Source organism: Equus asinus, chromosome 9 (genome assembly GCF_041296235.1).
Source record: "Equus asinus isolate D_3611 breed Donkey chromosome 9, EquAss-T2T_v2, whole genome shotgun sequence".
In the NCBI taxonomy this organism is placed as follows: Eukaryota; Metazoa; Chordata; class Mammalia; order Perissodactyla; family Equidae; genus Equus; species Equus asinus.
The window spans coordinates 11,182,678-11,252,667 of record NC_091798.1 but is presented as its reverse complement, the minus strand read 5'-3'; the positions used below and the strand labels follow the sequence as shown (position 1 = coordinate 11,252,667).

General features: G+C 54.4%; 1 protein-coding gene and 1 pseudogene across 1 annotated transcript; one reads left to right on the top strand and one right to left on the bottom strand.

Annotated features, from left to right (window-relative positions):
* Nucleotides 1-11,736: 11,736 nt before the first annotated feature.
* Nucleotides 11,737-54,657, top strand: NEURL1B (neuralized E3 ubiquitin protein ligase 1B). The gene is made up of 5 exons (XM_044777668.2): nt 11,737-11,933; nt 33,223-33,768; nt 46,624-47,337; nt 49,291-49,416; nt 49,790-54,657. The coding sequence occupies exons 1-5, from the start codon at nt 11,903-11,905 to the stop codon at nt 50,032-50,034; spliced, it is 1,662 nt and encodes a 553-aa protein (XP_044633603.1). The 5' UTR covers nt 11,737-11,902; the 3' UTR covers nt 50,035-54,657.
* On the bottom strand, nt 36,126-44,513 carry LOC106837382 (cleavage and polyadenylation specificity factor subunit 5-like; annotated as a pseudogene).
* Nucleotides 54,658-69,990: the final 15,333 nt, after the last annotated feature.

The window sequence follows — 69,990 nt, the reverse complement described above, 5'->3', positions numbered from 1 at the left end:
GTGGGGTCTCTGTCCCCCGGCAGAGTGCTAGGCAGCAGGGTGGTCTTTCCTCCCCTGCTCCCACCTGGCGAGGGCAGGGCCAGGGTTGCTGGGAGACCCCGGCAATAGTGGGCGCAGGGAGCCACGGCAGGTGGGTGGGCATGAGGCCTTCCAGGCAGCTGTGGGAGCAGGGGTTGCTGTGTCGGGTCTTCTCAGGAGCTGCGGCCACACGCACAGGGCCGGGCGTGCTCCCTTTCTGTGCCTTCTCCTTCCATACCTTCTCCCCGACCTGTTCTTCCAAAGGCTCCCAGCGCCTCGCCCTTTCCTCTTGCTGGCTCCATGGGGCTCTGCCTGCTCCCCTCCTGCAAGCCCCCTCTGGTGACTCTCCAGGCCCCATCTTGCTCCTTCCCCATGTCCTTGCCAGCACAGTTCCGCTTCCAGAGCTTTTCCTCTCCCAGAGAACCCTTCTCACCTGTCTCCACCTGACAGTCTACTCACCACCTGGGGAGATAGGGGGCTTCGAATCTGGGCCTCCCATAGCCCCAAAAAGAATTCTGAAAACTACAGATCATGCACAAGCATCCTTGGTTGGCATCTAAATGTTTTCATCATAACGTAAATAGCTGCAAAGGCTGTAATTTCCAATGTGCCGTATACCAAGCAAGTGCTTTAAATAGACTCCTGAGAACGAACGCCATGATGTGCGCTGGACGGACCATGCGCGCCGGCCGGACAGGCAGCCAACCCCACCACACAGCGCAGCAAGGTTGGCCTGACTTTCAGCCAGCGTTGTGTGAGTGTATTTTTGGGGTCGTAAACATGGGAATGCGCTTCTCTGCCTCAAGCCTCTCCTCTGAATCCCAGTTCTAGCTCAAGATGGGGAGGCATTCAATGCCTGCAGGGAGATGGGCTTTGGTGTTCTGTGTCTCGTCCTCTCTCTTGCTTTCTTGCCCCAGGGTGCTCCCACAGGAGCTAGACTCTTTCAAATTGCCTTCCCTTTGGTGCCCTGGAAGGCTATTTTTTTCTTTTTAAACTTTTTATTGTGAAATGTAACACACACGGAGAAGCCCATTGTGTGTGGCTAAAGCTCTCATCAGAACTAAAATGTGAGCTCAATAATTTATCAGAAAGTAAACAAGAAACAGAATATTTCTAGCTCCCACAGGTCCCCCAGGGCCCCTCCCAATTGCTACCCCTCCCTCCTGTTCAAAGGTGACCACCATCCTGAATTTTATGGCAGTCATTTCTTTGCAGTTTTATCAGCCACACATGCCTGGCTTTGGACGTCACACAGATGGGGTCACGTGGTGGCTTCCCTCTGGTGCCTGGCTTCTCTCCCAGGATAGCGTGTTGGTGAGTCACCCAGGAAGGTGCGCACTGCTGTGCTCCATTCATTCTTATCACCGCATGGTATTCCATTGTATGAGTAGACCCCAATTTATCCATCCATTCTGCTGTGGACAGACACTTGGGTTGTTCTCACTTCTGGTCTATTTTGAATCAAACTGCCATGAACATTCACAGACAGGTCTCTAGGTTCATAGAAGTATGAGCTTCTGTTGGGTGTGTATCTAGGAGGGGTTTTGCTGGAGGCGGGGCAAATGTATGTTTAATGAACAAAGATCGTGCCCTCGGTTTCTGCGGCGGTGGTTCCACGCTGCGCTCCGGCCCACACTTCGTGAAGGCTCCTGTTACTTCACGTCCTTGCCAGTTCTTGCTATTGTCAAAAATTTTAATTTGAGCCAGGCTGGGGCCCTGGTTATCTCATTGGGACTCTGACTTCTCACTTCCCTGATTGCTGATGAGATTCAGCACCTCTGTACATATTGGTTGGCCCCTGGAACATTCTCGTTGTGAAGTGCCTGCTCTTTGCCCATTTTCATACTGAGTTGTTAGTCTTTTTCACGTCAATTTGTAGCTGCGTTCATTCTGCAAACAAGTAAGTCCTTTCTGGGTTATATGTGTGCAGTATATCTTTTCCTGCTCGGTAACTTGCCTTTTTATTCTTTTATTAATGTCTTCTGACAAAAAGAATGTTAAATTTTAATTTTAATGCAGTCAATTTTGTTAATCCTTTTTTACGCTTAGCACCTTCTGTGTCTTATTAAAGAATCTTTCCACGGCTCTGAGGTCACGAAGACATTCTCTTCTGTTACTTTCTGGAAGTTTTACTGTTTTGCCTTTAACATTTAGATCTACAATGCCCCTGAAATTCATATGGCGAATGGTGTGAGGTGGGGATCAAGTTTCATTTCTTCTCTATACAGATATCCGATTGACCCAGCCCTAGTCGTTGAAGAGATTGTCCTTCCGCCACTGCTTGGCGATGTCACGTTTGTCATAAAACATGTGTCCATATACGTCTGGCATCTCTCTCCTACTCCATCGGCCTATTTGTCTACCCTGCACCAGTTGCACACTGTCTTGCTTACCAAGCTTTGTAACAGGTGTTGGCATCCAGTAGAGGAAATCCTTCCACTTTGTTCTTCTTTTTAAAAAAATGGCTATCCCTCGCCTTTCTGTTTCCACATAGATTCTACAATGTTTTCCAAGCTACACATATGAGCGCTCACACACACACTCACACACACTCACACACACACCTGTGAGGATTTTGATTTGGGTTGTATGCACTGAATCTATAAATCAGTTTGCTGAGAACTGACTTCTTCAAAATATTGAGCTTTCTGATAAGTATAATATGTCCCTCCATTTAGCTAGCCTTTTTGTACTCCTCTCAATAATTTTTATAGTTTTCTGAGTATTTTCAGGGTGAACCAATTTTTGAAAAACAATAAAGTGAGTGATAGCACAGGTGACGGCTGGATATGGCAAAATCACGAAGACAGCAACGCTACCGGAATATTCTCTTTGTACCCCCAGGCAGCTAGGTCTCAAAGAGACCTCAAGCTCTGCCGGGGCCTGGGCCCTCCCCCGACACCCGCTTTCCCAGCACATGCAGAATCAGCCCAGAGCTTGGGCCTGGTAAGTATGTATGGAGTGAACACTACCTGTCACACCCCCACCCCACAGCATTCCACTCATTGATGGGAAATGGATAATCCGATCCACGCCAATCTGAGGACAGATCAGGCAGGGTTTCAGCTCTCAGATGAACTCTATTTTTGAAAAGCAGTCTATTGAATTCTTTCCCATTAGAAAATCTTATACACGCTCATTATGGAATATTTAGAAATTGCCAACAGGCAGAGAAAGGAAAAAAAACCCACCCATATTCCTATTACTCAGAGATAATCGCTGGTCAAATTTTGATGCATTTCCTTCCATCCTGTTTCTATGCACATTTTGTATTTGCTTATTTTGTTTTCACAAGCTTGACATATTCTGAGTTTACAGTTCTGTGTCTGGCCTGTCTCATTTAACATTAAAACACAAGCCCTTCTCTGCTGTGACTGTAAACCCTTTGGAAACATCGCAGCCAGGAGCTCTGCAAGGTCCCAGTGAGTGTAACACTGTTTGCTAAATGTCACCCTACGGTGGGCGGTGTTTGTGACTTGACGCTGGCGGTCATGCTGTGTAGCGAAGATCTCTGGGCATTTACTAGTTTAGTCCCTATCTGTCTGGCATTACATCCTCAGTATAGACTCTTAGAAGTGGATTCCAGACTCAAAGGATGTGGACAGAAGCTTAGGAGGAGTTTAAAGGCAACAGATAGAACCTGCAGCCATGGCTGCTCATGGGCATATGATTCTTGAGGACGAACTATGGCCAGACACTCATGCAAATGCCTCAGGCCTGTAAAGTCACTTGGTCCTCACAGTTCTCAGGAAGTTTCTATTATTTTCTTCATTTTACAGATGCAGAACCTGAGGCATAGAGAGGCCGTGTTACTGGCCTAGGGCCACAGGCACTGAGTGCCCAACCCGGGAGCCAAACCCAGGCCTCCGCCTCCAGGGCTCCTGCTCCGACCACTCCACGAGGATGGGCAGCTCTGTTGGCTCTCTGAGACACGCATGCCTCCTCTCATGGGCTCCTTCCTCTTGGCACAAGGAGCCTCTTCCTTCTGTAGGGGAGGGGTCAGTAGATGTAGGACTCAGCTGTAGGGTCCCCGGGACAGCCTGAGTCCACCACATCCAGCTGTGTGACCATGGGCAAATCCTTCACTTCTCTGAGCTTCAGTTCTTCTTCATCAGGGAAATGGGCAAAGAGGCCACAAAAGGGAAACAGCTCTGTGAACTGGGAAGTGCTCCCAGGGTTTCCACAGCTGGTCCATCTGCAGGAGCTCTGGGGGCTGCGGGAGGAAGGAGGCTCCCTTTGGTCACCCACCCCTGGCTGGCTCAGGACCCCAGCTCCTGCCACCTCATCTTGACTGACTGATTCTCTCGAACCAGCTGGGGAGCAATGGACAGTGCTTGCTGGTGGCTTAGCAAGAGTGGAGGCTACACTGTGGTCTCAGGGTTTGACACTAGACCTGGCACAAAACAGATGCTCCAGCAATGGTCGTGGGATGGAGTTTTAAACAGCCCTTGCAAGATTTCACTCAGTTAAGTGGCCAGTGGTGGCAGAGAAAGCAGGGGCCAGAAACTGTTGGGGCGAGGCGGGAGAGAGGAGGGTGGGAACCTTCCTACCCCTCTGAGAGCATCAGTGGCCTCATTTATAGAGTGTCCTTGTTACCCAAGAGCGTGGCCTGTCACGGAGTCCCCATTGCTCTGAGACATAAGGGCAGGTCATAGGGCAAGTAAGAAGCAGAGTCAGGATTTGAACCCGGGTCTGTGTTACTAAATCCTGGACAGCCAACCTGGCCTGTGCATCGACGGCAGGGGTATGGTACCCACAGCCTGAAGGTCCCTCGAATCCCATCATCTGCCTGCAACAACCCTACAACTCTGATCTTTTCGTGGCCATTCTACATATGAGGACACCGAGGCCCCTGAGGGGTAAGGGCCGCAGCTCCAAGCTGATCCCGGGCTTTCCAAGTCCCAGTCAGTGCCCGAGCTCCTCCAGCCACCCTGTGCTGACATCTCCCCTCTGGCTGGGCAGATGCGCATGGACAGAAACCTCTGAGCAGGAGCCAGGCCACAGTGAGAAGGTTTCAGCACAGGTGGGGGTGGCTCCTTGGATCCCTAAATAAATAAAGAGCACAGTTCCTCAGTGCAGAAAGCAGACAGGGGCCCCAGGTTTTTTCCTCCTGGGACAATAAGGTGGTTCCTGGAGATGCCTCGAGAAATGCAGCTGAATTTGCTTTATGCTGCAGGTGTGTTTTGGGGGAAAGAGTGTGCCCTGCACTGGATCTTACTGCAAATGTGCGGTAGTTCTAACTTCAGGCAACCTGGGTGGAGCCTCCACCATGCCAACTGCTTCCCAGGCTATGTCTTGTTCCCATCCCACACCAGGCATTACTGTCACCATTCTGCAGATGAGGAGCCAAGGCTCAGAATGGGCCTGTGACATGCTTGCGGACCCCCAGCTGGGCAGCAGTGGGCTGGGTGTGCACTTAAGCCGGGGGCCCAGAGCCAGGCTCTCCCCTCGGCAGCACCTCCTGCCAGAGCCCAAGGAAGCCCCGCATCTGGCCCCCTCCCTGGAGCTCCCTGAACCCGTCCGTGGCGCAGGCGGCCCTGACTCCTGGACGAGCAGGACCCAGCCCATTGAGGTGTGGTCCTGGAGGGCACACATGCTGGCGGGCCCCTCACCCCGCTTCGAAGCCTCACCAACCTGTGATCCCCAACTTGGGCTCCTGCTCAGCCGGCCCAGCCTGGTGCCTGTGTCTGCTGATGCTCTGGTCGGAGTGAGGCTGGCTGTGGGCAGCCGAGACCACCTGAAAGACCACAGGGCGGCAGGCCTCCAAGGGTCCAGGCCCGTCGTGCGTGACCCTCTCCTCGAACGGCTCGGGTGGTGCCATCGAGCCCCAGGCGGGCACGACCCTCCAGTCCGCTGCTCAGGCTCCCCACACCTGGCTGCTCCTGGCCCAGCCCCGGGGAGCTGCCCCTAGACACGAAGACCCTGCGGCATTCAGGGCCAAGACAGGTGGCTTCCCCACCCCGGGCCCACCCTGTGTTCCCCACTCTGTTCCCCTCCTCTAGGAAAATGTGCCTCTTTCCCGAGTAACTGACTCAGGACTAACAATAATTAATAAGAACGGTGGCTTATTCTATCGAGCATTTACCATGTGCTGGGCACTGTCCTAAGCCCTTAACATGTATTATCTCATTTAATCCTCGAAACAATCCTATGAGGAAAGAGGAAAGCGAGGCAAAGAGAAGTTGAGTAAGATGCTCAAGGTCACACAGCTAGATAAGAGGGAAGGCAGACTATGAACCCAGGTGGTCTGGTTCCAGAGCCTGAGATCTTAGCCAATGCCTCATAATCTGAGTGAGCCCTCACTCCTGCCCCCGGGCTCATCCATGCATTCCTTCATCAATTTACTCATTCATCCAGCATTCACTGAGCACTATTCTGTGTCAAGTGCTTCCCAAGCATAATCTCATTGGAAGTTTCTATCACCTAGCAGGTGGGCATTATCATCAGCTCCACTTTAGAGGTGAGACAATTGATGTTCAGAGAGGTTAAGTAACTGCGAAAACACACAGCCGACAAGCTTCGAGGTTCAGCAGAACCAGAGGCTGCAGATACTGAGCAGGCAGAAGGTGACACCGGCCAGAACACGGCGGAGCCAGGGTGCCGGGCGGGGAAGCCTGGCCCTGGCTGCTCGCAGGGGACCTCGCCATCTGACAGAGGAGGGGGTGACGCTTCTGAGGGCTGAAACGACCTGCCTGAGTCGCTGAACCAGGACTTGAACACAGCCCACTCTGGCCCCATCTGGACCCTCTCTGCAGCGGAAGGGGTTTGGGGCAGGGAAGGGCCGCCCTCAGCTTGTGGGCCTGCAGGGCTGAGTCCAGGGTGGGGAGACCAGGAAGAAAGACCAGCTCTTCCCACACTCACCTGCTGCCCCTTTACTGCGTGCCAGTTCCCTTTTGACGGGCACATCCACTCCTGCAAACCTGCTATGAAACATGGGCTCCTGTCAGCCCCATTTTACAGATGCAGAAAATGAGGCACAGAGAGGACATGTGACCCGTCCAAGGTCACCTGGTAGTAAGTGGTGAAGCTGGGATTTGAACCCGGGCTTCTAAGCTCTCCACAGTCCATTACTCCAGTTTCTCTTTAGAAGTCCGTGTCCCCGAGGGTGGGCTCTCCACAGCTCGACGAAGTCAGCAGGGGGTGGGGCTCTCCCAGGGCCAGGCCAGGGCTGGGCCCTGGACTCAGAATGGATCAGTGCAGGCCTCCCTCAAGCTGCCCCAGGTAGGATGTGCCAGGCTCTTTGCAAACTCTCCGCCACTTGAGGGGCCAAGAAGAGGAGCACACAGACTCTGTGGTCAGAGCAACTGGGTTTCTGTCCTGGTTCTGCCTCTGGGCTGTGTGGCCTGGGGCAAGTTGCTTTGTCTCTCTGAGCTACCCAGCAGGCCTTATTGAATGAAGATGATAATGCCCCCACCTTGCCAGAGAAGATGGAGATTTCAAAGGGCAACAGATACAAGGGCCGGGAAGCACCTCCTTAACCCTTAACTCCCTTTCCCCACTCAGAGGGTTGCTGCGAGGATTAAATGAATCAGAGCCTAGTGTGTTCAGTCAGACTGCTCTCTGCCTGTGTGACGGTGCACAAGCTGCCTACACTCTCTGGGCTTCTGTTTCCCCATCTATAAAATGGGCATATTGATAGCACTACCTCCTAGGGTTGTCGTGAGCTTAATGTATCTGAAGGACTTGGGGCAGCATCCGGCACTCAGTAAACGTTAGCTGTCACTGTGTCAGAATGATCGTTGTAACTGCGGGGTGAAGGCAAGTTCCTGGGATCATGGCTGGATCTCAGCTCAGCCCCTGCCTCAGGCTTCCTTGCCACCCCTATAATGACCACGTATTCAGACTGTCTTAGCTCCGTCCTTGTGCTACGAGAGAGCCGAGTCCAGGGCACCCACAGCCCCAGCCTCTGAAGAGCTGCCTCCAGCGGATTCCAGGAAAATGTCAGCCCTTGGCCTTATCAGACAGCTGGCAGGGGACCCATCCATCAGAACGTCATGGATGTGTCTTTGGGCTGACTCAGGAGGAAGAGTCTGTCCATTTGGCCTTCCCGAGCGCCAGGGATGGACTCCCCTTGGGAGCTGGCTCCAGCACCAAGCGTGCATCCGCAAAGGAACAGGACAAGAAAAGCCATGCAACGGGCCTCTTTCTGTTTTTGCCTTGGCTGCCAGGTGAAGTGCAGCCACATTCGCTTCCACACAAATATGACTTGTTCACTGAGCGGCTTCATCGCCCTGAGCCTGTTTCCTCCTCTGTGAAAAGAGAGGACCGAGACCCCTGTGAGTTCAGCCTCCTCCAGGCTCTCCCTCCTCCTGGCGTGAACTTGGCAATTCCTTCCTCTCTCTGCGCTTCAGCGTCCTCTCCTAAGACAGGAATTGTGTTACAACCACGCTGCTGGATTGCAGGGAGGGTGCTCAAAGGGCGCGGCCTGGTGCCTGCTACATGGTGAGCACTTTGTAACCAGGAACTGAAACATGTTGCTTTTGTGGGTGAAGATCTGCTGGGTCTGGAAATCCAGGGTTTGATAAGCAGGGTTAGCTGAAACACAGCCTTGCTAAGGTTTGTGGTTTGACTGCAGCCTGGACTCTTGGTTCTTGACTTGCAGGGCCGGGTCTGGGCAGATGCCCTGGGGCTCCCTGGACGAAGGATCTCCTCCCAGGTGACTGCAGTGGGCGTCCCCCCCAGCTCAGGGTGCACCCTTTTTACGAGGTGCACCTGACTGCGTGCTATGGCATGGGGCAGGGCCTGCCAGGGCATGTCCCGAGGGAGCAGTGCCAGGGAGCCGGGCCAGGCCCTCCCTCTCCCCACTGCCCTGGGTGGCTGTGCCAACACTGCACAAGAGAGTCAGCCCCACCCAGGGGCCCCTGCAACCCAAGCACGGGTCCCGCTGCCAAGGGTGGTTGGCACATTTTGTGCATGTCTGGGTGTGGTTAAGTGTGGTGGGTGTGTGGAAGTCAAAGCCAGGAGAGGTTACGACTAGAGGCTGCTGCTCAGGCCGGAGGATGCTCCTTCATACCCTGCTTTCTGTTTGCATACCTCCTGTGACAGGGACCTCCCTCTCTCACCACCTTCCCCACCTTCCCCACCTTCCCCACCTTCGTGGAGCAGCTTTGTCTTGCTTCTCAAGTATGGTTCCCGGAGCCAAAGCAACTTCTCCCACAATGGTCTAATCAGCATGCACTTGAGCAGCAAGCCCCTCCTTTGTTCTAGCAACAATCCTTCTGTTAATGCATCCCATTTTGTTTGTTTGTTTCTCCCCACACATGTCACTATTGATCACACCAGAGTCCAGGGCTACTATCAACTAAACTCATTCCTCCACAACTTTTTCCTACCCCTTCCTTCTTCTCTTCCTCCTTCTTTCCTTTCTTCTTCCAGTTCAGAGCCATGCATCTCTGCAGTCAGCTTATTCAAACGTGTATTGAGCACTTGTGTGTGCCAGTCCTGTTCTGGGAACTGGAGATTTATAAATGAATACCACCTGGGTCCTGCCCACAGGAGGCTTCCCATCTGCCAGCAGAGAGGATGGGAGGGTAACAGCTACAGCACCTGCCCTGAGGGTGTAATGGAGGGACAGGACAAAGTGCAAAGGGACAAACTGCATGGGGTTAGCAACTGCCATATACGTCCAAATGCAAGGCAATCCAGATAAAGGGTAAGGGCAGTCCCATGCTCACGGTGAGAAGATGCACAACAAAGCTGAATCATATAAATGAAACTTTAACAGGTGGAGATGAAATAGACATCTACTTGTAATATTTCACTTATTTTATTTAGTTAGGCATACATCTTTTAAATCTTTTATATAAAATATTAATTTGGAAAGACTGCTTTTGTCTGATCTCAAATTTCAAAAGACTATTTGGTTCAAATTCTCTACCTGTGGCTTTGACACCAGTGTGACCAGCATCTCGGGGGAGGGGCTTTTTTTCGTTTTCCCAAGCACAACATATTTGCAAGGACCAAGATGCTAAAACACAACCCTTTTGGATCCGTGCGTCAGGTGGACACTGTGTCCCCCTGTCCCATCTGCAGGCACCACCTGCATGACATTATGACAGCTGGGGCTTCGTGTGCTGCAGGGGTGCATCTGCAACCTGCACAACATGGCCACTCACCTGAGCACTCTGAAAGCCACTTCTCAAAGAACTGTTTACAGCAGCCTCCCCTGCAGTCACCCTTGGCGACCTTCCCTTTGTGACCCTTGCAGTCACAAAGTCCCACTTGCACTGCCTTGCTCTGCCTGAGTAAATTTCCTCCACTCCTTTGGCGATAATGCTGACCTCTAGCTGCATCCCGAACTCACCTGGACGGAGGGTGTGTCACTCACTCATGTGATGGGAAAAGGAACTCATGTACCTTTCCAAGCAGGACTTTGTGTGTAAAAATCAAGTCACTGAGAGGGCACCTGTAACATGAGAAATTAGTAACTACAAATACAAGGCAACCTTGCATACGACCCAGATGATAAGTCAGGGCCGGGGGTGGGGGATGGAGAAGGCTTCCCATAGGTGGAGGGGTCTTTGAGCAGACCTTGAACAATGAGAACCCTCTGGGATGAGCCAGGCGCCCTAGGCAGAAGGCACCGGAAAAACTGACTGGGGGCTCTCTCAGGGACCCCCTCTCATTCACATAGCTCCAGCCCAGCTTTGTCCCTTACCAGCTGGGAGATCCTGGCACCTCTTTTCCACTCTCTGAGGCTCGACATCCCTATCTGTGAAGTGGGGGTGATAACACATACTTCATAAGGTCTTAAAGGATACAAGAGCATGGAAAGTAGAGTGGGGAAAAAACTGGTTTAGAACCGAGTCTTTTTGGGTAAGTCATTGTACTTCCTGAGCCTCAGCGTGCCCATCTGCAGAACGCAGCCCAGTGAGGGTAGGGCCTGGCAGGCGTCGCTCCCCACTGACCGTGGTCTGGGGTCCCCCGCACATGAGAGGTGCTGGGAAAACACCTGCAGGGGGAAGGAATCAATGACAATGCCTGTTCCTCCCTCTGCCAGGGCACACCCCCCAGCTCTTCACACAGATTCCTTGCTGTCTGTCAGATGGAGCTGCCATGCCCCTCAGCTTCTCCCTGAGGCCCCCATCCCTCTTGTTTTATTTCTTCCTGGCTTTGATCATTATATTATGTGATCTTAATTGCTTATATTTCTGTCCTCACCATTAGCATGCCTGGTCTGTACCTACAGCGCCCAGCGCTGCGACTGGCACACAGGGTGCACTCAGCATTTTAATGGGTTCCCTCCTCCCCACCTTTGGCCGCTGCCTCGGTTTCTCCTACTCTCAGGTGCGTGATGCCACCCCCACCGCCGTCACCCTGGCCGTCACCAGGCTCTTTACACCGTCCGAAGTGACCTGCCTGTGCGTACGTCCCCAGCCCCGCACCCCGGCCCCTGCAGACTGCTCGGCGGGGCAAGGGCTTGGCAGGCTGTGGCCCAGCGCCTGGAAGAGCGCCTGGCACCCAGGAGGCTTTCCCAAAGTGTGGGAATAAATGAGCGGAAGGCCAGCGGGATGACTAGCCGGGCGCCCGAGGCCACCCAGCTGCCCGGCGCGCCTTCCTGCCCCGGGCGCGGGAGCGGCGAGGGCGGGAGGCTCGGCCGTTCCACTCCCGCCGCGGGTGCGAACTTTCAAAAGACGCGGCGGCCGCGGCCCCGCCCTCCCTGCGCGGTTGGCGGCGGCGGGAGCGGGGGCGGGGCCGCGGCCGGCCGGTGGCTCCGCCCCCTCCTCCAGCCGCCTCCTCGCTCCCGGCGCCCGCCCCAGCTGCCGCCCGCCCGCTCGCCGGTGCAGCCGCGATGCCCCGGGGCCCGACCCCGGCCCGGGTCCCCGGCCCACCGCGTAATTAGCTTCCGTGCGCGCCGCCGCCAACGTCGCGCCCAGACGCAGCGATGGGCAACACGGTGCACAGGACCCTGCCAGGTACGCCGCGGAGCCCTGCCCGGGAGGCAGGCGCTGGGGTCCTCCTCTCCTCAGGGGACCCGCTGGGTGACTTCCGGAGAGCCACCTCCGGCCCCTCTTGGAGCCCTCGGCTCGCAGCGGGCTGGAGTCCCCGCTGCCTCCCGGACCCCGGACCCCGGCTCCGCGCGCGCCCCGCGGCTGGGCTTTGCGCTCCGGGAGGGCGGGTACCGCGTCCTGGTTACCTTGGGGACCCCCGTCCTCGTTCTCCCGGCTTTGGCCAGATGCGCGAAGGGGCCGCTGGGGCGATGCTGCGCTCCCCCTCGCCTTTGTTCCAGCCCGAGGGCGCTGAGGAGGGAGCCCGGGGCGCCCCGGGGGGTGACTGGAGCCGGGCTCCCCAGGGCTTCCGACGGCCAGAAGCCGCCCATTGTGCCGAGACTGCAGCTGCTGAGAATGGGGGTGGGGGTGCTCGCAGGGGTACCCCAGTTCCCAGCCGCCCAGCGCCCCCGCGGCACATGCTGCCTCGGTTTGACTATGTTCCCACCCGCACCCTGGCTGCGCCCCCCTCTGGTGTCCGCTCAACTGGGGGGGTCTCTCTAGCCTCTCGGAGTCGCGGCTGCACAGCGCATCGCCCCCTGGTTAACACCACCCCAGAATTTCCGGGGCCGGAGTAGGGGGATGAGGCGGGGAGGGTGGGGGTGGGAAGGCCAAGGAGGCCTTACTAGAAAACACCTGGTAATCGTGGGAAAGGATCATTGCTCTGTGCTGGGCGCTTTGCATCCCCCAGCGCGGTATGCACAGAAGCTTTGTGGTAAAGAGATGGATCTCAATTTTATAAATGAAGAAATTGAGGCTCACAGGAGGGGAAATGATTCACCCAAGGTCACACTGCTGGTGGGGGGAGAGTCTGGATTGGGACCTGTGTCTGCCTGCACACCCTTCCCCACCCCCCCAAGTCTTTAGAATAAGTCTTTATTTTGGCTTACGGTGGGGCATCGCTAGCATCCTTTAGGCGGAAGGTGAGAGCTGTGCGTCTTTTTAAAGTTCAAAGGCCCGGCTCAGCGGGGAAGCAAGTCTGCTGTGGGGAAAATTTAGTGTGAGGTTTCAGGAGGAGAGGGACCTGTCACTTGGTCTCTGCTCTGACACTCCCATGTAGCCCTCCCTTCTAGGCGTTCTATCAAAAAGTAGTTGTTTCTTCCCCTGGAGGGGACTGAAATTGATGATGCTGAGCCCCGGGTTCCCAAGGCCGGTTTGTGGAAGAGAAGCCAACGCCTACTTTTTAAGCCTGCGGGCAGCTTTAGGGCCACTGCACTCAACCTCCAAAGTCTCAGAGGTGAAATCACCAGCAGAGGGTCACCAGCTAGTCAGTGGCAGAGGTGGGATTCAAACCTGGGACCACTTACCAGAGGGTGCCCTCCACTTCCTGTTCCAAGCTATTGCTTGGATGGGAGAGAACCCACCCACCCAGCCGGGAGGTGTCCAGGGATGTTGGCAAATATGGCAGATGTTCTGTCAGCCGCAAAGACACCGGGCTGAGGCATAGACCCCTCTGTAGGATTTCTTACTTAAGGAATGTTTATGCTGTTTTAGTAAAAAAGCCATTCTGCCATCTGTGGGTTGGCCTTGGGGTGGGTGAAGGGACAGACACACGCCAGGCGGGCTAAATATAGCTGGAGATTTATGTCGTCTCCATCCCACTGGGGTCTCGCTTTGTGGCCTGGGCCACCCTGGGCTGGGAGCCCGGGGCTGAGGTCAGTTACCCGCTGCAGTAGCTAAGTGGAAAATTCAAACTCTCCACTGGGGCTGATGCTGGCACTGAGTTTGAGGAAGGGGGACAGAACTGAATTCCTGAGCCATGTCAGTTTGCAGGTGCCAAGAATATGAAAGGCCTTTATTGTTTTCCGACCTGCCTATAATTAGTTTTTCACATACACTGTGCCATTTTTTACACCTCTGTGCTCAGTATCTGATGCTCCCCACTCCTGGCATATCCTTTCTTGTCTGGTCCATTTTTCAAAGTCTAGCTTAGTTGTCCCCTGCTCCAGGAAGCTTTCCCTGACCAATCACACCCAACCCTATCCTTCCTTGTGCTGCCTAGATGCCTTCTTCAGTCTCTGCTTATTCATCTGACCACACTGCATTGTGGTCGCCCGTCTCCACAGCCCGCCTTGGGGCCGCCTGAGGACAGAGCCCATGTCTTGATCATCTTGTATTCCTGGTTGCCCAGCCCAGAGCCTGGTGCCTGGCAGGGGCTCAAAAACCGGTGGTGGAGCTCACGTGTTGCCTGAATCTTGGGCTGAAAGAACGCTTGGTTCAGTGTTGCCCTGTTGAAATCCTCGTGCTTTCGTGCTCAGGGAAAGGACCCCTGCGTGGGGTTCCTTCTACGGGACTGGAAATAGAGAGCTGGCACTTGCCGAGCACCTGGCTCCTGTGCCAGGCTTCCTGCATATGTGGCTTCATTTACATGCCAAGCACAGCTTCTCCTTAAGGCTCCTGCATTGCTGATCCCTCTGCCTGGCGCATCTTACCCCGGACCTCCACATGGCTTCCCCCTCGTGGCCTTCAGGTCTCTGCTCCAACGCGGGTCCTGCCCTTGCGCCTGCCCCCAGCTCTGCCCGCTCCCTTTACCCTGCTTTGTGGTTCTCCTTAGCGTGAACCACTAACGTGCCATGCTGGATGAGTGGGTAGCCGTTTATCATCTGTCTCCCCAGGGAGGATTTTCTCTCTTTTCTTCACTGCTGTGTATGCAGCTCCTGGGGCCGTGGCTGGTACACAGTAGAGGTTCAGTAAATATTTGTTGAATGAATGAGTGAATTTCACTCTCGCAACAGCCCTGCAAGGTAGGGATTATCAGCTCCATGTTACAGATGAGAAAACCAAGGCTCAGGGAGTAAAACGACTCCCTCCGGCTCACACGGCTTATCCAGCCAGCAGAACCAGGATTGAAATCTGGATTTGTTTAGCTCCAGAGTCCTGCATTCTTCCTCTGACATGCAGGACCCTCCCTCTCAAAGTTCAGATAGTGTTTATTGGGTGCCCCACAGTCCACCTGGCATGCAATCGTGTACAATAAGGAAATGCCAAAGAAGGGAATGCCCTTTTTGATTGATTATGGGGAACCCCTTGGGAGCCCTCACGAAGGGCGTCAGCAAATTCAGATGAATGCTCTGTGAACAGAAGTGTGCAGGCGTCAGCACAAGCGTGCACGTTCACTAAGCTCCTACTGTGTGCGTTACCCATTCTCTTTCTAGTGGCAGTTCAGTCCTGCAGAGTCAGGTGTCATTCTTCTCCACTGTACAGGTGAGGAGACAGAGGCCCAGAGACGTTAAGACACTTGCCCTGACTCCCTGAGTTAGGCAGTGGCAGAGCTGAGCTTAGAAGACCCAGGTCTGTCTTCTCCCTAATACCACATGGTCCTTTTTCCCTGCACTCTGTTAGCCTTAATCTGTAAGGGGAGAAAAGTGTAAACAAGTGGGGGCGGGGCGGCGAGAATTCCAGGGTGGGGAGGAGGGGAGGGGCAGGAGGAGGAAGTCCCCCCTTCTCCCAGCAGCACGGTCAGTCCCTTCCCTCAGCGCGCCTCTGGGCTCCCCGCAGCTCTGGTTGGAGAAGAGGCTGAATTCGAACTGCCCGTGGGGTTTAATCATTAAGTCAGTCTGTGCCTGACCGAGCCAGGCGCCCTTTTTAGTGTTAGTTCAGGAAGAGGGTGTCCTGGAGCTTTCAAATGAGGGCACAAGTTGACCCTGCTCTGTGCCAGCCCTGAGTCAGGGGCTTTACTCACGTCATCTATTTTAAATCCTCTTAACAACCCCCCAGGGGGCTGTATTTATGCCCATTTTACAGGGAGGCAAATGAAGGCTCAGAGAGGTAAAGGGCACACACGGAGTGAGGGAACAGCCAGTCTTCCTAACCTAGATGCTTGGTCTGCAAATGCTGTGTCCAGAACGGAAGCACCTGCTCCCAGCAGCCACTCAGACGCCCTCCCTGTGGAACCTCTTTCTTTCTTTCTTTGGTGAGGAAGATTGCCGTGAGCTAACATCTATGCCCATCTTCCTCTATTTTATGTGGGATGCCGCCACAGCGTGGCTTGATGAGCGGTGCTAGGTCCCTGCCCAGGATCCGAACCCATGAACCCCAGGCCCCTGAACCAGAGCCTGCAAATCTAACCGCTGCGCTGCCAGCCAACCCTCCTCTTCCTTTCTCTGACCTGCCTGTGGAGCGTGTAGGTGTGGGCCTGCCTGGGTCGGCTCTGCAGCTCCCTGGCCGTGGGAGGTGATGCTCCAAGGCTGGGCAGCCGCCCTTCTCCCTGGATCTGGACTGTCTCAGCTCTTAGGAGAACTGCAGCCTTTGTCACTCCCCTTACAGCCGCTGCAGTGGCTGTGTGGATGACCCCTCCAGTGATGTTCCCTCTCTTTGAACCTCTTCCTCCTTAGCCCATTCACAGTGTGAGGTTGGGTTGGGCTTTATCTTGCCCCAGCTGACCCCTCCCCCCAGATCATTAAGAATGACTCTCACAGCCTCCAGGTTGAGCAGGAGTCCTGAACTGAGCCTCTCCAGGTGATGCAGCTTCTCTTTGAACAGCCTGGAAACCTACGAGGCTGTCAGCACATGGTCGGGGGCCTGACTAGTCAAGGTTCTTCAGTGATGGCCCCTGAGGATGCTGGGGCTAGGGTCGGGGTGGAAGGGTGGAGTGGTCTTATCCATCAGTGGACATGAGGAAGAGGGTGTGGGGTCTGTCCGGTACATAGGAAAAGTGGAGAAGTTGCCTGTGGAGAATCTGGAACCAGAAGGAACTAGGCCCTTCCTCTGCTTCTGCCCTCTTTCTGCTGCCACCTCTGCTGCCTTCACTCTCTCTCTCCCTGGCGGGAAAGGAGGGAGCTCTGGGGCTATGGGAGTAGGGGAAGGCTTCCTGGAGGAGGCGACATCTGAAGGAAAGTCCAGCTGAATGTAGGCCTCCCCGACTCGAATGTCATCTCTTTCTGCCACCTTTGGTGTCTAATGTGACTTGGTCACCCCAAGGCCCCTGATCTCCACTTAAGTGCGTCTCACCCAGGCTGGGGTGACTCTGGGGTCTGCCCTGCTTTGCATCTTCCTGAGTGCGCACCTTCATTCATCTATCTGACATCTTTTGGGCATCTGTGCCAGGCCCTGGGGGTTCAGCTGTGAATGTGATGGGCAGCTGTGAATGTGAGGGACAGGAGGCCCCCGGGAGCTGGCCTCTGGTGGAGGAGGGATGGGATGCTCTAGAGGAACAGTGACGCTATCACTGGGGGGCACAAGGGGCTGCTGCCCTCTGCCCCAGAGAGGTGGGGGTCAGTGCCCAACGCCCCGGACAAGGCCTGGCCACCAACCAAGTGGTCTCTCTACTGTGGGTCGTGCTCAACTAGCTTTTAAATAAATCTTTAATACATAGAGTAGAATAAAAAATAAAATATTGAGTGCATTCTTGTAGTAGGAGTGTTTTTGCTTCGTGAACTTCGGCTGTGTGTGCGCACTCGTGTGTTGTGTGTCACCGTGTAAAATGTGTTGGTCTGCGTGGCTCTCAGCCATTGAGCTGTGACAAGACCGCTCACTGGTCTCCAGCAGGGGGAGGTCTGGCGTCTGGGTCTAGAACGTGGGTCTTGAGTCAGGCAGCCGGGTTCAGATCTCCGTTTGGCCATTTCTCAGTGGAGGGACTCTGGGCCGGGTCCTGCCTGTCTGTGAAGTGGGAGGCTGGGGAGGCTGTCTTGGGGTTGGCGGGCTGAGAATTCAGTGGATCGGAGCAGGTGGTCTTTCGCACAGTGCCTGGGGCATTCGCTGTCACGGTTATTGTTGTGGCCTGGAAAGGAGCGAGCGGCCTTGGACCTGCCCCTGGGGTCCCTGGATGGGGCCGGCTGACAGGTGCCCTTCACTTCCTGCCTTGAAACCCTGCCCCAGGCGACCGTGAGCCTTGACCCGAGGGCTGGAGCAGGAGGCGGCCCTTTCCTGTGCACTGGCAGCGGTTCCCAGGGGTGCCCGGAGCTCTCCCGGGATATCCTGATTTCCAGTGAGAAGCATCTTCTTGGCAGGCTGCATTTTGCGGTTCTCAGCTGTTCCCCAGACCTTCAGGCCAGGCTCTGTGCTGGGCCTGGGGGCACAGCCTGGGTTTAGGGACCCAAGGTCTAGTGGGAGAGACCAACAAGGACTAGGCAGTTACAGGGAGCTGGGGAGGGAAAGCCCAGGGAACCGCGAGAGCCCAGAGGAGGACACAGGAAAGCCTCCTGGAGGAGGTGCTGTCCAGCTGAGACCAGAGAGCAGAGCAGTTAGCCAAGAGAAGGGAACGAGAAAGGCTATTCAGGGCAGACGGGCTAGATGTGCAAAGGCCTGACGAGGGGGAGCAGCGCATGTGTAGGGAGCTGTGGTATGTGGGGGTCCCAGTGCAAGTGGGGGTGGCATTGGGGTCAGAGCGGTGGGCAGAGGCCAGGCGGGGGAGGGTGTCCTCACAGGCCAGTGAGGCCGGCAGGCTCCGCTCCTCGGCTGCACGCTGCCCGCTGGGATGACGGCCCTGTTTGCCAGCGGGGCGCAGCATTTTCGCTGGCTGGGCTGCAAGGACCGCTCAGAACAGGCCGTTTAATCTTCCCCACGGAACAGAAGAGTCAGCTCTGCCCTCTTTTGGACCAAAGGGCTTTCTGTACTTTGTGGTGCTCTGTGAGGGCTTAAAATAGAAGCCCAAAGCCAGGTGTGTGGTTAGAGCTTAAAGCAGAGAGAGAAGAGGGGGGAGGCCCGGGTGCCGCCCGTCGGCGCTCACCTGGGCCATGTAGCAGAGTGGTCAGAGCTTTGGTGTGCTTGCCCCACGCCAGGTCCTTAGCCTGTTTTGTCCCATTTGAACCATCAGGACGAGCCTTCCAGAAGTAGTTTCCCGTTTCACAGATGGGGGAAACCGAGCTCAGGGGGTAACCAGACCTGCCTTGGGACAGGTGGCCGGGAAGTGGCAGGGCAGCATTTGACTCAGCCTTGCCCACCCCTCCGTCACCAGGGGGTGCTGGCCCTCGCCCTCATCCTGAGCCCCGCCCCCTCAAGCTGCCCCTCCTGCAGGTGCACCTTCTCACCTTCTGTGTCCTGGGAAGGTGATTACTCCTGTCCACCGCATCCAGGATGAAGCCGCCCATGGAGCAGGGCCGTCCCCCAGCCCCGCCCCACCTGCCCCAGGCCTGCAGACTCCGTGACTCTAAAGGTGGAGGTGGCCATCAGACGTCACCATGAGCCCTCTCCCCCGGAGCCCAGCTGCTCGCAGGCTCTTCCCACTGAGAGCTCCAGGCAGCCCCCCGAGTCAACCAGCAGGGGCACGGAGCTGGGGTGGGAGCCCTGGGCCGCCCTGCACCCAGGCTTTCCTGCAGAGGAGGAGCATCCCGTCCCCTGCTGTGCCGGCATTCTCAGCAGAGCTGGCGACAGCACAGCTGGGGGCCTTCACCCCTGGGTCTGAGTCCTGGCCCTGCCCCTGATTGGCCAGACAAGCAACTTAACCTCTCTAAGCTTCCATTCCCTCTTCTGCAGAAAGGGGATGATGATGGTACCTCTCAGACATGCAAAGCGGCCCACGGATAGGAAGTGCTCCAGGGGGCACCTGCTATTATGTATGCACTGGGCAAGCAAGCCCCTGCTCCATGCTGAGCCCTGTGCTCCCGAGGGAGACAGACACAGAAGAGTAGTAATAACCGCTGACTTGTGTCACGCAGCCAGTCTGTGCCAGACACTGTTCTAAGCAGGTGCCTGCATTCAACCTTCAGGACGAGTTGTGAGACAGCTGCTATTGTTAGTGCCGTGTCACTGTTGAGAGAGCAGGGAGAAGCACAGAGAGGGAAAGTGACTTACCCAAGGGCACATAGCTCTCGTAGTCCAACAGGCTCCCGCTAGAGAGAAGGGAGGATGGTGTGGGGTGGACGGCTGTAGGGCCGGGCCGGGGGTCAGGGGCGAGGCATTCACATTTGCACTGGAAGCCTTCGTAGTGTTAAGCACAAGTCTGTAAGCATTTAGGAATCCTGGCAGATTGGTTTTTAGTTCACCTGCTTCTTTGGTTGTTTGTCTCATATCCCGCCTCCAGGCATGGTCGGGGTAGGGGGCCTTTCTCCAGGTGGCCTTGGGCTGACTGTGGGGACCCCAGCTGATATTCTCCAAGGTCTGATGTGTAGGTCTTTCAAGGCGGGTCAGGGGACAGCTGATGCCGTGAGGGCTTTCTGGACAGCAAAACGAGACCATGTCACCCCCAAGGCAGCAAAGAGTCCCCAGCAACGTAGCCTGGGGACCCCCGGAGCCTGAGAGCTGCCTGCAAATTCCTGATGCCAAGGAGCGGACTTGATGGGGAAGGCGCTGTGGGCCAGACGCAGGTGTGACCCGTGTGTGGACAGCACATGGAGGCAGATTTCAGCTCAGTTGAAGGAGGAACTTTCTAAATGTGGAAGCTGTCTGGAAGTGGAACAGGGGTGGGGCTAGGAAGCAGCCTTTGCTGGAGTGGCACTGGTGTTTAGCTGGGACTTGACATGGACGTTGCAGAAGCAACCGGAGCATCAGAGAGATCTGGGGTGAATTGTCCATCAGTTGCCTTTTGACCCTGGGATCTTAGGGGGAGTGCTATCCAGGGCTCATTTGCTGGACACCTGTGGGGCCCTTCACAACCTTTCACTCATGTAACCCTCCTGCCAGTTCTGCCTATTAGGTGGTTTTAGCCCCATTTTATAGATCAGGAAACTGAGCACAGAAAGAGAAAGCTACCTTACCCTACCCGAGTCTATCCTCCCCCCACCCCACCCCCGACCTCCCAACCTCAGCACCTTTTCAGACTCAGCCGCAGGTGTTTCTGAGCAGAGTTTGGGACAGCCATCTTGGACGCCAGTCCCATCTCGCCCTCATCCCTTCTCCCTTCATTATTATTTTTTTTTAAATTGGCACCTGAGCTAACATCTATTGCCAATCTTTCTTTTCTTCTTCTCCCCAAAGCTCCCCAGTACATAGTTGTATATTTTAGTTGTGGGTCCTTCTGGTTGTGGCATGTGGGATGCCAACTCAACATGGCCTGTTGAGCGGTGCCACGTCCGTGCCCAGCATCCAAACCGGCGACACCCTGGACCACCGAAGTGGAGCACGTGAACTCAGCCCCTGGGCCACGGGGCCCTCCCTTCGTTCTTATTACTGAGCCTCAGAGCAGCTCAGAGCTGGCCTCTTGCCCCACTTCTGGGCAGTGGGGGAAAGTTCCTTAATGAGTAATCCATTTGGGGAAACGGGTGGGGTGGGGGTGTCGGGGGCAGTGCCGGCAGTCGGCAGAATGCCCATAGCTATTAAAATGTGTTTTGTTTATATCCTCAACATTACACGTTGTTTCTATCACAGTTCTATCCCTGGGCACGTGTGCTCCTTCCTGTTCCCCTAAGGATGATGGATTTATGAGCTGGGTGGGCACACGCATGCCCGTGTCTCCAAAACCGAGTCTGCTTGGTAACTTTCCACTCCACGGGAGGGATCCTCACCCCTCAGAAGAGCTTCACTTCTCCTCAAGGTTCTGGGCGATTCAAGGGCAGGAAATGGGAGAGCGGAATTTCCCTGTCTCCAGGGATGGTGCAGCCTCGCGTCCCTGCAGACAGCTCACTCAGGCGCTCTGTTCCCAGGACCAGAGAGTGCTCGGAATCACCACGTCCCACCTACCATTTGGCGGATCGGACACTGAGGACCAGAGCCTTGAGCAGGGTCACACACAGATTTACAGATGGGGTCTTTGGCTGGCATCTCAAGAGATGTGGTGGAAAGAGCGCTGGTTTTAGAGGCAGTCTCAAGTTCAAATCACAGTTCTACTATATCTAAGCTGTGTGATCCTCAGCAAGTCACTTCCCCTCTCTGGGCTTCCATTTTCTCATCTTTAGGATGGGGATAATGATGGTACCTCCCTCATGGGATTGTGATGAGGAATAAATAGGAGAGTCCAGGAGAAGTCTGAGCCCAACATTAGATGGGGACTGCATATGTGGGCATGGCTCACCCTCTTTACCAGAAGGTGGCTTCAGATTCCTTGAAGGCAAGGAACGTGTGCTTCTGAAATTGATGGCGGGGAGAGGAGCCATGGCACCAAATGGTCCTGCTGTGTCGCCCCTCTCGCGTCCCTGTGATAGATTACTGCAGTACCCACTGGTTGGCTAGGGAAGCAATTCCACATCATGGTCAAGAGCACACCTGGGCTTTGGATTCAGATTCGAGTCAAATCCTGACCCAGGTGCTCACCTGTGCCATGGCCTTGGGCCAGCCCCTACCCCGCTGGGCCTGATGTCCTCATCTGGGAAATGGGTCCATAGGGCTGTAGAGAGGCCCCACTGAGCCAACGACACTCACATCATCAGAGCTTAGGACAGATGGGATGGAGATTCCTATCAGGGCCCCAGTCTGCACTTCTGACACTTCTCCTTTATGTCTTGGGTGAGGGGCATCGTGGGTCCACACTCCCCTGCTCTCGTGAGCTCTCGGGCATTTGGAGGAAGGCCTGCGTGGTGGACAGGGTGAAGGAAAGAGAAAGCTTGGCTTCAGAGGGGAAAGCAGAGTGGAAGGTACCCTTCAGAGTCACTTCTCAAGGTGGGCCTCAGAGCCAAACATGGCGGGGAAGGAATCAACATTAGTTGAGGACCTACTGTGTGCCAGGCCCTGTGCTCTGGGCCTTCCCTGCAGGGATCACTTCTATGCTTTGCCCGAAACAGCCATAGCATCTCCTTCCTAGCCTTGGGAGCCAGGCTAGTATGGGTTCAAATGCCTATTCCACCACTTCCCGGCTGTGTGGCCTTAGGCCGCTCTCTCAACCTCTCTGAGCCTCCCTTCCTCACTGGCAGTGGGTCTGGTAGCCGTCACCTCCTTTAGCACTGTTGGGAAGATCACAAGTCGGGTGGGCAGAGGGCCAGTCGCAGGCTCTGCGTCACCCCCTGGGGGGTCTGCCTCTCTGATCATGCCCCACCCCCAATTCTTTCTGCAGACCTTCGGGAAGTTAGGCGCTCGGGCTCCATCCCCCTCTCTAATCTGTCACTGGCTTTCCTTTTTTAGATGCTTTACTTATTGTTCATCCCAAGTTCTGCCAAACCGTGCGTGGCCTTTGAGCTGCTCAGAACAAGCTGATTGATGACATCCACCCCCCACCCTTCCCCGAGACCAAGGCGGGGCACGCTCACCCTCTTTGCCAGAAGGTGGCTGATGCTACTTGTATATAGTCTAGATTTTTTTCTTGCTGGCCAGCAGGTAGGGAGAGACCTTGGGGAGAAGGGAGGCATAAAACAGGAAGGATGTGGCCTTCGGGTGAGACAGGACCAGGTACAAAAACAGGCACTGCCCGCACAGGCTGGGCTGCCCCCAGCAAGGACATCTGCCTCTCTGGGCCTCGGTTTTCTCCTCTGGGAGCCACCTGGCAGGGTGTGGCAAGGAGTGAGCGGGTGTGGTGAGCCCCAGGCCCATGCTGGGTCTGCCAGAGGTGGGCCCGCACCCCTCAGGGCCGGCGAGCATGGCCCAGCAGTGGGGCTGGTGAAGAACATTTCGTCAGCTCCAGGAGCGAGAGCAGCGATGTTCAAGGAGAGCTTCCTCCCTCTCTGGTGCTGCTTTTGACTGTGGAAGGCAGAACCAGTGGATCTGTTGGGACCGGGGCCCTGCAGGTCCCCACCTGCAGCTGAGGTTAGCGAGCAGCCAGCTTCTGGGCACCACCCGGGCCCGGGAATGGCTGCCCTCAAGGAAAGAGAAGGAGAGAGCTGGCAGACTCGGCCAGCTTATCAGCCAGCTGCCGCCAGGGGCTGCCTGGAGAAGAAGCAGGTGCCGGGGAGCAGGCCTGTGCCAGCCGTTGGAAGCGACGTTTGAAATCTGGACTGTTTCTCTCACTCCTGCTGTGCTGGGTCATTTTGACAGGCGAGGCGGAGAGGAAGGGACAGTTGCTATGGGAAGACCCGGGGCCTGAATCCCATTCTTCAGAGAGGCAGGTCCTCGGGGATTCTTCCCTGCTCCAAACACTTCAGTGGCCCCCAGAGCCTTCTTGAGGACCTTAACCTCCTCTGCACGACCTTTAAGACCCTTTGTGGTGCAGCCGCTGACTCCCTGTGCACCTGCCCCTCTCCTTTCTGCACCACATTCCCTGCGGCTCCTCAAGTCCACACATCTCATTCTCACCTCCAGGCCTTTGCCTGTGCTGTTGTTCCCTGTACCTGAACCCACTTTCCCATCTCTTATCATCCTCCCAGCCACTTCTTCCTAAGTCTGCAGAGTGGCTTCTCTGAGAAGCAGCCCCATAGCCCACTCCTCTCTGCTGGCACCCTGAGCTGTCATGACGCCTGTATGTGGCCGTCCCGCCTGCTGGTCTCAGCTCCAGGGGCCCTGGCATGCAGCAGAAGCTCCATAAATGTCAGTGAAGGAGGAAGTGATGTACTGGAGAAAGAATGAGGGCACATCCCCCCTCCACGGCCTGGGGCCCTAACCCTGGGAGCCGGTGCCTGAGGTTGGAGCTGCCTGGGCCTGTTTATCAAGCAAAGACCTCAGCTGAGGCGCCCAGTGGAGGGTCGAGCCTGCTGGGCATCATGACCCCACTGAGCACACTTCGAGGGGGCGTCGGGGTAACCTCAGCCCCCAGGAATGTGGCACATCTGAGCCGACTTGAGCAAAGAGGGATGCTTAGGCCTGGAGAGAGCGAGCTTTCCTCCTAGCAGGCTATGTCGTGGGGCCTCCGGCCTCCCTCGGGGACTCCTTGCAGCTGTTGACGGGAGTGTGGGCCTCCTGGCTGGGCCGCACCACAGAGACCAGGTTTTGTTCGCAAGAAAAGGGGAGAGGAGGAGCAGGGTGGCGGTTTCCAGGGTGGGCTGGCCCCATGCCATCCGGGGTGCTGGCCGACCAGGCCTCTGAGACAGAACAAAGTCCCCTTAAGCTGGCAGCCGTCCCCTGGGCGCATGTCACTGCCCCGTTTGGCAGAGGCGAGGGAGGCTTGGTTGTTTTTTTCCAGCCCACTTTCAAACCCACCAATGGCAGAGGAGTCCGATCCGTGCCCTGCCTTGCATGGCAGGAAGCCTTGCCACATATCAGCCTTGCCTTTTCCTCTGTAACACACACACGCACATGCATACACACGCATGTGCCCACACACGCACGTGTATACCCCATGCTGCTTCCCACCGCCGAGCCGACAGCGTTGGTTTGAATTTTGGACATGGGCAAATGTCGCTTGAACCAGAGATTTCTCACTCAAGGTCCATGGTCTGAGATTGGATGTTGTGTGGGTCAGGAAGCCCCTGAAGTTGGCGGTCAGGTGGTGTGCATGCAGCGTGGGTGTGTCTCGAGGCAGAGGCCTGTATGGCTTTCATGGCCCTTAACAAGGCTCACACCCCTGCCCCCAAAGGTCACGAGTGGCTTCCTTGGAGGAGGAGTGGCCTGTGGGACAAGGGCCTGAGCCCATCCCTTCCCTGCCACCGCCCGGCTTCGCAGCCTTGGTGTCCTCCTCTGGGAAATGCGGTGGTAAAGCCCACCCTGAATGTTGTCCCGAAGACTCAGCCCAGTGCATGTGGCCCCGCCGGCACAGCGCAGGGGCTCGCAAAAGGCAAGTCAGATCCCCTTGTGCAAGGAGGGGCAGGATGGACTGTGCTCCTGGGTGGCGAGTCCCTTTCCCGGTGGAGCAGAGTCTGCTGCAGATTTCAGCCAGGATGCCATCTGCTGAATGCCAACACTCTGGAAGCCGTCATCCGGCGGTCGGAGAAGCCGGGCTGCTGCTTCCTGCCGTCCTCCTGGTGGTCAGTGCCATTTCCCTGGGCTCTTTTTAGATCAAAGGAAGGCTGGACTGCACGATGAGCGAGGATCATTCGGGGGGTGGCACAGTGCACGTGGGATGCTGCTGGGATGGCTTGAAAATAGGCCTCTGTCCGTGGACACCAAAGGAAGGTGACCCCAGGGTTTTCAAGAGGCCCTTCCTGGCCAAGATCACCAGCCCTCCATGGGAGAAACAGTTCAGGGTGTCTTTCCCTAGACCCCCAAGTAGACACTCAGACCCAGGAATAAACCTTTTCTCATCAAAGGAAGTAAATTTGGTGTTAAGGAAGGGACCAGAGTTTAGTGAACACCCACCATGTGCCCCACCCGTGTATCTGACGGATGAGGTGGGCTCCTTCCTCCCACAGCCATTTTGAAGGGTGGCGATGACTCTTAGGCTTTTCTAGATCCGGTCGGGGGACCCAGAGAAGTTAAGCGCATACCTCAAGATCACACAGCTAAGAAATGACAAAACCAGAATTTAAACCCAGGTCTGTCTGGCTCCAAGCTTGTGCTCTTTTTCACGGCCTCTCACAGTGGGATTTAGAGAATTAAGAGCACAGGAGAGATGGAGGTGAGGGGCTCCCCCGGGGTCCGGACCTGAGGTTCCGCGCAGGGAAGGGAATGAAGGTTTAGCGAGCATCTCCCATGTGCCAGGTCTGCGGGGCTCTCTCTGTGCTCTCGCCGCCCCTCCCAGCAGCCTGAGAGGGGATCTAAGATCGCGCACCTTTTGTAGATGGGAAACCTGCAGCGCTGGCAGGCGCCTGACTTGCCCACGGACCCTCAGGCAAATTAGCCACAAAGCACAGGGACATTCTAAGACACGGATGCAAGTAAACCCCGGAGCCACCCCAGAGTGCCTCTTGTGTCCACCTGAGTTCCCGCAGGACTTGCCCAAGGCTGGGCAGTGGCAACATGATTTAGTGAGAACGGAGTCCCCGCCTCCCTAACCACCCACAGCTCCTCACCGTCCAGCCCCCAAAATCTCTGGAGTTGGGCGTTGCTTCCTTGACCAAACGCTGGAAAGACCCTCCCGTCTGGGCTTGGCGGGCTGGGGCAGTCTTTGATTCACCATGAGGTTGGGCCAGGACTGTTTCCTCTTCCCCGCTGCACACGGGATGGGCCACTGCAGAGGTCCCCACCTCCCAGAAAACCCCACCACCTGCCTTGTTCTTAGGGTCCCGATTCCAGGCCAGAAAAGGTGGCAGGCCCACTGGCCAGGGGCGCATCCTTAGCCTTGCGTGGAAGGAAACGGGCATGGGGTCCCTGGTGTGGGGTGGGGGTGTCTTCCTGGCAGAAGGTTCCTCACTAGTGACAGGGTATCTATTTGAATCTGGTCCTGGTGCCAGCAGCCGGGAACCTCTGTGCCCGTAGACTGAGCCATTTGGGGGAACAGCTGAAGTGATCCCCAGGAGGGGAACCGTGGGGGACATTTTGGCCCTTGATGGAATATTCTGTGGCCGTGAAACATGAGCACAGTGAATGCTTGGGAGCCATGTGGGAAAATGCTTTTTATGTAATGTTGGGTTAGAAAAAAGAGGCAGGAACAGAATTGGCTGTGTGCTCTGATGGCAGTGAAGTTAGAAAAGGTGCTTGGTACTCCTTAGTACTTAGTACTTCTGCACGTCTTCTGGAAGGAGGTTGGAAGGGGAGGGAAGAGCACCGGTTCGGGGTCAGACAGAGCTGGGTTCACGTGGCAGCACTCTCCTCGTGGCTGCGGGCAGCGCCTCTGCTGCCTCCAGCCTTGTTTTTCTCCTGGAAAATGGACACAATAATCCTGTAGGTGAAGGTTTGTTTTGAGAATTAGCTGCAATCACATATGGAAAACATCCGACACAGGCATGGCACACAGCGAGGGCACCGCCTGCGCGGCTGACGTGGATGGACGGGTGGAGATGGTGAAAGATGGGATGCAGGTTAGGGTGTGAAAGTGGGGAGGTCGGGGCAGTTTTTCTCCTCCTTCTCAAACTCTCTAAAATGTGGCTGTAGTTTTTATTGCAATAATTTAAGTAATAAAGTTCAGGGCTTCCACTGATATCTCTGAACTAGGATGTTCTGCGGGGCCGCTGGGGTCCACGGCCACAGTTTTTCTTGTAGAAGCCACTTTCCCTGAGCGAAAAACAGATGTTTGTGCACAATTTGGAGACTGCTTCTTGTGGTTCTTTTACTTTATGCATTTTCAGTTTGTGTAAATAACACGTCCTCTTAGAAACTTTTTACTCTGGTTTTCTTTCTCTCACATCAGGACTCTGGCATGGGGAAAGGAGTAGTGTTTATCCCTCATTCCCTGAAGGAAGTGCAATCATATACTCCAGATTAAACAAACATGTAACCCTCGCTGGTTACGCGGCTGCATTTTATCCTAACATATAGTTGGCTTTGCAGGCAGCTGCCCCGGATAGTAACAGCACAGCTGCTCGCGCCCCTATGCTCATGTCAATCACAGGCCACTCCCCTAGAACATCTGCTCAGGATTCCCAAGCCGTCTGTAAAGGAACTCTCTGAAGGAGAGATAAGGATGGAAAAACAACAGTGATGGCAGAGGAGATAAAAATAATCAAGTAAGAGTGACCTGTGGTCTTTGGTGCTCAGCAGGGCTTTTGATCTGTGGTCATATATAATGTTTCTGGAGAGTCTGCCAGCTGTGGGGACCTTGGAGAGAATCCGGCCTGTTGGATGGGGGAGGAAGCTGCAGCCCAGAAGTTGGGTGGCTTGCAACCCGGCCTCGGCCGGCGTGGAGAACGCAGGCTCTGCGCTCCCCGGGTGGCCTCTCCTGACGGTTTACACCCAGCTGGTATTTCCCCCGCTCATTGATTTTGGTCCTGCCGAAATAGCTCTCCAGTGGGCTTCTGTGCTTATCCTTGTGGTTCCCAAGATGGCCTGGAGGCTGCCTCTGTGTCCACCGTCGTCACTGCTGTGGGGCCCCTCCCTAACAGGCAGTGCTGGCCTGCTCTGCTGGAAGCCCTTCGTGGCTCCCTGTCCCCTACGCTGTGTGATCTGAGCCTCTCGGGCTGGCATTCAGGGCCTTACCCTCTGGTCCCTGCAACATCGATGGCACCCTAGCCCCTCACCCCTCACCCCTAGGAGGCAGTGGCTACCCAACCTCATACACCCTCTGCCACACCACCATATTACTTACCTTCCCCACAAAGTCCAACTGCCCCCACCTCTGGTGTTCCCTCAGCCTGGAATGTTCCCTCTCCCTCAAGACCTGGCTCTATGGGCATCACCCCCCGCCCCCCAGCCCCTCGCTGAGTCCAGGGCCTTCTTCAGGCCCTATAGCCCCCTGTGCTGATGCCTAAGGTGCTCTTTATCTTACCCTCTTGTCGTTGTCTATGTGTGTCTTCTCCACCACGTGGTGACTCAGATCTCCATGAAGACAGGATTATGTGATCACCTGTGCACCCTCAGGTGCCTGGCACCAGTAGATACATCTGCAGAAAGGATGGACGGATGGATGGACGGACAGATGGATAGATGGATGGACCAATGAAAGGATGAGCAGACAGATGGGATGGACACATAGATGGATGGATGGGTGGACGGATGGACGGATGGATGGCTGGATGGCTGAATAGAGGAGTGAACATTTTGTCTGTTGCCCTCCTCCACCAGTCCAATGTCTAGCAGGCCTGCCCAAAGGTAACAGGAGTCAGCAGGGGGCCTCTTGCATCCCTCTCCTACATAAGAAGTCAACAACTCAACCCTTCTGTCTGTCCTGTGTTGGCTCCTCAAAAGCAGAGAGAGTATGATAAAATGGCTAAAAAGGCAGGATGGGGGTCACACAAACCTAGCTTCAGTCACAGCTCTGCCTTTAGCTAAGCCGGCTGCGTGAGTTTGGGCAAGTGACTCCACCTCTCTGAAACTCCATTTCTCCATCTGTGTGATGAGGATCCGTGGTCCTCGCCTCATGGGGTATTATAAGGATTAGATGAGGAAATGCATGGCGGGTAACCAGCCCAGAGTTGGTGTCTTGTACCAGCTTAGTGAACGCATGGTGACTCTGTGAATCAGGACAGTTTTGGTTGCGAGAATCAGAAACCTGGCTCGACCTGGCTCGACCTGGCTTATAAGCATAGAGGGCTGGCTCCCCAAGCTGAAAAGTTTGCAATGATCCGAGTGGCCAGGCTCACTGGATCACGCCCCACTGTGTTTAGGAATTGGCTCATACCCCAATTCCTAAAGTTGGGGTGAGGTCAGCCCACTAGCTGGGGGAAAGCTGGGTCTCCTGAGGAAAATTGGGGCACAGTAGCCAGAAGAGGAGGAGTGGATGCTGGGCAGGCAGCAGCGGCCATGCCCACGTGACTAAGTGTGGTGGGAGCCACAGAAAACTGGAGGCCCCTTTTATGGTGGCCCAGGACCTGTGGGCCTGTGGTGCTTGGCCAGCCCCTCCAGGGCTCCCCCTGCCCTCCTTGGGTGGGAGTGACCTCTGACATTCTCCCTGAGATCACAGTGGCCTGGCCAGAAGAACCCAGGAAAGGGGTTCCTGCCCAGACCCCCACCAGCCTTGAGCTTAGCTGGCCCCTCCCCTCCGTGGGCCCATCTCCCCATCTGTAAAATGGGCTCATTGGACGAGATGATCTCTGAGGTCTGCTCGCAATCCAACCATAATAAGCAGCCTCTGGCATTCATCGAGTGCCCATGTGTGCCAGGCCTGGCTGGGCACGGAGGAGTCAAAATGAGACAGACAAGCCGCTGCCCCACAGGATCCACCGTGGTCCCTCCCCAGCCCTTTCCACCACCTCTCTGCTTCTCCTTCAATATTCGTTATAGAACCAAAAGGTGTTTTTAAATTGTTTTATTTATTGAATATAGTTTAAACATCCAAAGCATCAAGTCAAATGCTTTTTTTATTTCCTGCATTAAAAACCAAAACCTCCAAATCTCTACTACCCTCACAACATATCCAGAATCTGACCCTTTCTCGCCACCTTTACTCGTCCTGCCTGCCAATCTGAGCCACCATCACCCCTGTTCTGGAATCATCCGGTAGCCTTGTCCTAGCCCCCAGCTTCCTTGCCCACCCCCCACATCTCAACAGTCCCCTCCCCACACAGCAGCCTGAGAGTCCTACCACCTCTCTGCTCTAAACCTCCAAGAATGTCCCATCTCACTCAGTAAACTGGTTAAAGAAAACAAACCACCACCATAGGCTCTTCTCCCCACCCTCAGCCCCAGCCCCAGCTCTGGGCTCATTTCCTGCCGCTCTCCAACTTGGTCATGCCATTCCAGCTACGTTGGCTTCCTTCTTGTTTCTCAGCCACACCAGCACAGTCCCACCTCAGGGCCTTTGCACTCGTTGTTACCCCTGCCTGGACCACTCTTCTCCCAGATACCCTCCTGCCTCACTCCCTCACCTCCTTCAGGTCTCTCTTCAAAAGTCACTCATCAGAGAGGCCCTCCCTGAAAATCCTAAGAAAAAACCTCTCTGCCCCCTCCCTTGGCTGCATTTTTCTCTGTAATGCATCCCACCAGGCAGAGTATGTTTTATTTGTTGTCTGCCTTTGCCCACTGGAATGTCAGCCCCATCAGAGTGGGAACTTTATCTGTCCTGGTGAGTGCTGTATTTCTAGTGCCTAGCGTGGTGCCTGGCACGTATGGGTGCTCACTAAACATTTGTTAAATGGATGAATACGAAAGTTCCTTATGTTCCTTTTCCTTATGTGGGTCGTTGGCTTTATTCCGTGTGCCGACAGCCCACAACTTAGAATGGTTCAACTTACGATGTTTCAACTTTACGATGGTGCAAAGGCAATGTGCTTTCAGTAGAAACTGTACTTCAGATTTTGAATTTTGATATTTTCCCGGGCTAGCCATATGCGGTACGATCCCCTCTCGGGATGCTGGGCAGCCGCAGCTCCCATTCAGCCCTGCAGTCATGAGGGTGAACAACAAATACACTACCCCATTCTGTACCCAGACGCCCGTTCTGTCACTGTCAGTACAGTATTCAGTGAATTACATGAGATAGTCAACACTTCAGTATAAAATAGGCTTTGCGTTAGCAACTTTGCCCAACTGTGGGATAATGTGAGTGTTCTGAGCACGTTTAAGGTAGACCAGGCCAAGCTAGGATGTTCCGTAGGTTGGGCGGACTGAATGCATTTTCAACTTAGGATATTTTCATGCTTTCAACTTACGATGGGTAACATTGTACCAAGGAAGGTAACGAGCAAGATCTGTCTTTTTGTCTTCTGTGGGTCAATGGCTTCTGTTTGGAGAGGGGCCTCCCAGCTTCCCAACAGTTTCCTCCCTTAATGACTGGGGTGCCCTTCCCCTGGGGCCTGGCTTGTCTGCCTCCTCATGGCCTCTTCCTCTTCATGTGCTCCTGTCCTGGCTCCCATCAGCCTCAGGATTAAGTGAACCCCTGATGTGCCCAGAGCACAGCGGCCCCGTGGCTGGCCGGGGGAGGCGTGGTCCCTGCAGCGGCCTCTCATTCCCTGGGGTTGCTACTCTTCTCCCATGACCACAGACCATTGTGGCCAGGGATGGTCTGCGATCTGTGACCACCTCCCATGGAAACTGTCCCCAGCTGCTGTTGTGAAGGAGCAGCGGGCACTCGTGCAGCCTCTGGGAACCGCCCCCGGGACGCAGGAGGAAACGGGGAGGATAGATCCCCTCGGCGCAGGGCTTGTGGCCAGAGGCCAGGCCCTTTGAAAGGAGACCCAAGATTCTCCAGGTCCTCTGGGGCAGAACTCCCTTAGAAATGAATCCTGAAAGGTGTATGTTCTAGAAAAACCAAGCTTGCTTCTAAAGATGCCTTCATTTTCTGTGAGTGAGGGGGAGGGGAAGTCACAGAGTCCTGGCTTGGGCTTCCTCTGGAACTTCAGTATGGTGATCATATTCTTAGCTGCCTGTGAAGCACATAGCTTGTGCCAGGCAGTATCCAAGGACCCTCATCCACATGATCTTTTAGCAGCTGTATGAGTTAAGTAATGTCCCTGTTTTATAAGCAAGGACAGTGGTCTAGAGAAGTGACAGGGTCTACTGCGCATCACACGGCCAGGAACTGCCAGAGAGCTGGGCTGCCAGGCAGCACTCTTCATCTTGCCTCTTATTCTACTGTCGGGGGATCCCAAGACTGCACACTTTCTATTTCCTATTATGCCTTGCTTTTGAACAAATTGCCCAGAAACAAGCAGCCCAAGACCCCCTCTACTCCCCTAGAATCCAAGGCCCTGTTGCCTTTGAAGGGACTCCACTGCCCAGAAGGGGCCCCTGGAGGAAGACGCTAGATGCCCAGGGATTTGATGGGAATGGGCAAGTCAGTGGCCCCCAGTCTGGCTGTTGTGACAAGCTCATCGCTGTTGGCCTGTCCCGGAGGGAAACAGCTCTGAACAGGGCTTCACCAGACAGACACACACACACAAACACAGCTCGGTGTGCTCCTCTGTGAAGTGGGTATAATGACTTCGCCGTGGCAGCGTTGGGCAGGTTGGGGGTGGCCGGAACGTTCTCAATTACCCGTCTAATCAAGATGGAATTTAAAATAGAAACGATTGTTAAGGACGAACCTGGGCGGCGGCGCTCCGGGGCCTAACCCTCCCGCCTGTCTCTCCCGCAGAGTCCAGCCCGCCCGCGCGCCTCCTGGCCACCCGGCCGTGCTGCGGGCCCGGCCCCGAGCGGCGCCCGGTGCTGGGCGAAGCGCCGCGCTTCCACGCGCAGGCCAAGGGCAAGAACGTGCGGCTGGACGGCCACTCGCGCCGGGCCACGCGGCGCAACAGCTTCTGCAACGGTGTCACCTTCACGCAGCGGCCCATCCGGCTGTACGAGCAGGTGCGGCTGCGCCTGGTGGCCGTGCGCCCTGGCTGGAGCGGCGCGCTGCGCTTCGGCTTCACGGCGCATGACCCGTCGCTCATGAGCGCGCACGACATCCCCAAGTACGCCTGCCCCGACCTTGTCACGCGGCCCGGCTACTGGGCCAAGGCGCTGCCCGAGAACCTGGCGCTGCGCGACACCGTGCTGGCCTACTGGGCGGACCGCCACGGCCGCGTCTTCTACAGCGTCAACGACGGCGAGCCGGTGCTCTTCCACTGCGGCGTGGCCGTGGGCGGCCCGCTCTGGGCGCTCATCGACGTCTACGGCATCACCGACGAGGTGCAGCTGCTCGGTAGGTGGCTCGACCTGGAGGCGCTCCGTGCGCGTTTCTCTAGCAGGCACAGCTTACAGAGGGCTCAGCTTGCCGGGCGTGGTTCTAAGCGATTTACACCCTTTAACTCGTTTATTTCTCACGACAACTCGCCACCCCCGTTTGTTTGACAAACGAGGAAACTGAGGCCCGGAGAGGTTAAATGGGACTTGCATCGCAAAGCCGGGATTGGAACCCGCGGGCTGCGGGGGTCCAGAGTCCATGCTCTGGCCCAGGGTCCCTTGCTCTTTCTCTCACCATTCTTCCATCCGTTCCTGTGCTCCTCTCTTCACTCCCGTGTTCATTTGCTCACTCACTCATTCATTCATTCGTGTATTCACTCATTCACTCATGTATTTATTCATTTGCTCATTGATTTGCTCACTCACACATCCACTCACTCACTCAGCACAATCAGCTTTGTGCCTTAATCCTCGAGTTTCTGTGCCACCAGGCAGTGAGCAAGCAGACACATCATCTCCAGGCCCTCAGGGTCCCCTGGGGATGCAGGCAGAGGAGTGTGGCCCCAACTCTGACAGGGGAGGTAGCCACTACTGCAGAAATCCTGGTGGTGCGAACTCGTGGGGAGAGAAGTTTGCTGCCCTTGAGATGGTATTTCTTTCTCTTTCTTTTTTTTCACTTTTTTAAATTGAGGTAAAATTCACGTAACATAAAAGTAACCATAAAGTGTCCGATTCCCTGGCATTCCGTTAGCAACCATCAGCTCTGTCTAGTTTCAGAACATTTCATCACCCCAAAGGGAAACCCCTCCCCATTAAGCTGTCCCTCCGCCTTCTCCCCTCGCCCCAGCCCCTGGCGACCACTGATCAGCTCTGTTTGTGACCTTAGCTCTTCAAGTCACAGTTGGGACCTCAGCCAGCCCAGCCTCAATTCCTGGGGGAGTAAACAGGGAGCAGGTTTCTCGGGGTCTGGACACAGCCCTCAATGCCATTTACCTGCAATGAATGCACAGATCTAAAGTCTGAGTTTCGGCAGATGTATCCAGTGTCCAGAACTCGCAAACGTTCCCACCAGCTGTTTGTGAGTCAGCCCTTCTCTTCCCCAGACGGGGCCACTGTCTGATTTTTCCCCATGGATTAGTGGTGCCTGTTCTTGAACGTCATATAAATGGCATCATATGGGGTATGTGCATGTATGTCTGCCTTCCTTATCTCAACACAGTATTTTTGAGATTCATCCACACTGTTGCTGTGTGTATCAGTAGTTTGTTCCCTTTTTATTGCTGAGTAGTATTCCGTGGTGTGGGTGTACCACAGTTTGCATATCTGAGTGTTTGGGTGGTTTCTGGTTTTTCAGCCCTGCATCTCGAGGGAAAACCCTGGCTTGGACTCCTTGCCCACCACCACCTCCCACGCCACCACTGGGCAAGGAGGGAAGATGGGTGCATCCAGGCTCTGCCCTACCCCTTAGCCCCCCGTAGAAGGAAAGCAGCAGAACTTCTGAGTGGTTAAGAGCAGAGTGTTAGGAATCACATGGACCTCTGTTTCACACGTGGCTCTCCATTTGCCAGCTGTGTGGCCTTGGTCAGATGACTGAACCTCTCTGTGCCTCAGTTTCTTCCTCTGTAAAATGGGTTCATGATAGCACCCACCTCCTGGGCTTGTTGGCAGGGTGACATGAGATGGTGTGGGAAAGTGACGCAGCACAGTGCCTGGCACATGAAAGGCACTCAAAAAATAACAGTGAAGAAGTAAGAACCTCTGCCCATTTGCACGTGGGCCGAAGCACGTGCCTGAATTCCAGGCTCAGGCAGGCTAGGTTGTGAATAGCTACCCACCTCCCAAGCTGGGGCCTTACTTGGGCTTTTTAACCGCGTTCCCCCACACTCTTTTCCATGGAAGGTTTCGGCATTTCATCTCTAGAAAATGTGGGTTTCTAAAACCTCCTGGATCTCTGGTTGCCTTTCTTCGGAGCTCTTTATTCCTACGGAGCAGGGAGGCAATCACGCCTCACTCACCTGCGTCCTCAGACAGCCCATATCTTGGGGTGACAGCCAAGAAATCACAGCCACTCCATAATCAGTGCAAGTGGATTAGGAGTTTTTAAAAATACAAATTGGAAGCAGCCTCTGATGACTTAATGAGACTGAATAAACCGGTGAGGCGTCCTGGGCTCTTCCCCCTGTTCATTTGGTCACTTGACAAAGCTTTATGGAGCCCCTGTGACATCCCACCCCCTTGGAGGGAAGGGAGGGAGCCCACTGGCACACAGTGGAATGTGGCAGACGTGGGCCTCAGTTTCCTTTTCTGCAGATAGTTCCTGGGACTTGCTGGCTGATGGTGCACTGGCTGATGTCCACAAACATATGCATGAGGGGACATGACATCGGAAGGAACGCCATCTCTGGGTGATGGGATCATAGGTGAATTGCACTTGCTCCTTTATACCTCTATGAATTCCTTTTTTTTTTTTAACATATATGTTAAAGAGCTTATATTGCTTTTACAGTCAGAAAGGGCAGTAAAGTTATTTTCCTCTCTGAAGGTTATATGAGATGATAGGGAAGCTTCTGGGACGTGATCAGGGTTCAATAAATGTTTATTTCCTTCCTGGGGGAAGGGCAAATTGACATTGGTTACATTTGGGTAAAGGGATAATGGGTGGGTTTTTTCCCCTCCCAAGTTATCAACAAAGATTTATGATCAGGAAAAAGAAGTTATACTAAAAATAAGAAGAGAGCTAAGCAGTCATGATTTTGGATGATTTGAGTGCAGGCAACAGGTACTTCAGCACAGGGTGAGGCAACACGAGAACCACAAACATCCACCGTACCTGGGGCCCCTCCCTCCCGGTTCTGGAGTACTGGGCTCCTAGGGGTGGTGTCCAAGGTCCCAAATGGATAAATAAAAAGCAGACAGCGTTCACATTATCCGGAGCCCTCTGGCCTCCTTTTCCTCATGAGGAAGGAGGAAGTGACATGGTTGCTTTAGAGATTCTCAGCTGTGAGACTCCAGGAGAGAAAACTCCAGAATAGATAAAGAATCCAGGGCTCAGAGAAGGGAAGTGACTTGCCTGAAACCACCAGGCTTGTGAGTGGCAGAGCTGCGATGAGAACCCAGGTGCGGGGGGCCTTGGCTCCAGCCACACGTCGAGGTCACCTGGGAGCTCTGAAAACCCCACTTTCCAGGCTGCACTCAGACCAGTGAAAGCAGAACCTAGGGGTGGCTCCCAGGCAACTGGATTTCTTAAAGCTCCTCCGGTGACCCCAGGGCGCAGGCAGGGTTGTGATCACACGATCCTCTTTGCCTGGGAGCCTGTCCCTCCCCTGCTGGGTGCCAGGCTGAGTTCTTCAGACCTCTCAGTTCAGGGCATGGGATCATCCCCGGAGCATGCAAGCCCCGTCTCTTGTTCTGTGTGGCTTTGCCGCTGCGTCCCTAATCCCACTCCATTCATGCCTTCCCGTGCCCAGAGTGCCACCACTCTGGTGTTTGGCATAAGCCCTCGAGTGTGTGCATCTGTAAGAAATAAGTAGAGTTGTTTTATATGTATATATGGATGGTATTATGCTAAGGCTCTTATTCTGGTTTTCTTTTTTCACTTGCCCCATTTTAGGTTTTGTCTGTGTTTTTCTGGTTCCTTGTTCCCTAGCGGCCTCCCACATTGATGGGCACCCGGGTGGCCACGAGGCCCCCACCCCCACGTAGACTGCACTGCAGGGCACATTCTGCCACAGGGCTGCCCTGGGGCCACTAGTTTACTGTTCTCTGGGGCACAGACCAGGATGGGCTTGAGGGTCCTGAGCCGTCCATCCTGAGAGCCTGTGATTTCTCTGGATGCTCCTCTGGACCAACGAGAAGAGGCTGAGCCCAGGCAAATTACTCCCTGCTGAATTCAGCAGTTCCTGGACCCAGGAGAGGCAGGTTCAGCCAGGCCACGCACGCCTTTCCCCCTTCTCTCCCTGGCTTTTTCTTCTCTGAGGAAGCCCCTCCCTGGAGCCCTGGAGCTTGGGCCCCCATGCTGTCCTGAGCCAGCCCTGTCCTGCCTCCAGGCAGCTCGAGAGTGGTCAGTGTCATAGCCCGGTTATCCTTCCTCTGGCCAGTGGTGGAAGGCTGGTCAGACTGAACAAGCAATGCCAGCCCAAGGCCACGGCACTGCAGGCTATGTTGTCAGAAATCTTTGGTTGCAAGTGACAGAAACCAGTTCAATCCTGCTTAAGCAGAAAATAATGATGATGATGATAATAAAAATAAAAGGGGGTGGAATTCTGTCTCATGTGACTGAAAATTCCAGGGAACGGCTGCCTGTAAGCCTGGCTTGATGCTGGGGCCCAAGAAACAGCACCTGGAATATTGGCCTGCCTGTATTTCCTGCTCCGCTGTCATCTTCATTGGGGTCATCCTCAGGCGGGCTCTCTCTTTGGGGTGGGGGCAAGGCCACCAGCAGCTCCAGTCCCATGTCCCACCAGCTTAACAGGTCCAGCAGGAGAGCTGCTTTCCCACGAGGTCCCCTAAGGTCTCAGGATCTAGCCTCACTGAGCTCCGTGGCCGGGGTGGGAGAGAGTGACCGGCCAGGTTAAGGCCCCCTCCTCAAGGGAATGAGTGGAAGTAGGGGTGGGGGTGGGGCAGTTCCCTCAAAAGAAAAGCTGGGAGCTGGGACCAGAAGGGGGTGGCTGCCAGGCAACCAGAAACAGCAGCTCTCCACAGTCCTCGGAAGGGAGTCATTTACACATCTTGAAAGCCTCGAGCCGCTCTGTAAATTTAGTTCCTGGGCACCTACTGTGTGCCAGGCCCCATGCAGGGCTTTACCTGGGTGGTGTCTTCTAGTCCTCACAAGAATCCTGTGGGTGGGAATCAGTATCATCCTCGTTTGCAGGCTCGGCATGGATGGATAACGTGGCCAAGGTCAGCCAGCAGTTGGCGGGTCTGCAGTCAGCGTTTGTTCATCAGTGTTAGGAACAAAGTGTGTGATAAGGGCTTGAACTTTTGGATCTAAACGCAGGGCCTAGGGGTCTAGTGCACTGCTCCATGCTGCAGATGAGGAAACTGAGGCCCAGAGAGGGGCAGGGACTTGCCCGAGGTCACCCCGCTGATCAGTGGTCGTGGGGAGGGAGGGGGTTTGGCCCAGGGCCCAGAGAGGCGCCTCGGTGTGGGGTCTGTGGGCACACGCGTCCTGCAGGGAAGGGCTGCAGCTGGCTTCAGCCAGAGCCCCATGGGGGCGGCACCGGGAAACTGGCTGCTGCAGATCATGTTGTCTTTCCCAACAGCCAGACCAGCGCCCACCACCTCGCCCCCACACTAAGGCACTTGCCTGGCAGAGTGGCCTGGAGGGTTGTCCTCTCTCAGTCTGGAGAGAGGTCTCCACTCTGTGGTCACAGGCCTGTCCTACTAGGGGCTCCTGAGGGCCTCCTCTATGCCCGGCATCGTGCACAATTATTCCACAGTTCTGCCATTAATCCTCCCCAGTGGCCTGTGAGACAGGGGCGAGGGTCCCCACATTGCAGGAGGAAACTGAGGTCACAGCCAGGACTGGCCAGGGTCCGACAAAGGTCTGCCTCCAGGTCCAGTCTGCTTTGGTTGACAGTAGGGCAGCATCTGGACCAGCACAGGCTCAGTGGCCCACAGACCTGGGTTCACTCCTGGTGTGCCCATGACAACATCCACGCCTCCTCTTCTCAAGCCCCACACCCCTGCCTTGCTGCCTGCCCTCCTGGGACCATGGCTGAAAAAGCTCTGCTCCTGTCCCCTCCCGCCTGTTCGGGGACATTGCTGCTATCCTTTGTCACTTTCTCCGGCCTCACTTTCTCCATCTGCAGGGAATCATTCCCATGAGTGCACACAAGAGTTCTAGTAACTTCCATCTTTAAAAAAAAAATGCCCTTGGTAGTCTCCTCCGCCAGCTGCTGTCTCATGATTTCTCTGCTCTCCTGCAGAGCAAAACCTTCTCAAGTATTCTCTGTACCACCTTCTCCATTTCCCTCTTCAGCTCATCGCAGGGATTTTTTTTTTTAATTTTAAAAGTTTGAATTTTAAAAATTTTAAACATGAAATTAAAAAGAAAATACAAATAGCAACAAGTCCACTTTCTTTAATGTTGTACAAAAATGTATAGGTAGGCCCAAAAGTAAATGAAACATGGTCACGTCTGTTGACACCACTGCTGCTGCTTATTAACTTTACTACTGAGACAGTGGGAGGAAGTGGCAATTTAGGGACGGGAGAAGAGAGCAGCTTTTCTCCCGGGTTTATTCTACCCCGTGTATAGCTGTGCTCACAGACACGGCTTCTTTTGCGTCTCCCCTGCACAGGAATCCAGCTAGATAGAAAACTGAACCTGCTCAGAAGCCGAGGGAGATGAAAACTGACGGGTCCACAGCCTGGTGCCTGGGCACTCAGTTCAAACAGTGGTGCAGCTGTCAACTTGTAATTTTTAGGGGCCTCAGACAAGGCTTTCTCTTGAAGTTGAATGAAAAACAACTTCTTCTGTTCTGGAGGCTTTGTAATATGTGCAGGAATATATGCATACTGGGGAGGCTCCAAATTTGGTCCCTACTGGTTACCCGTGCAGGCATCATGACCCAGTCTGGCGGGACTCCACTTCGACCACCCAGTATGTCTGTCAGTAGGAGTTTTGGTCCTTCAAATGCACCTTCTTCCTCTTCGTCTTCTCCTGGGTTAAGTTCACCACCCAACGCTTTGAAGAAAGTTGTCCCCAGCTGCAGCAGGAACACATGGGGTTCTCATGTACCTTCAGAACCCCTTCTGCAGCCCTCCTCACTCCAGTGTTATCAAATGCTTCCCTCTGGCACTAAAATCTGGCTGCAGCAGAGCTGTCCTCACTGCTTCCCTGGACTTCCGCCTGCAAGCTCAGCGGTCAGCCCCACGCTGCCGAATCCAGAGCTCATGTCTCCATCCTTCACCTGGCACAGGTGACCTCTCCGGCCTCTCTGACCTGCTCTCAGCTGCTGGCCTCGCAGGCTCCTGCTTCTCCCACCTCCACCCCTGCCCCTGGCTGGCTCCTCCCCTGCCTGTTTCCACGTGCGGAATGCCCCAGGGTTCTATCCTAGGCTGTCTTCTCTCTCTCTCTCTCCTTACTTTTAAATCATGTAATACAACACGCATACAGAAAAGTGTATAAAACAAGTGTAGAGTTTAACAAACAGTCATAAAGCAAAGCCATTTTTCTTCAGATGATCCGAGCCTGTCGCTGGGCCTGGAACCCCATCCCTAGGCTGTTGGCTCGCAAATCCGTATTCCTAGCCCTGACGCCTCCCCTGGACTCCAGACTTCCCTCTGCCCACTCACATCTCCTGGCATCCAAGAGGCATCCACACTGAACACGTTCAGGCAGCCGTCCCGGTTGTCAGTGAATGGCACCGCCCATTTGGTTGATTGTCCCAAACCTCAGGAGTCATCCTTGATTCCTCTTTTCCTCGCCCCGCATCCATTCTCTCAGCACATCCTGTCACTTCTGCCTCCAGTACATGTCCCAAATCAGTCCTTCAGAGACAATGAAGTGTCTGATGGATGGTCCCCTTGTCTCCAGTTCTTCCAGCCTTCATTTTCATCTTCACACAAAGATGGTTTCTCTTGGGACATAAATTCTGATTTACTTCCAGCCCCAGACATATTTGACCTGAGAGAGCTGGGGAAGTGAAAGAAAAGGAAGCACCCGGCTCCCTCCCAGTTCCAGAGCCAGGCCTTGGAGGTGGCGGTGGGCGGGGGAGGGGGAGCCCATCCCGGCCTCTCCAGGCCAGGCCTGGGACGCCTGCTGTGGTGGTGCTCTGATGTTTGGGGGATGCAGGGGGCTGTTGGACCCTACCTCTCAGGGGCTCACATTAGGCCCCTGGGCACTGCAACTCCAAGAGCCCCTTGGCCTGAGGCTGAGTCCGTGTGCTGGGCAGCTCTAAGAGCTGAACAGGGACAGCTGAATTTAGGAGGCGGTGTTGCTAGTGGTCAAGGGGCCTGGCTTTGGAGTCTCGTAGCCTGAGATGCAATCCCATTTTTGTCACCGCTGTGTGACCTTGAATAACTCACTCCATCTCTCAGAGCCTGTGTTCTCCCACTGTGAGATGCACCCATTTACAGAGCTGCATGGGAGAGTGGCGAGGACTGATGGGGATCACACATGCATGGCACTGCCTCTGGGGGGTGCTCTAGAAAATGGCCACGTGTCCTTTCAGCAGGTCCAGAGCGGGGCTGCAGGCGAGTCACAGGTTAGGAGCTGGAAGTCGTGATAAGCTCCGTGGGTGGCCTCTTGACGCTGCGCTGCGGGATTTCTCCCTCAGCCAGCAGCTCCACAGAGAACCTTCTGAGAGGCAGACTCTCAAGTGTCAGGCCTAGGCCAGCCCTGTGCCGTCTTGGCCTGCCTCACTCAGGGGCAATGTCTGATGGGGACAAAGCTGTTTGTAGAGAGATAAAGTAAGGGACCCAACCCCTCCTGGGGCTGCTGCGTGCCACGTGCCAGGCCACCTGCTGTCACACATGTTGTAGCGTCAGCCTCACAAACACACCAAGCATCCACCTCCGAAATGCGGTGCCTTCACACGGCTGTCCCTCCTGCCTGGAGTGCCTGCAGTCCCTTCCCAGCCACCACTCCCAGGCCTTCAGCTCTTAGCTCCAGTCACTGTCAGCAAGGCCTGTTCTGACCCGCTCTCAGGCCCCGCCTGTGACCAAGTCCCCCCTTTTCCACACTCTGAATCCCAGTTCTGTCACTCCCTGGCTGTGTGACTTGAGTAACTCCCTTTGCTTCTCGGTGTCCGGGTTCCCCACCCTAGATATGCCCATTTTACAGAGCCCTGTGGCTCTTGGTGGCTCTCATCAGTCTCTGCTTATCCAGTGTCTGTCAGGTGCTTCGCTGGTCTGCCTCTCCCACTGGCAGGGCACCCCTGGACACAGGGGCCACGCCTGCCATGCCCGTCTCCACCCAGTGCCCAGCGCAGCGCCTGGCATGTGGTGAGGGCTCTGTGCATCTTGTTCAATAAAGGAAGGAGTTATGAGGATAACAACAACACGCATTGAGCACTTATTATATGCCACTTTCTGTGCTACACTCTTGATGAAAGCATCTCATTTAATCTCCCTAACCGCCTGGGGAGGGCTGCCATCACTGCTCCACTTTAAGCTGAGGAGGCTGAGGTTTGGAGAGGTGAAAGAATTTAAAGTAACACAGCCAGAAAGGGCTGAAGGCAGGACGTGGACTTACACCTGCCCCTCTCCACAGGCCCTGCTCTTCGATACGATGCTGCCCTGAAGGACAGGCTCCATGTGGAGTCCTCAGGGGCAAGGAGGCGGCGCTCTGGGGTGGGGAACAGCAGCACAGTGTGTTGGCAGGAGCAGAGGCCCAGGGCGGGCCGCGGCCTGGCAGGACGGCAGGGGAAAGGGCCCCGGGAAGGTGTGCTACACCAAGAGGCTCCGCCAGAGTGGCCGCTACCCGGAACACCACTTGTCTAAAATGCCTTGCCAAAAACCTGCTTGTTTTAGGTCTACTTTTATACATGCTTTTCTTCTGATTACAAAATCGGTACATGTTCGTTAGAGAAAAATGAGAAAATCCAAAAACTATCAAGCAAATTTCCATTCAGAGAAACCATCCTCAAATTTTCCTGTTTCCTTCCTATATTTTTCCTGTGCATCCTACACATAGATTTCCCACACGATCAGAGTCTGAGGAATCCCATATTCAGTTTTGTGTCCTCTTTTGTTCACTTAATGTTGTATCACGGGCCTTTTCCCACATTGTTAAAGATTGATAGAAAACTTGGTTTTTTAAAATATTGGGGTTTTTCTGATGATAAAACTTTGTAGTATCCATGCTTTCTGTAGAAATGTTGGAAAATACAGGAAAACCTGAAGAAAAGTCCCTCATAATTTCACCCTGAGAATGACATTAACATTTGTTGCACTTCTTTCCAGAACTTGGTTTCCTATGCTCACGAACAAAGTGGTTTAGACAGACAGTTACAGACACATGCGCACAGACATACTTTCTAAAAGACCACGCTGAACTCGCACTTCTCCCCTCAGGTCACGGGGAGGCATCCCCCAGGCACCACCTCCCCCTCAGACGCCCCCAGAGCCCAGGCAGGCAGCTGAGAGGCCTCGGGGAGGAGAGCAGACTTCTCAACAAAAGGTGGGCCTCGGCCAGGCAGCTGTGCCCAAATTTGGGCCTGCGTCACCAGGCCTCCTGACGCTCCGGGGCTGGAAGTCCAGTTTCAGTGAAATCTCCTGATTCACTAGTACTGGCTACTAATTCAAAAAAATTAAAAGAGCAAGTGATTTATTCAACAGACAAATGGAAGGGGGTAAAAAGAGATGAGGCGGCAAACTATAGCTTAAAAGAGACCAACGACAATGAATGGACTTCATTTGGATGTTTATTCAAACAAACTGGGGAAAAAGTATATTCTCACACACAATATAAAAGTCTCTAACTTTTAGAGAGACATACTGAAGTTTTTCAGATGAAAAGACACATCTAGGATTTGCTTCAAAATAATATAGGAGTGAGAGTTGGTGGGGGTGTCAGTGAAACAAGATTGGCCACGAATTGATTAATTGTTGAATCTGGGTAATCAGCATTCATTGTACTATGTGTATATGTTTATAGTTCAAAAGAAAGTTAAAAAAAAGAAGGAAAAAACACTAGTAGGCCAACCAAGTCCACGAGCCAGGGAGGGTCAGAACTTCGATGGCCAGTTTGCAAAGTGTGCCCTGGATGGACGGGTGGGGCTGGGAGTAACAGATCACACTCACCAGGGGCTGGGGCATGCTTTTTGAAAATGCATTTTTCAGATTTGGAAAACTAAAGAGGAAGAAATATTTTTTTCCATGATATAAATTATAGAACGGCAACATTTTAACAAAATCTTACCTAGAGGGGTCTGGTTTAAAAAGTCTGAGAAACACTTTTTCTTGCTTTCCTGGTTATAGTACCAAGAATATTTTTTACCACTAAAAAACTTCACCACACTTTAATGGCTGTTTCTGTCTTTCCCTGAGCCGTTGTTCCGAGTGGCGCTCAGCCTCCGCAGAGACCTCGTTCATTCGTTCATTCATCCATCCAATGAACATCATAATGAAGCTCTTTGCCCAGCACTCTGCTCAGCCCAAGAACAGGGTGAACAGACCCGCAGACCCTGCCCTCCAGGGACTCTGTTCTAGGTGGGGAGACAGACACCAGGCAATCTGCCAAAGCATGAAGACCTGTACTACCTCAAAGATAAACACTACTTTTATTTTGCTTTTTTACTTAACTAGAGTATGTAGTATCAAAAACATTTTTCCTATTACTAAAAACCATTCAGAAATATTTCCATGGCTGACTCTTTGAAACTGCCTCTAGCTTGCTGTTCTCTGAGACGTAGACTGAGTCTGTGTCCTGTAGAACCTTACACATTCACTGTCTGAGCGCCACCAGGCCCGGGCTCTACTGCAGACACACTGCCCCTCTCAGCCAGCGCCTGTGCCAGAGCCCGGGCTCGGGCCCCAGACGCCTAGGTTCGAGTCCCGGCTGTGCCACTTGGTCGCTGTGTGACCTCAGTCACGTTCCCTAACCCCCGTATGCCTCAGCTCCCTTCTTTGCTAAATGGCGGTAACAATGGGACACACCTCCCAGGTTGTGTGAGGACTAAACGAGGTAACACGTGAAAGGAGCTTAAAATCACGCCTGTCACGTAATAAGGCCACAAATACAGGGTTTGAGCTTTCTCTTGGAGCTTATGTTCTAGTCGGGGAGGCAGACAACAAAGGATTTTCAAATGCCCTTTAACTCTTCAAAGGATGAAAACCTCTGCGGGAGGGACGGGAGGAGGAAGGAAGAAAGGAGGGAAGAAGGGAGAAAGGACGGAGGGAGGGAAGAGGAGAAGAAAGGGGGCAGGAGAAAGGGAGGAGGGATGGAAGTAGAGGCGGAGAACGAAGGGGAGGAGGGACGGAAGTAGAGGTGGAGACGGAAAAGGGAGGAGGAATGGAAGTAGAGGTGGAGGGGGGAAAGGGAGGAGGGACAGAAATAGAGGTGGAGGAGGGATGGAAGTAGAGGTGGAGGGGGGAAAGGAAGGAGGAATGGAAGTAGAGGTCGGGGAGGAAAGAGAGGAGGAATGGAAGTAGAGATGGAGGGGGGAAAGGAAGGAGGAATGGAAGTAGAGGTCAGGGAGGAAAGGAAGGAGGAATGGAAGTAGAGGTCAGGGAGGAAAGGGAGGAGGAATGGAAGTAGAAGTGGAGGGGGGAAAGGAAGGAGGAATGGAAGTAGACGTGGAGGGAGGAAAGGGAGGAGGGATGGAAGTAGAGGCAGGGGGAAGGGAGGAGGGATGGAAGTAGACGTGGAGGGAGGAAAGGGAGGAAGGATGGAAGTAGAGGCAGAGGAGGAATGGAAGTAGAGGCAAAGGGAGGAAAGGGAAGAGGGATGAAAGTACAGGTGGAGGGCAAAAGGGAGGAGGGACGGAAGTAGAGATGGAGGAGGAAAGGGAGGAGGAATGGAAGTAGAGGTGAGGGAGGAAAGGGAGGAGGGATGGAAATACAGGTGGAGGGGGGAAGGGAGGAGGGGTAGAAGTGGAGGGGGAAAAGGGAGGAGGAATGGAAGTAGAGGTGGAGGAGGAAAGGGAGGAGGGACGGAAGTAGAGGCAGGGGGAAGGGAGGAGGGATGGAATTAGAGGGGGGGAGGAAGGATGGAAGTAGAGGCGGAGGAGGAAAGGGAGGAGGGACGGAAGTAGAGGCCGAGGAGGGAAAGGGATGGGCCCAGCCCAAAGGTCAGCTTGCGCAGGTAAGCTAGGGATTGCGCCTGTCCCACTCTGGGCCCCTGAGGCGCGTAGGCCCACTCGCAGGGGGCGGGGCGGGGCGGGGGCCTCGGGCCGGCCCGCGCTCACCGCCCCCTGTCCCCGCGCAGAGAGTGCCTTCGCCGACACGCTGCCGCCCGCGCGCCTCGGCCAGGCCCGCTTCAGCGCCTGCCTGCCGCCCAGCAGCCACGACGCGGCCAACTTCGACAACAACGAGCTGGAGAACAGCCAGGTGGTGGCCAAGCTGGGCCACCTGGCGCTGGGCCGCGCCCCGGGCCCGCCGCCCGTCGACGCCGCCGCCCTGCCGTGCGGGCCCCGCGAGCGCCCGCGGCCCGCGTCTTCGCCGGCGCTGCTCGAGGCCGACCTGCGCTTCCATGCGACGCGCGGGCCCGACGTGAGCCTGTCGGCCGACCGCAAGCTGGCCTGCGCGCCGCGGCCCGACGGCGGCCGCACGCTCGTCTTCTCCGAGCGCCCGCTGCGGCCCGGCGAGAGCCTCTTCGTGGAGGTGGGCCGCCCGGGGCTGGCGGCGCCCGGCGCGCTGGCCTTCGGCATCACGTCCTGCGACCCGGGCGCGCTGCGGCCCGCCGAGCTGCCGGCCGACCCCGACGCGCTGCTGGACCGCAAGGAGTACTGGGTGGTGGCGCGCGCCGGGCCCGTGCCGAGCGGCGGCGACGCGCTCAGCTTCACGCTGCGGCCCGGCGGCGACGTGCTCCTGGGCGTCAACGGGCGCCCGCGCGGCCGCCTCCTGTGCGTCGACACCACGCAGGCGCTCTGGGCCTTCTTCGCCGTGCGCGGCGGTGCCGCCGGCCAGCTGCGCCTCCTCGGTGAGTCCCCCAGCGCGCGTGCGCGGCGCGGCGCCCCGGCCTCCACCTGCGTTCGGGGGCAGGAGGTGGGCCCCGGAGCCACGTGGTCTGCCTTGAGCTACGCACCCGCTGGCCTCGGGCCTGGCGCCCGCACACAGTCGGGGAATGGTCGGTGCGGTTTTTATTTACGTTTTTAGGGTTTATTATATATATTTTACATATGTGATGCATATGAAGTGTAGGAGAAAAACTAAATGGAACTCCTAACAGAGGAAATAGGAATAGCACCGTCCACAGAAAACGGATCAGAGGCTTGACACCTCCTGTTGCGAGATGCTTCTTGCCTGCCTTGGTGCTCAGGTGGACGCGGAGCGCCCCGGCCGCGGGCCGCCTGGCTCCGGGATGGGCCCGCAGAGGACGGGATGCCGGCCGTTAGCACCAGGCGCCCGCAGACGCCCCGACGGAGCGGAGCGCGGCGTGATGCCCGCCTCGCAGGGCGGCCTCGCTCCCCCCGGCCGGGTGGGCTGTAGGGGTCAGGAAGGCTCCCAGAGAGCGTAGCTCCGTTTTCTGGTTCAGGAAGTCAAGTCCATGTGGTAACAGAAACGATGAACACTTCATATGTTACCTTGTTCAGCTTTATCCTCCCGATGATCGTATGGACCCAGTATTGTCATCCTGTCTACAGATAAGAAAACGGAAGCGCAGAGAGGGTGAACGACTGTCCCAGCCGCATAGCTGGTCAGCCATGAAGATGTTGGACAGTGCACAGACCCTCTCTGAGCCTCAGTTTCCTTCTGTGTAGAAAGGGAGTGGTTACCTGCATCCTGGGGTTGTCACCAGGATGAAGCGAGGAGGACATAGAAGGCTTTCAGCAGGTGCCTGCCCCCTACAGTACGTTTAATAAGTCGTAATAGTAACAATAGTGACTGTTGTTTGGTTGAGGGCAGAGGAGGGGAAGGGGTGCTGGTTGTGGTTTGGTTGGTTTGGGGGTTTTTTTAGGGAGATCAGACAGTTACTTCACCCCGAAATGAGTTGCCCAAGGTCCCACTGGGGCTTTGCAACAGCTGAGCCTAGAGTCCCTCTCACCGCGCTTCCCAGCACCTCCAGAGGAACCAGGATGAGCTCTTAGTGGTCAGGAAGAGAAGGCAGGAGAGGGTAGAAGGGAGAAAACTGCTTTTGGAGGCCAGGGACTTGCCCTCCTGATCCCTCCCTTACAGCAGTCCCTGCCCTGCATTATCTGTCCATTCATCCTCAAGTAGGGGACCAGAACCGGCAGCTTTCTTCACCTAGGAAATGATCCATTATCATCTAAACTAGCAGTCAATTCCGGGAAGAAAACTCATCCATGTTGAACACGGCTAGTCAGGAATCTTGTAGTTGCAAGTGACAAAACCCCACTCAAACTGCCCTAAGCAAAAAGGGAAGTTTATGGGTACAGTTTGGGAGTATATTTGATGGATTCAAGAACAGCTGGATCTAGGTGTTGAAAGGATGTCATCAGTATCTTGTTTCTCTTTCCATCTCGAAGCTCTGCTTTCCTCTGTGTTGGCTTCACTCTCAGGCAGGCCCTACGGCACCAGGCTTACCTCCCAATGCAGTGAGCCCCTTCTTTCCCAGCAGTTCTAGTGGAAGTCACAGAATTGGGTGTCGTTGGCCTTCTTTGGGTTACACTGAGACCAAGGGGTAGAAGTTCATGTTGGCCTGGCCTGGATCCTGTGAGTGAGGGTGAAGTAGTGCCCCCAGACAAAATCCTGGTGTTCTCTCTGAAATAACTGGGAATGGAGGCTGGGTAGACAAAGAATGGATGTCTGCCACACATGTACGATTCCATGAGTCCTTAGCAGGACCCTGTGCAGTGGATCTTGTCCTCCCATTAGACAGACAGGATGCTAAGGTGCAAGGCAGTGGAGAGTCAGGGACCAGCAGAGCAGGGCCCACCTCCCGCTGCCCCTGATGGAGCTTCTTTGGTCTCAGGCACCCAGCAGTCCAGCCCTGCAACCACGTCTCCGTCAGGGTCCCTCAGTGGCTCCCAGGACGACAGTGATTCCGACATGGCCTTCAGTGTCAACCAGTCCTCCTCGGCGTCTGAGTCATCCCTGGGTGAGGAAGTGCGAACCCTGGAACGGGTGGGGGCTGGCGGCTGGCCCGGCTCCTTGGGCTCTGCTAGCGCCTGCCCAGGGCCACGCAGGGTGGACGTGTTTCCTCTTTGCATCCCCTTGCTCCTCAGTCTGCATTCAGCTGGATGGAGGGAAACATCGAGATAAGGCACCTCCCAGGGTGCTTGATGCTGGTGGGGGCTGGGGCATGGGGGGGTAGGGAAAGGGACAAAACCTGGGATAAAAACCAAAACTGGTATCCCCAAAATTGTCCCCCCACTGGTTCTGCTATAGAAGCTCTGCCCTCTTGGGGTTGCCCCAGCAGAGCCCACTGAGCGCCACGTTATGAAGGTCTGTCCTGTTCTCCCTTTCTGCAGTGACGGCCCCCAGCTCCCCGCTGAGCCCCCCGGTGTCCCCTGTGTTCTCTACACCGGAGCTGGCAGGCAGCAAGAATGGCGAGTGCACGGTCTGCTTTGATGGTGAGGTGGACACAGTCATCTACACGTGTGGACATATGTGTCTGTGCCACAGCTGCGGCCTGCGGCTCAAGAGGCAGGCCCGGGCCTGCTGCCCCATCTGCCGGCGGCCCATCAAGGACGTCATCAAGATCTACAGGCCGTAGCCTGGCCCGCTGACGGGCCTTGGCCAGAGCAAGGTCACCTTTCTGAAGCCCCCCTAGGCCGGGCAACCACCGTGGCCACCAGGGAGTCCAAGGGCAGCAGCCATCTCGTCTGCCACTCTCCAGTGGTGGGCAAGGCGTGACAGTCATGGAGACAAGGCCCCGAGGGTCTGAGCCCAGGCAAGGGCTAATTCTGGCTCAAAAGTGCTTTGCCCCCAAAAGGCCGCCCAGGAGCAAGCTCAGGAACTGCCTGGCAGACTGTCCGGTCCCTCGGTGACCTCGCAGCTGGGGAGCGTCCTCTGTGCAATGCTTTTTGCTGGGGTTGGGTTGAGCGTGTGAGAGAGAAGTAGCGGGGAGGGTGGGAGACGGAGGAGAGGGAGGGGCTGTGAGAGGATGAGAGAGATGGCATAGGTGTTTATCCAGGGATTCTGGCTCTAGGAGGAGGTTTAAGACTAAGGAATGTGCAATCCAGAGTCCGGACATTAGCACGACTAGAAGGCGTTCACTTTCTGGGGCTGTGACGTCAGCTGGTTTTGAATGTACGAGGCCTGCACCTGAACAGAACTCCCTTGGATGGTGTAGAAAAGGACTCAGATTTTCTAAGGGGAGGAAAAAATAGCTCATTGTTTACAGCTCCACAGCAGCGCTCCTTGGGGGGAGGTGGGCGGAGAACATCAAAGAACGGTTTGCTTGTTTCGTTTCTGACTCGTCTTGGAGAGGAGCTTTGCTGGGCGCTGCAGCCGAGAGCTCTGGGCAGTGTCCTCTCCAGAATATTTTCCCCGCTTCCCCCCAGACAGCCTGCTCACGAGCACACCGCACCTTGACTCCGTCCCCAGATGCTTTCCGTCTGTACCACCCGTCCCGTCCCCAAGGAGAAGACAAGCAGCAGGTTCTCTTTTCCGGGGGAGGGGAAGGAATCCCGGAGGCAGGTGACTCACCCGGACTTGGAAAGGCCGCTCCATCGCACAGACAACCCTGCACAGTTTCTGTTGTAAGCAGGCCTGGCATTCGCCTGTGGCTTGGGCCTCACAGGGCAGCCTGCGGGGAGCAGGGCTTTGCCACTGGTCTGTGTCCTGATTCTCAGCTTACATTCCCCTGCTGGCTGCTAAGATGGTACTTGGTCATTAAGATGTTAGCTAATAACTGAGACATTAGCTGACAGTTATGACATTGGGCCTCTCCCCCTTCCCAGGGCTGTTTCCTAGGTATTTCCTGGGACCCGGCCCCTACCCCCACCCCTGCCTGGGCCCACCTCTGCGCACTCCCAGACCACACCTGGGCTGATGCGCTGGCAGGCCTGCCCCTCCCTCCTGGGCCCCCTCTGCCCTGTCTTGTGCTGTACTTGTGTGGAAGTCCCTGGGCCTCTCTGTTTCTCGGTCCCCAGCCTGTCCAAGAGGAAGCCTCGGGCCTGGCCGCCCCAGAGCTCTTAGGAGGATCAGTACAACGTTCTCAAAAGCCCGAGACACCTTGCCGAGAGCAGGTATCATTTTTATTACAATTCCTAGTCTGTCCATCTGCTGAGGGGGGCAGGGAGAGGAGAGCGTGTGGAGAGTTTACCCATCACATAACACACACTTGCTGGGTGTCCGGGCCCGGGGCCCAGCGCCGGCCTCTCCTCAGATCAAGTCCCACAAGACCAGTCGGTCCTCGAGATGCCCTGCGTCTCGGACCACCTGCTTCTCTGGCTGGAAGTGGTCACAGTTTCCTGATCTCGACTTCAGAAACCCCATTCTTGCCCCTGAAAGAACCCCTGATTGGTTCTTTTTCCCTAGTGAAGTTGAGAAACATGCCCCCATTTTAATTTTCCAGCAGAAGTTTCTTGGGAGCTACTAGAACCCTGGCGTTTGCCAAGATAAGGGCTTGAGAATCTAGGCAGCGCTCGGTGCCCTGCTAAATTTGGGCACTGGGAGCCGTCCATCTGCCCCATGCGCTGGATGGGGCACAGGCCCAGGTGAGAGGACTCGTCACCCCCCGGACTGTGGTTCTCCAGGCAACAGTGCCCCTGACTGGATTGAGCCACCCTCGAGGCCCAGTGGTCTCAGCAGCCTGGGGGAGCCAGCCCCTCTTGCCTGCCCCTTGCCCTCCCTGACTGCCCCCTTGGGTTCCAGCTGCGGTCATGCACAGCCACCACCAGGAAACCAGTGACCGAGGGCCTGGCCCGGGGTGGACCAGGCCGTGCTCCTGGTAACCTGTTACCTGGGAAGAAAGGAGCTGGTGGCCTGTTTAACTTGCTCCGCAGCTGCTATAAATAGCCTCCCTGTTTTCAAGAGGAATTAAGGAGGTGTTTATCTTCTAAAAACCAGACATTTCCTGATGCTCTAAACTGATTTATTCAGCGCTGCGGAGGAGCTGCTCACGTCGCCCTCTGTGTTCTGTCTGGAGAAGGGGGCAGGAGACACGGGAGAGGGGCCGCTCCTTTTTGTTTCCCGTCCCCATGTGCCTGGGTGCTGGGCTGGAGAGGAGCCACACGCCCTCCTCCTGGGGGCAGGTCTTATTACCATACAGAGGCGTGTCTAAGACACCACCCATGACAAGACAGGCCATTTTATGTACCACTAAGAAAAAACGCTGCCAGCTTTCACGGTAAGATGCGGTAGCTATACAGTTCATCCTCATCAGAAATGGTGAAATGGGAAAAAATCTCTGCTCCTCAAAATCAGTGAAATATGTATTATCCCCATTTGGCAGGTGAGAGAACTGAGGTCCTAGGAGGGAAGTGACTTAGTGTCACAGCAGGAGGGGGCAGGGCTGGGATTCAAACCCAGGAGTGTCTGGTGACACGCTCTCCACTGCCTGACCCGAGTCGAGTCGCGGAAAGCTCAGTGCTGCCTGCGTCACTCCTCGGCAGCCCCTGGAGAGACCCGGGTGCCTGCCCCTGCGCTTCCTGGGGTTTCCAGCCCCAGGCTGCGGCCCTCTGCTGCCCATCCCCTGGACGGATAAGTGTCCTTCCTTTCAGTGCGTCTGCCTGCCGCCCAGCTTCTCCTGGAGGGGCTGAGCTGCATGAGATCTGGGGTCCAACCCAAGGGTCTCCTCCTTTTACACACTGGCAACTTTGGGGAGGGCCCGAGGCCTTGTCCCTCCACCTTCCTGGGCCCTGTGACCATCACCATCCCCTCAAGCAGGCCCCCAGGGGTGGAACGGGAGAGACCACAGGACGTCCCTCTGTTGTGGCCTTGTGCCTGCTCATTTTGAACCGCCTGGGAAATCGGGCCGTTTCCAAGTCAAGACAGGCGCCTTTTTCCAGCCCATCCCCGAATGGGGCGTCTGCAGGGGTTCAGCTCCCGGGGCAGCTGCTCCCTCACTGTGGCCACGCTCTTCAGTCCTGCAGCCCCCACTGGTCAGCAGAGCCTGTGTTCTGGACACAGGATTGGGAACTGGGATCAAAGACAAAGCCCATGGGGAGCTCGTGGTGCAGACAGGTGATGGACAGATGTGTAGGCTGTTAGTTGATCCCTCCGTGTCAGGCCTTGTGCTAGCCTGCGGTAGGTACTTACTAAGGGTTTACTGAGTAGATCAGAAGTCAGGTTGTGAGTGTTCAGGGGTTTGGTAGAACACCACATACACATGCACACAATCAACAAACATTGGCTGAGTGCCTCCTGGGTGTGGGGTGCTGGGAGGACGGGGTTGAGAGGGCAGCGCCCCAGCTCTGGCGTCAGAGGTAGAGACCTTCAGAGGTAGTGAGACATTTGGGGCAGAATCCACTGGGCCTTCTTGGGCATCCTGTTCCCTCAGGGGTCTCTTGGTGAGTGCACAAGGACTGCCTTCCTGACCCAGGGCCTCCTGCGGGCTCGGAAAAGCCGCCTCTGCAGGAGAAACGCCAGGCGCTGTGCAGTCAGCGAGCTGCTGCCAGGACCGCGTTGGGCAGAACCCTCGGGTCCCGCGGGGAGACGTGGGGAGATGGCTACCTGCTGCTTTCAGGCCTTGATTGCCAGAAATAACCCCCAAGTCCCCAGGGAACCCCCAGTCAGCTCCAGTTGGAAAGAGGGTTGTGTGAAGTCTTGGAGGATGAGAGGCGGTCCCCCCCACTGCTCGGTCCCCACTCTGCCCAGTTCTGGGGAGGGACCCCGGCTCAGGAACACGGGGCCTCCTGACATTTCTTGGTGGTTAATTGTCCCACTGTCTTTTCAAGTCCCTAATGCAGTGACTTGTACAACGATCTGTCTGTGCCTTATGAAAGTGTCTGTGCACTTTTTATCCTTTTTAAAAGCAACTTTAAAAAGTGGGCAGGGGATTAGCAGACATGATGGCATTCTAGAAGCCTGTGACGGTCACTGAAACCCTTCTGCATTGTGTTCTTGATGTTGGAGTGATGACGTGCACGTCCCCACCCCACCGCCACTACCTGTGTACAGACCTTTTTAAAAATGGCTCTTACTATTATTTTCCTGGTTCAATACTGTGACCTCCCCAGTACAGTCTAATCTTTGGGGATCCATAATAAAGGTTTTAAAACTTGGGGGGAGCGGGTTGGGAAGGGTTTGCACTGGTCCTGTGTATTGTGCTTTTGTGTGTTGTGTGTTTTGATTTTTGTCTGTTTTTATCTGTTTTATATTAACATAATTTTCCTGTTTAAAAAACAAATACAACTTTGGCTTGTTAAAAAAGAAAGTCTCTTCAGAAGTCAATTTTAAAAATCACAGTTGTGTACATTATTGGGGAGTGGAAGTGAAGGACACAGACCTCTGCCAACCGAGGAAATAATTTGCAGAATATCTACAGAGCCCGACAAAGTTTGATCCTTTGCCAAGTAACTCCTGTGAAAATACCGCAGGGAAGAAATTCTAATCAAGGATAAGGTCCCCATGTAGACGTGTTCATTGCAGCGTTATTTCTAATGGTGAAAACACCATAAGCAACCCTAATATCCAACTACCAGAGTGTGCTTGCCAGAACTCTTGGTTACAAGTGACAGAAGCCCAAGTCGAACTGGCTTAAGGGGATTAAAAGGCTCAGGTAATTGAAAAGTCCAAGATCAGGACCCAAGAACCCACTTGAGGTGCAGCTGGATCCAGAATCTGAAATATCGCAATAGGATGTGGGCTTTCCCCTCTCACTCGGCCCTCCTTTTCCGGCCCCGCGCCCAGGCAGGTTCTCAGGACAGCCGGCCGCCGTCCATGCTACCTCTGCCTCTGAGCAGTTCCTGCGTGGGCTAACGCTGGTCACCTGCCCTTTCCTGCACCAATCCCGGAGGCCAGGGGAGTTCCGGCTCCCGTTGGTCAGATCCAGGACATGTGCTCACCCCACCTAATACTGCCAGTAGAACTGAACGTAGGCGTCATGGTCCTCAGGAGAAAAGGGAGCGATGGAGGGTCAGGCAGGCACAAACAGCCAACTGCTCTCTGAGGAAGGCTGAGTCAACTGTGATACGGATACAGACGGGTCACTAGCATGGGCTGCGAAACCAGACTGCCTGGGCCTCGCCACGATTGCGGGGGAGACGCTTAACCCCTTTGTGCCTCAGTTTCCTCATCTGCAAAGCAAGAATAAGAACTCCTGGTTTTAGGATGGGATGGGCATTACTGAGATCCTGCTGGTGATGTGCTAGGCACAGTGTCTGGCACTAGCCAAGAGTTTATAACACGGGAACATGTTTATGTTAAAATATGCTGGGAAAATCAAGATATAAAACTGTGCATACACTCTGATCTCACGGATGTAAAAAAAAAAAACCCGAGAGCCTGTAAACCTGACTGTGCATTGGAATGATCAACAGAGAAGTAGAACGCCCGTGGGAGCTGTGTCCAGGTGGTGGCACTATTGATGACTTTTTTCCCTGTGTTTTCCAAATTTTCTATTGTGACCAACCATTACTTTTAATTTAAATTTGTTACTTGTAAAAGTTATCTCCCTACTCTGCAAAAACCAAAGGGAACAGCTGGCCCTTGCTGGAAGCCGTCAGGAATTCCCAGGCTGATTGTCTGAGTTTGAGATAAGGGCCTGTAAGCGCCTAGTGGAAGCCACGCCAGGCGGACCAGTTTGGTTGGGCTTCCTCCAGGCCAGGCTTTAGCGCCCAGATTTCTCGGGTGGAGCCTTGCAGTGTATCAGGAGGACGGGGGAAGGGAGAAGGTGAGGGCGCTGCCCAGGCCTGCTCCTCCGGGCTCCTTAGAACAGCCCAGTTTGGTGACACTGAATTTTAGGAGCAATAGGCTAAGAGAAGTGAACTAGCATTTATCAAGCAGAAGAAACCATGATTTTCACACATTCTCTCAATGAGTCTTCACAGCAGTGTTTGTCTCCTCACTTTACAGGCGAGGGAACCAGGCTCCCTCCAAAGTAGAAGCAGGATTGGACCCCATGTGTGCCTGCCCCAGAGTAAAGGCAAAATCTTTCAGAGGCACATTTTTCACCCTTTCCCCTAGGTCTCAGTTAAAGGCAGAGTCTGCCTGGAACTTAGGCTCTTTTCTCCCTTCCTAGATGTCCTTCTCGTGATATCACTTGCTTCTGTCTGGGCCACAGGATATTTTCATAGGTGCCATCTGATAATCAAGACTTACTTTTAAATAAAGAAGGAAAAAAGACCATATTTATCTAGGCTCTTGATTATAAGACACTGAAACCCAACTCAAGAAAAACCTAACTTAAGAAACAACTCACACAACTAATGAGGTCTGTTCTTGCTAGCTTCAGGAATGGCTGGATCCAGGTGTTCACATGATGTCATCAGTGTCTCCCTCTGTCTCTCAGTTCTGCTTTCTTCAGGGTTGACATCACTCTCAGGCAGGCTGTCCCTTTGTGGTAACCAAGATGGCTTCCAGTGGCTCTTAACTCATATCATGCCAGCTTAGTAACTCTTTAAAGAAGTTTCAGGAAAAGTCCCAGAGCTGTCTTTCTTTTGACCCCCTTGGATCAAAAGCTCAGTCCCTGAGCCAATCTCTCTCACATGCCCAACTTTATACAAAACCAGGTATGACGTTGCCCTTGCCCTCCAGAACCAATCAGCCTGGAGGGGAAGGCAGACGCCAGAACAGGCCATGTTCAGACCTGTGCAGCTCTGAGGCTGCTGGGACAAATTGAATTCAAAGCTCTGGATCATCGAGTGAGGTAACGTAGGCATCCTTCTTCCTCCCGGGTGTTCAGGCTCCTACTGATGCCTCGGCCATGCCTGCTGGCTGATCATGTTTCTCGTTTAATGCTTCAGTGCACACGGCCTTTGCCCGGCCCCTCCCCACCCCCGGTTGCCTGGAGCACAGCTGGCCGCAGAGCGGCTTTGCCGTAATGTATATCTGGAGCCTTCTTTTCCCCTCATTCCCTGGGTTCCTGCAGGACAAACGATCCTCCACAGAAATAATAATAATAGCAACAGACATTTAATGAGCTGACTGTGTGCTGAGGTCACCCATCGAGTGCTCCTGACAGCTCCTTGAGGTAGGTCCCCTCATTACTTCCATTTTATAGGAGAGATAACCAAGACTCAGAGACATTGTCTCCTTATCTCCACTCTGTATGGCCTCCCAAAGACAAAAGGATTTCTTCTTTTTCTTTTTGTAGTTATTTCCCAGAATCTAGACCCAGTGATTTTTCAAGAGCATTTGGGCCTGGAACATACGCGCTTGTGATTTCATTGACCCTACCAACAGCCATTCAGGTAGGTATTATCATCCCACTTTGCAGATGAGGGAAGAGAGGCTCAGAGAGGGCAATGACCTGCTCTGAATCACACAGCTTATTAGCTGTGGAACCGGGATTTGAACCAGGTCTGACTCTTTCCGCAGCACCACACCTTGTCTGTGGGTAAATTGTCAAAAGGAGGAGGCGGAGGAGAAAAGAGAAGGAAGGGAGGAAGAAAGGAGGAAGAGGGGAAGAAGTGGACTCTGCATCTAGAAGGGCAAGGAGAGAAGAGCCGTCAGGCTGGGTCCTTGACTCACATAACGCCTGCTAGTCCAGCTCCAGGCACAAGGAATCCTCGTCTCTCCCTGCAGCTCGGCTCCTGGCTCTGGGCAGCTGGTTTTGGCTCCCACACAGGGATGTGGAAAACACGAATATCCCAGGCATCCGGCTATGGGAGCAGAGCCCCAACCTTGGCTGTTGAATGCACCCGGGGGAAGCTTCCAGAAGCCAGAGGGGCAGCTGCACCAACACAGAGAGCCTCAGGCCGTCTGGTCCCCTTAGTTCAGCCCCTCCCTCCTGCCAGGTCTGAACCTTCCTGTCTGAGTTGGGAGCCTCACCCCTTCCTTTCACCTGTCCCCAGGGGCGTCCGCCATCCTCTGAGGAGTCCGCAGGGCCTGCTTAGGAGTCTGCCAATGGGCCTGAGTTCACAGCCTCGCTCACCCCAACAGGCAGGGGCCCTCGGCCTCCGCAGTGCACCTCCTAGGGATGCAGTTCATCCTGAAGTTTCCATGGATGTGCCCCCTGGAGCTGTGCGGTGGGAAGGTGCCCTCTCTTGCCTCATTTCCCTGCCTCGAGGAGGGGCTGTAGGACCGCTCCCCCAGGCCCTTAGGGGGCTGCATCCTGGCGTCTCAGCTCTGAGCAGGGGTTTCTAATGTGAGGAGGTCTAGCAAGGGGGATGAGGGGATGAGGCCTGGGTCCAGACCTGCCTCTGCTGTGGGATCTTGGGCATGTTACTTACCCTCTCTGAGCATCAGTTTCTGGATCTTGAGGTCAGAGGGGTGTCAGCCCCCTCGTGGATGGTGTCGGGATGAACCGTGTTGGGCAGCGGCTGGCACTAGGGGGTGCTCAGCAGTGGTGGTTACTGCTTTCACTAGTGTTAGAGGTCCTGCTGCACGACTCCTCCCACCAGTCCCAGCTGGGCCAGGGGCTGCCTCGGCCCCCCACAGCTCCCTGGGGCTCCTTTCAGGTCCTGTGCTGCCTCAGGGAGTCGGCCCGACTGCGTAAGCAGCATCTACAGGTGACCGGCACAGAGTCTACCAGGTGGTAGAACCTGGGTGTTTGCACCCCTCCCCCAGTGTGGAACCTCTGGCATTAGCACCTCCTTCCTGCTGGAATGGAAGCGAGGGGCCATCAGATGGTCAGATGGGCTCCCCAGGCCTCTGAGCCGTCCCAGCAGTGCCCTTGGCTTGTTTTGGCTCCCCGCCAAGAATGCTGGCCCCCAGCTTGGGAGGCTGACTGACCTCCGGCCCCAGAGGGAAATGCACACTTTTGCTCAGCTCCCAGGAGCAGCCCTGCATTCCAGGAGGGGCGTGGGAAGGGCCAGCCCTCCCCCAGTGAGCTGAGCCGAGCCGGGACGGCCTGCAGCCTGGCCATCTCCCCAGCCTTGTGCTGGCCCATGCCGACCTCACGTCCCCAGGGAGATCCACTCTGCCATGGAGGGGTGGAGACGGGGTCTGGGAGAAGATTCCCATTGCCACCAGAGGACAGAAGTGTCAGCGAGTTCCCAGTGAGATGTCCCAGCCTTCCCCATCCACCCGCACTTTCCAGTGCTAGCCAATTTGATCTCCCTTTTCTGGTGCCTTCCCCACCTCCACAGAAAAAGAATCCTCTCCATTATTCTGAGCAATCCCAAGCTCCCTGCAGCCTCTGTCCCCCCGACAGGTAGACCCAAGACCGTCTGGATCCGACTCCAGGGCCGCCCCTCCCTGCCCAGCCTCGCTGTCTTTCCAGCCCGGGGTTGTTTCAGCTGGGGTTCTTCACAGAGGGCCCGGGACCCAGGGAGGCTTCCCTGAGGATGGCACACAAGGGCTGGGCACGCAGGGGGAACAGCAGTTGGCCGGCAGAGCGGGTGGGCTAAGCAGAAGGGAGTTGCTCAAGCAGGGGGCTACGGGGCGGCACGTCAGGGGAGCTGCCCATCTCGCTTCTGCCACACCAGCCTTTCTTCCTCCAAGAGGTTCCCACGACCCCACCAGCTTGTAGCTCCTGGGCCGGCTTCCTCCTGCAGCACAGGCTCCAGACAGGACACACGGACGGGCAAATGACAACGGAGTAGCCTGGGCAGGGGGTCAGGAGGCAGAATGGCCATGCGATGCTGGATGAGGACCCCATCCTCAGGACTGCCATTCCCTGTTCTCAACGTGAGGTGGTGAACCTGGGTGTCCTGAGGTCAGAGGAGGGACTTTCTGGGCTCCTACTTGGGATGGATAGGGCAGTTTCTTTCTAGAAGGTGGAGCACTATCGCCCTCTTGTGGCTGTGGTGAGAGGCAGCAAAGACCTGAGCAGAAAGAGACTGCAGGACAGATGGTCGAGGTCCAGCTGCCGGGTGGATCTGCTGCCCCAGCATACAGGTCCTGGAGCAGATCATTGGCTGACCTGGGAAGCCAGGCTCCCTGGATGGGCTCGCGGGTCTGGGAAGCTTGGGGAGTGCGTGTTGGGTTGACACTGGGGCTGGGCTGAGGCCACATCTGAGTCTGGGGCTGGGCTGGAGCTGCAGGGGACGACAGGCTGGGACCAGGACAGGTTCCTTCCCCAGACCCTGCAATGCTGGGAGGATGGCACGTGGTCCCACCTCGGGCTGCTGATCTGACCACTCAGTTTAACCCACACGTGCTACCCGGGGTCAGGCAGCTTACAATGAAACAGTAAAAGAAACCCTCAAGACATGATGCTCAGCGAAACAAGCCACTCGGAAAAAGACAAGTACCGTGTGATTCTACGTCCATGGGTGCCTGGAGCTGTCCAATTCACGGAGTCAGAAAGTGGAATAGAGGCCGGGGCAGGGGAATGGGGCGTTGGTGCTTAATGGGCACAGGGTTTCAGTTTGGGACGAGGAGAAACGTTCTGGGGACGGATCGCGGTGACGGCCACACACAATGTGAATGTACTTAATGCCACTGAATCGTGCACTTAAAAATGGTTAAGAGGGTAAATTTTATGTTATATGTGTTATTACAATTTTAAAAATTGGAAAGGAAAAGCCCCTCAAATACAAAGAATGTAATGCTGCTAAAACTGCACCCCTGGCCATTAGGGGAGCTCCCACACTTGTGCATTAGTCTGCTGGGGCTACCATAACAGAGTGTCACAGACGGGGTGGCTTAGACAGCAGAAATGTATGTCCTCACGGTTCTGGAGGCACTGGAAGTCCAAGATCAGGGTGTCATCAAGGCTGGTGTCTGGTGGCCCCTCCTCCTGCCTTCTTGCTGTGTCCCTGCGTGGCCTTTCCTCTGAGCGCGTGCGGAGGGGGAGAGCTCTGGTGGCCCTATTTCTTCCTTTCAGGGCCCACCTGATGACCTCATTTAACCTCAATTGCCTCCCAGGTACCGGGGGGGTTTGGGACATCAACACATGAATCGAAGGGTGGGGGACACAACTCTGTCCATACCAACTTGAGACAATTTGTTGCCCAGCTGGTGCAGGGAGTCGGGTCTGGATTTGCGACAAGCTCTGAGGGTGGTAAACTCAGCCATCTTTCGGTGGAAGTGGCAGAATCCCGGCACTACCAGCCTGCGGCTCGGTAGCAGAGGACGGCGCTGACCGGCTGCTGTGGCGTCGAAAGCCCGTGGGTAGGCTGGCCGGGGTTTGAACAGAGCCATCCGCTCCCCCACCGGCTGACTGCCCGTCATCTCCTCCCAGCTTCGGGTGGCAGCTCCTCTTTCCATCATCGCCGCACGGGGCCTGGGATTCAACCTCGTTGGAACAAATTTAGCATGAGAATATTGATGAGTTATTAACTTAAAAAAAGAGCTAGAGGGCCTGGCCCCGTGGCCGAGTGGTTGGGTTCGCGCGCTCCGCTGCAGGCGGCCCAGTGTTTCGTTGGTTCGGGTCCTGGGCGCGGACATGGCACTGCTCATCAAACCACGCTGAGGCAGCGTCCCACATGCCACGGCTGGAAGGACCCACAACGAAGAATACACAACTATGTACCGGGGGGCTTTGGGGAGAAAAAGGAAAAAATAAAATCTTTAAAAAAAAAAAAAAGAGCTAGAGACCATATACAATCGTAACATTAAAATAGGCATGAATAATTGACAGAAAAAAACCTGGAAGGAATATACCAAAATGTTAACAGGGATTATCTTGATGAGGAGATGGTGGCAGTGAATCAGGAGTGGTTTGCTTTCTTCCTTGGCTTCTCTGTATGTAAAAAAAGAAAAATCTATAAGGAACATATATTGCTATTATAATAAGAAAAATATTTTATAGTTGTTTAATGCAAGAAGGGTCTGGACAGTAGGCATGAATAGAGAACCGACAAGATGAGATGACCTTCTAAAGAGAGAGGGCCAAATGGAGCCCAGTGAATTAGCAAATTTGCAGACCACAGCACAGTCTCTGCCCTCACCAACCGCACTGTCAGGGAGCGGGGACAGGAGTGGAAGCACATGTCACGACAAGTGGCCAGCATTATGGAGGGGTAAGCCCAGGAGATTGTGGCCTCTGATCCAAGCGGACGATGCTGGGAGGCTCCCAGGAGATCTTGAAGGGGAAACAGACGGTCTGCAGGTGGAAGAAGGGTTTGCCAGGCAGATAGAACAGTATGTGCAAAGGCCCCAAGGCAGCTTCATTCCAGTCTGAGTGACTCATCCACAAGTAATCAAAAAACTCCACAAAGGTATGAGCAGCCAGTTTGGAGAGGACGGTACACTCCATCGTGAGAATAGCTTTTGAATATTTCTTCTTAAGTAGTCCCTTTTACTTTTCCTTCCACCTTCACATAACATAGACAACACTTAAGGTCTGGTTCACCTTTTCAGCCTCTCCCCAGAGCTGTGGTTTTCCTGATAAATTGCAAAATCACTCTGCTCGTGCTAAGCAGTTAAGTGGGATTAAATCAGGCCCTCTCCAAGGGCCGTTTGTCCTTCCCTCCTCGTCTGCAAGGGCAGAGGGAACCAGGCCTGGGTCGGGGTGAGAGACCGGCTGTGTTAGCTCCGCGACCCCAGCCAAGTCACTGACACTTGTTCCCCTCACTTTCTCCAGTAACAGAATTGGTGAGTAATAGCCCCAAATCGTCTAGAAGGCCTCTCAAGGCATGATGTGGAGGGAGCGAAACTGTGAGACCCCAGCGGCCTCAGAGAGCCCACCCACCTCTGCTGGAGAGAGCCGTGCACCTGTCAGGCTCAGGCCGTGGCTTCTTAATGGATGAAAGAGAGAGGACGTGCAGGGTCCCCCCAACTCTGCTCCCCTCCTGCTCTTCCACAGGAGCCGTCACCAGCACATCCCCCCGCACATTGCTACGCGGCAGCTGAGTAAACCGCCTTTACAGAAGTGGAAGTCTCATACTTTTAAAGTAACAACTGGGTCTCCTCAAACCCAGGACTTTCCTCTCTCACCTGGGGTCTCTCTGTCCCTCCCTACTCAAAGGAAACACGCCACAGGGCAGAAAGCAAATACGATGCAAGGATTCAGCTCATAACTGGCGCTCCAGGACCAGTCTGGGTTACCACGCGGGCAGCTGGAATCGAGAATCAGCTCCTGGATTCTACACCTACAGCCCATCAACCCCTTGGCACGATACAAGCCCCTGGAACTTGGCCGTGACCTTGGGGGGAAGGGAGGGAACCCCAGTGGAATGGGGTCTCAAAATAGAAAGGAAGTTGCGGGGAAAATAAGCTCATGTCATGCATGCCTGTTTTTATGGACTGAGATCCATGGTATACTTGCTTCTCTCTCCATCTGGAACGTTCCCCTGCCCACGCTCCAAGTGCACACATCCACGCACACTCACACCCATTTTGCCTGGATCACGCCTACTCCCCGGCTCTCCATTCAAACCTCACAGTTTCCGTGTGGCCTCCCCCAGCGTGTCCCCTGGCAGACCCCCCTTGCGCTGCCCTGCCAGACTGGGTTGATCTGCGATGCTTCGCTTACGTCTCTGTCTCATTCAGTAAAGCGTTAGCTCCTCCAGGACAGAGACAAGACCTCGTTCCTCTTGTAACTCTGATGCTCCGAACAGCGCCCGGCTCTCAGCAGGCACCCTCAGACATTCCTCCCTTAAACCACTGACTCCACGGTGGGTGAGGAAGGCAGACCTGGGCAAGGGGGCCCGAGGGGGAGTACTTCTGACAGCTGCAGACGCTGGCGTCATTACTCCCGAAGGAGCACGTTTGGAGCCTTTCCTGCCTCCGATGGGCCAGCTTCGTTGCACTCCCGCCTCCACCTTTGGGAAGATTCTCAGAGGACAGGCGGAGGAGGAGATGCAGGGGAGCGGGCAGGTCGGGCTGGGGGAGGGCTGTGTGGGATGTGGAAGCGAAGTCGGAGCGCCTACAGGTGGGGGAGGAAGGTAGGACGTGAGACCTCTTCATGGTGACCGAGGAGCACGGATGGAGGACTGTTTGCTGGATGGTGGCCTTGATCCCAGGGGGCTTTTCTCAGACTGGACCTCATGCACCATGGCTTTACAAGTGTTACATCCTCGAGAAACCACGATAGATAGTTCCTGCCTCTCCCTCCACACCCCTCCTGGATCAGCAGAAGGGAAGAGATCTCTCCTTGGCATGCTCAGCCCTGCATATTTAGACGTCCGTCAGCTCTTTATTGAGTAAGCTTTTCTTGAGCCCCACTTGTCCCAGGTGAGGAAGGCCCTTTGCTTTCAGACAGTCTTGGTCTGTGTAATATTCCCTTTGATTCTTTCCACTTTGGTCCCTGGTGCAGACAGCTATTACTTTTTTCCAACCCAGCCTTCATTCCCCTTCTTTTGGCAACAGCACCTCAATTTTCCTCCAGGGAGCCATCCACCCCACCACGCCCCACGCCAGCCCTGTGGATCGTGCCAGCTGACCTCATGCCCTTGGCCACGAGTTATGCACATGGGGCCTGGCCAATCCGTGCTCCCCGCCTCCTCCTGACCTCACCCCACCTTAGTCCATCGTCCACACAGCAGCTGGAGGGATTATCTTAAAACATAAACCAGATTCTATAATTCCTCTGCTTAAAATCCTTCAAAGATTCTCCTATCAGGCCCGAAGCTTTTCACAGGGGCCCACAAGGCCTTGCCACCTCAAAGTTTCGGCTCAAATGTTGCTTACTCAAAAATACCCTTCGTGCCACGCTATGCAGACTGTTGTTTATTTCAGCACCCTGTTTGTTTTCTTCACAGCGTTTGTCACATCTTGTTGAGTTACACGCTCTCTCACCCTGTTAGAAGGTGAGTGGAAGCAGAGACAGGTGTGCCTGTCTTTTCCTGTCTCGCTCACTTTTTATCCCCAGCCCCTGGCTCATGGTCGGTGCTCAGTCAGTATTTGAAGGACGCTGCGGGCAATGACCTGGGGTGAGAGAGGCCATGCAGAGACGTGCTGGGCTACTGCGGCCGGTGGTCCAGGGCAGGGACGGAGGCGGGTGCGCTGGGGCTGTGGGGCCGACAGACGCAAGTGGACAGAGGGAGGACGTGTTTTGGGGGCAGAGATAACAGAATGTGCTGATGGGCTGGACTGCGGGGGAGGGAAAGAGACGACTCAAGGGTGACCCCTAAGTTTCCAACTGGAGCAACTGTGTGGGCAGCGGTGCCAGTAGACTTGGGGCCATGGGGCAAGTTTTGGGGCAAGCCTACATGTACTGTTCAGGAGCTATTCATGTTGAGATGGTATGAAACACTCAAGAGGAGGTGTCGCCTAGGCTGCTGGATGCGTGAATCTGGATCCGGGGAGGACGATCTAGATTTGAAATTTATATGTGGGGTCAACAGCATACAGAAGGTATTTAAAGTCACGAGATTGTATGAGCTCAATTGCGGGGAGAGTGTGAGCAGAGAGGAGAAGGGAGCTCAGGACTGAAATAGGACAATTTTATCTACTGAGGCGTAGGGGAACTTCTTTCACGCTGAGCTCCTGGAGACGAAGACCTCAAAATCATGGACTACAACCTGGGGTCTTTCTTTATTGGAAAAAGCATCAAATAAAAGACTCTTTGCAACCCCATTGGAAAGGACCTTATCGGGTATTATTGACTAATCCACGTGCTGTGAAAGTAAAAGGAGTCAAGTCAGGGATCCACACTTCTCATTTAAAAAAGGCCCCTCCACCTGAGGGAACGTCAGCTCCTGCTTCTGACACCGGGCTCCAGTTGACTAAAACGAACACCACCACACCAGGATGAGAGGAAGGCGACACCTGACAGAGACTGTGAATCCCGAGGCCCAGGCCCCAGGCCCGTATTTCTAATCTTAGATCTTTCCCATTTAAACCTTTGTAATGAGCAAATTGTATAGCCGCTTTATAATTGCTGCAATAATCATACTCCTGAGTAAATTAGCAATTTTAATACCCTTACGTGATGAGGGTCACCTTCCTTGTGTTTTACATGGCCTTTTTAATATCAGTTAACTATTGCCCGATTGTCCTCGCCGGCCTCAATACTTCACTCCTTACTTTTCATCCCCTCTACATTTGATACAAAATAAGTTAAAACTTAATCACAAAACTCGGTTCTAATAATCCTTTCATAAGAACCATCTAATATTGTTTAACTAAATCACGAATTGATTAACAACAAAACGTCTGCGATCTGGATGGGTGCTGCCTCATGGCGCTTATTATCATAAGCCACACCCACTTTGCACCGCCTTCTCTCACCCTTTCTTCCCGACTCTACAGAAAGTCCCCAGGAGTGCCAGCGGTACCAACTGCTGGACATGTGCAAGGGCAAGCCACCCCGTGATAGTCCTGAACTGGGAGCACGGCCTCTGTCCTTGGAAGGTGGAGGAATCCACCCAGAAAAGACGTGGGGTTTTCCTACGGCCGCCCTCCAGGAAACAAGCCCCGGATACCATCTCATCTTGTTGGACACTCCGGCTCACCACAGTGTCTCTCTCACCCAAATTTGCGTACTCACCCAAAATCTTTCCTTGTGTATTGAAAATATAAATGGCACTGGAAAAACTCGGGGTTGTTTACCACTCAATATTTGTAACTTGACTCTCCTCTATGATTCTGTTGACCATGAATTCACACCTCGTTGGAGTTCAGAAAACCATTATGCTGTTACATCCCTTGATGTGTCTTTATGTTGGGGAGACTCCCAAAATAATGGAACTGGCAGTTGGGAAGCTGACATACTCCCCTTAATGGGCACGCATTGGGGTATAGATCAAAAATCAGGAGAGTGGTGGAAATTGAGTAAAAACTATAATAGCTTTAATGACCCAATTGACCCTCAACAAAATTCAACTGGCCAAAATCAATCTCATCTTTTGCTCAAAATTTACAGAAACCTTTGTTGTTCCTATAACCATTCTCACGAGCCTACTAGTTCTGACTACCATGTCATCTGTGTGAACCATTACACTCCTGACCATGAGATTCCCTCTTTTGAACCTAACAAAAGAGTCTGGGCATGTGGGCTCACTTAGGCTGTATCTCTTGAAAACACTGGATGCTTTTTTTCTGTGTGGCTCCGGTACTTTTCCCACTCTGCTCATTTCCTGGAGAGGACGATGTGGACTAGTAGCGCTCACCCCTGATGCTGCCGTTGGGAAGAAATCTTCCCCCTACTGCGCATATCCCACACCACCATTCTCATATCAACTCAAGAGAGCTGAAGGAAACTATAAGTTTCAGGGGCTTCCTACATGCAACCCAATTGTAGATAATACAGGACTGGCATATGCCTTTGCTAGGGCATTATTTCCCACTTATGGGGCAATTCACCTTGCCAAGGCTGTCCATAACCTCTCCTCATGATGGCTTCAACCTTCCATGCCACCCAACAAGCTATCGAATATCAACAGAACCAAATGGACAGTCTGGCAGAAGTCGTCCTTCAAAGTCAAAGAGCTCCTGGCATCCTAACTGCTCAACAGGGGGGCGCTTGTGCACTCCTGGGAGAAGAATGTTGCTTTTATGTAAACGAGTCAAATAAAACAAGAGCTAAAGGTCACAAAAGATAATCTAAATCTCCTCGATGATGCAGGTCGTCCTGCTGGCCTCCTAGAGCGCTGTGGCCTGTTTGGTTGGTTGCCCTCTGGGCTTGGAGCTATTTTGAGGTCAGGGTTCCAGGCCTTCCTAATGATTGTTGTTCTGGCTTGGTCAATCTTTGCACCTGTAAACTGCCAATGATTTGCATTTCCTGATGCTGTGTGTCTGTCTACTGCTAGAGTGATGGTTGCTCAGAGACTTGAGATGATCGACCAATCTTGCAACTTCAAGGAAACGAAAGACTTGATTCTTTTTCCGGACAAAGAATGTGCCTAAGATTCGTTTTCTGACCGCTTCCTCGTTGCTCCGTTGCAGCCACTTCAAACTTTCTTGATTGGTTTCTTATTACTGTTACTATATCTGTTTTACAGATGTTGTACACAATGTAATCATAAAAGGTCATACAAAAGCACATGTACAACCTTTGCACAACAATTTGACTGAATTGAGAAGATACACATCCTATAAAAATACTTCCCCTGTCAGTGCATACCTCTATAATTATCAATGTTTTCTTTTAGAGATTGGCCCTGAGCTAACATCTGTTACCAATCTTCTTTCTTCTTCTTCTTCTTCTTCTTCTTCTTCTCCCCATAGCCCCCCAGTACATAGTTGTATATTCTAGTTGTAGGTCCTTCAGGTTGTGCTACGTGAGTCGCCACCTCAGCATGGCTTATGAGCAGTGCCATGTCCGCGCCCAGGATCTGAACCAGAGAAGCCCCAGGCCACTGAAGCGGGACGTGAGAACTTAACCACTGGGCCACAGGGCCGGCCCCTAGGATTATCAATTATGTTTGACTATTCCCCCACCACACGGATAACTGGGCAGGTCAATTAAAGTGAAGCCCAGCTCTGAGGAGGAACATGATGCACCCAGGCCAGGAAGCAACCACTTTGGCATCAAGAGTTAATATTTTGATCACCAATGCTTTCTATCAAATTATTATTGATCAAAGAGAAAAATGATACGAGAAAACTTTATGTATTGAGGTGTAGAGGGAAGCCATTCTGGTTTGAAATTGATTTGGCCTAAATTTTATTTGACTCAAAGAAGCCTGACGTGCAGGCTGTCAAACACACATTGCACATCTGCTTTAACTGTTATCCTAAAGTAAAGAATGCTCTTTGAAGATAAGCATTGATGCCTCCCTTCTTGTGATGCCAGCGCACTTTGAAGGTGTCTCCCTTCCCATGACATGAGGGTCATTTTGACACACTGTGGACGTGCTGATCTGTAATGAAATATCTCCTTAACCCTTGAAAGAATGCACCCCTGTCACGTTTGATGGATGTCTTTTGTTTGGAAATGGAGCTGAAGATCACTCTTCTCCAGCACTTTTTTCCTTGTGACTCCTGGGCTATAGTCCTCAGTTTGGCTCAAATAAAACTCTCTTCTTTTCTTTTGCGATTGAATGATTATTGATTATTTGCATTGACAGGGCCACACCTCAGGATCCCTGAGATCTGAGATCAGATGGAAGAGCAGCCAGCAGAGAACCAGGCCACTGTGGTGCCCTGAGCTGGGAAAAGGTCCTCCAGGAGAGAGAAGTTGACTGTGAAGATGCTGGTGGAAGACGCAGCAAGAAGAGAAAGGGAACAGAGAATCTAATCTCCACATTAGGTTAGCAACGTGGAGGTCCCTGGGTGCTTGACAAGAGCAATTTCAACAGAATAGTGAACACAGATGTCTGATTAAAGTGTCCTGGGGAGTGGCTGGGGAAGGGAAGAGGAAATGTCTAGATAATCTTTCTGCAAGTTTGGCTGTAAAGGTGAGTAGAGAGATGGGATGGCAGCTGGAGGCGTGTGGTATGATGAAGGGGGTTTTCTGTTTGTTTGATTGAATGAGTGATTGACTAGTGACGGGTTTTTTTGAATGGTGGGAGATACTGGCATTTGCTGTAAGAGAGTTCTTTGTGACACAGGACTATTCTGTGCATCGCCAGATGCTTAACATCCCTGCCTCCTCCCAGTACAGGCCAGTAGAGCCCCCCAAATATAGTGACAACCACAAACCACCCCCACTTCCAGGAGCCCCCTCATGTGCAACACCAAAATGCAGCTGCGAACCAATGCTGTAGCCCAGAGGTGGGCAAACTTCCTGTGTAAGGGACCAGGTAGTAAACCTTCTAAGCTTTGAGGGCCGTGAGGTCTCTGTCGCAACTACTCAACTCTGCCGTTGTGGTGAGGGAGCAGCCATAGATGGAGCTGAACAAATGTG

Excerpts from the sequence above, each read along its gene's own strand:
- NEURL1B (XM_044777668.2), top strand. The coding sequence starts at position 11,903 with ATGGGCAACACGGTGCACAGGACCCTGCCAG. Across the intron at positions 11,934-33,222 it reads GGTGCACAGGACCCTGCCAG|AGTCCAGCCCGCCCGCGCGC; the intron begins GTACGCCGCGGA and ends TCTCTCCCGCAG. Across the intron at positions 49,417-49,789 it reads GGCGTCTGAGTCATCCCTGG|TGACGGCCCCCAGCTCCCCG; the intron begins GTGAGGAAGTGC and ends CCCTTTCTGCAG.